The 67,424-nt window shown below is 34.5% G+C and overlaps 3 protein-coding genes and 1 pseudogene across 3 annotated transcripts; 1 reads left to right on the top strand and 3 right to left on the bottom strand.

Moving 5' to 3' along the window:
* The first annotated feature begins 9,482 nt into the window (after positions 1 to 9,482).
* LOC113766298 (putative receptor protein kinase ZmPK1) lies at positions 9,483 to 11,877 on the top strand. The gene is made up of 2 exons (XM_027310504.1): positions 9,483 to 10,022; positions 10,066 to 11,877. Exons 1-2 carry the CDS (start codon positions 9,483 to 9,485, stop codon positions 11,875 to 11,877), a joined length of 2,352 nt encoding a protein of 783 aa, XP_027166305.1.
* Positions 11,878 to 29,144: 17,267 nt separating this feature from the next.
* Positions 29,145 to 34,748, bottom strand: LOC113764751 (glucose-6-phosphate 1-dehydrogenase, chloroplastic-like). The gene is made up of 10 exons (XM_027308730.1): positions 34,474 to 34,748; positions 33,680 to 33,840; positions 33,450 to 33,544; positions 33,249 to 33,363; positions 31,219 to 31,424; positions 30,988 to 31,137; positions 30,774 to 30,894; positions 30,306 to 30,535; positions 30,000 to 30,200; positions 29,145 to 29,604 (listed from the first exon to the last, which is right to left on the bottom strand). Exons 1-10 carry the CDS (start codon positions 34,697 to 34,699, stop codon positions 29,355 to 29,357), a joined length of 1,755 nt encoding a protein of 584 aa, XP_027164531.1. The 5' UTR covers positions 34,700 to 34,748; the 3' UTR covers positions 29,145 to 29,354.
* Positions 34,749 to 56,839: 22,091 nt separating this feature from the next.
* LOC113766297 lies at positions 56,840 to 60,487 on the bottom strand (annotated as a pseudogene).
* Positions 60,488 to 61,870: 1,383 nt separating this feature from the next.
* On the bottom strand, positions 61,871 to 64,607 carry LOC113765150 (red chlorophyll catabolite reductase, chloroplastic). The gene is made up of 2 exons (XM_027309230.1): positions 64,154 to 64,607; positions 61,871 to 62,684 (listed from the first exon to the last, which is right to left on the bottom strand). The coding sequence occupies exons 1-2, from the start codon at positions 64,508 to 64,510 to the stop codon at positions 62,073 to 62,075; spliced, it is 969 nt and encodes a 322-aa protein (XP_027165031.1). The 5' UTR covers positions 64,511 to 64,607; the 3' UTR covers positions 61,871 to 62,072.
* Positions 64,608 to 67,424: the final 2,817 nt, after the last annotated feature.

Below are 67,424 nucleotides of genomic sequence, written 5' to 3'. Positions count from 1 at the left end.
CCCAGGATCTAGCCTTATTATAGTTGTATGTAATTCTCAAAACCATCATTAAACCAATTTTTACCATCTCTGGTTCATATTGCCTTCCCCTTCGCCCTCAGTAACACAACAACAAAGTTGCCGAGAAGGAAATAATTCAAAGAAAGTACCCAAGACTTCATTTGCTTTTCATATGAATATGTGTATGTATATTGTGATCTTCTTTTCTACAGTTTCTGAAGGTGAGGTAGCAAGGGCAAGAATGAACAATATTTCTAAGCATAGAAATCATTTTGTGTTCATGTTCCTAAAGGGGGTATATGTTTTATCCCATTTATTATGTTTTTTAGGTGGATTTTTAGCTAAGGTAACTGTAGAAGGCATGGATTTTGATTCTTCCTGTCTGAGTGAATTGGTTTCCACTCCTGAAGAAGCTACAGATTCAGCTGCTGCTCTGATGATTGCACAACTACGAGCAATGGCAGGCCGCACCTAATAGCTGTTTCATCATGGTGTAATGGTTATCAAGTTTTGCATGTCTCTATCCTAGATAACTATTTTATAGCTTTGGTGCTTCTGAGCTGTCCAAATTTAGAATATCAAATTTCTCTGTGAAATTCTGTCCTGTGCAAAACATTAGACTTTAGGTGTCATGTTGCTGGGACTAAATAACCTATGGTTGTAGGGTAATCACTAATCATTCTATCATTTAATCAAATCTGACTTAAACGCAGTTGGGCACTTCCTACTTTGCTCTCTGGCTTCCTTTGATTTTTTTCTCTGGATTAGTCTGCGATCATGATTACATAGTATAGATAATGTAGGTTTAGGTAATAAAGCAATAATTAATTTTTTATAAGGGTAAAGTTGAAAGTGATGACAATTATTCACCTCAAAACCTCCACCTCTCCTTTATAGTATAGATATTGATCAATATTCAACATTTGACAAATATTTTGCCAGCTAATAGTCTGAGTATTATTGGTTGTGGTTTTTGAGGGTGAAAGACTCATTTTATTCTTCTAATAGCACATAACAGTCTGCTTGATGATATCATACGTTTTTGAGCTTGATTCTCGCGTATAATTTTTGTATGTAAAAAAAAAATTATTGTCCTTATGGGATCTACTACTTATGGTTATTGATTTGACAACTCAAAAGAATTGACCTTCTGGGATCTACTACATTGAGGTCTTTCTTTTCTTTTTTTTTCTGGAAATGTTAGCTTTTGTATTTATGATATCAAAACTGTACAGTAATTGGACAACGGTCCAAATTTACAAAAGGTGCATCTTAGCACAAGAGAGCGAAGTCATTCCACTCTTCATCTTGAAATATGCGTAGGGCATGTTCACTAAGAAATCTACTAGTATCCATATTTTCATTTCTTGTACAAACCAAGGAGCACTTTGAGAACACAGAGCTAAAGGACTGGATATCATCTATTAATGTTGCACATCTAGCTTCAGGGCAGATTCTTTGCTGGAGGCCTTTGACCAACACTTTGTTGCTTATCCGCACCTGTACCTTCACATTGAAGTCTTTCATTCAATCAAAAAGTTGGATACATAATTTGTAGTAGGTACCCCCGACCTTAGGTTCCTTCATGAACATTTTGCTAAAAACAATGAAAAAAATGATTTGTGTGCAATCATGTACGTCCAGTACTCCTATCGTTAAGCATTATTATGGTTTTATTGACATGATAAAAAGTTAATTTAAATTTCAGCTCAATTATTTAACAAACAACTTTTCTATAGAGAACGTTATTATCATTACATAGTAATCACTATTTTTGTGCACTAAAAACTGAGATTGTTGCTTAAAATTTAGTTCATTTGTACCTTTGATAATTGAATCACCTAAGCAACTTAGCATGTTATATTACATTTGAATAGAAAAGCAAGTTGATTGTTACATTTTTTTTAATTCTTTTGAGAGCAGAGCATTGTTTTTTAGGTTTATCTATATTTACCTCTGTAACATAAGTGAAAAAACGCTCCATAGGAAGAAATTCAAGTTAATTTAGGACAATAAGATTCCTATTCAAACTCATGAATGAAGTTTTATCCACCTTGTTACCAGCTATAACTATAAATAAAATACTTTTGATTGATGGAATTGAACTCAAATGCGTGCACAATATAACGAAAAGTCTTACCATAATTAATTACTGTGTTTAGGTTTCAATGAGGCTACCTTGAAATGATCAAAATTCAATGCTACAACCCCAAACTTTGAAGATGTTATTTTATTACCAAGAAAATTTATGCAAAAATCGATTTGAGAGCTTGAAGTGCGAGGGTATCTATGAAGTCTAAGGTAGTCATTGTCGTTAATTTTTTTTTATATGCATTTTGATTTTCTTGCATTGATAGCAAGATATAGGCAAACATATCGAGCGGATGTCCTAGTACATATGCACTATGTAAAATACCAACGAGAACTTTAATTTGCCATAGCAACATGAAGAGCTCAATCACACATAAGCATATAATGCTCAAGGAGACATGCATGTTTAAGCACCAGAAGAGTTGGTGACATTTGCTTATGCAGCAGTTGCTTGAATTTGGTTGAATAATCATTTTTCTTGTAGAAATTAGGGAAAATTTCATAAACCTCCCCTAAGGCTTCTAATAGTCTCACTTGCCTCCCCTGAAGTTTGCAAAATATCGGTTACCTCTCCCTCTTAGATTATTGGGCCCTAATTGTGACATCAAGGGTGGTGAATTGATAGAAATACCCTCATAACTTATCATCTATTACAAATTTATTTTGACATAATTAGTTAAGCCAATAATACATAAATTAACTAACTTAATTAAAATTTGGATGCAAAATTAATTCCTAATTTCGGTTTAGGGAAAGAGCACAAAAAAAAGTGCCCTTTTGATGATTGATGTGACAATGAGAGCTACAGTGATCAGTGATCGATTACTTTGGTGAGAAATAGTTAGTTCAACTTATAACTTTTTTTTTTGGGAAAATCATTCAAGACGTCCCTCACATTTTGTAAAATAACTTTTTTTGTCCCTTACTTTTAAAAGTGTAATTTTACGTCCTTTACAAATTCACATTGATTAATTTTGGTCCCCATCTAGATTTTTAACTAGTTTTTTACCGGAATCTACCACGTGTCTTGCACATGATCATTTTTTAGGGGTAAAATTGTCAAACACATTTCACATAATCTGATCCATAGTCCCTCGCATTTAATAAAATAAATTTTTTTCGTCCCTTACATTTCATAAAATAAATTTTTTCATCCCTCACATTTTGCAAAATAAAAATTTTCATCCCTCATTGATCATGTGTACAACAATCTTTTCTTATTTTTGAAAACTCATATATATATATTTATTTGATTTCACCTGAATAGTACAAATAACATGTAATATGTCTCTATTTAATTTCATCTAAATAAGCTAATTGTAGTTGTAGATTAAATCAAATACAGATATATTACATGCTATTCGTATTGTTCAGGTGATTTCAGGTGAAATCATATTGTTCGTAAATAAATATATACGTGGGTGTAAAAAAAAAAAAAGAAACTATTCGTACACATGATCAATGAGAGATGAAAATATTCATTTTGTGAAATGTGAGGGACGAAAAAATCAAATTATGTGAAATTTGATTTGACAAATTTGCCCCTCAAAAATGATCACGTGCAAGGCACGTGGTAGATGCCGACCAAAAACTAGTCAAAAATCTAGATGGGAATCAAATTTGACCAATGTGATTTTGTAAGGGACGTAAAATTATATTTTTAAAAGTGAGGGATGAAAAAAGTCATTTTGTAAAATATGAGGAACGTTTTGAACGATTTTCCCTTTTTTTTTGCTTTTACCTTTGCTCAGCAACCACTCAACAAGATGCATTATCATATGTTGCAGTTTTATTTTGCAATTATATAGAGAAGTAGGCAAGAGTAGTGTTGCTTTTTACCGTTAGAAGCTGTTGCATAAAGAGCCGTAGGCTTCTAGCTTCCAAAATGTACTAGTAACCTTGCCTTTCCCATCAGTTTCAAATACACCTCTTGAAAATTCCATTGTTGTTATATGGCAGTGTACTATTCAGCATAAATTAAATCACCAATGACAATCTCAAAGGCAGAGGTGGAATGAAGTTTTTTTTTCTCTCTCTTAATACATATTTTATATTGTTTGTCCATTTGAATTGGGTTAGATTTGACACTACCTACTTAGTTTTAGGGGAGGTAGTTGATATTTTGCAAACCTCTGGGGAGGCGAGTGAGATTGTTAGAAATCTCAGGGGAGGTTTCTGAAATTATCCCTAGAAATTATGTAGGATATCAGGTTTTGGAAAGCCAACACAATCATAAAGGCTTCGTTGCGAATGGAGTTGGCATGAGTTTGCATATTTTGAATCATTACACAGACAAATTTAGCTGGTGCAAGAGTCCTCTCATCGATCCATCCCCAACACCATCTTTGGTCCAAAAATTTTATGTGCCACTCATTCAGCAAAATTATACATCTTTCAATTGAGTTGTAGGTAATATATCACTAGGCAATAAACAATACTATCATCCTTTGCAGTTGTACAAGAGTTTGGCCAGTACTATTTTTGTGGTAAAAATATAAAAATTGCAGTAGCAATTGTACATTGAGGGAAAGCAAGGGAGGTCAAGCCAACTATGGCAAACTCTTCTAACAAATACAATGAAATCTCACTCAGAAACTGTGTATAAAACTCTCTGACAAACTACTATTGCGACACACATTGTTAAACTATGAATACGCCACTATCAACATGGCTAGATAGAAGTCAAAACCAACTTCCACTTTAGAAAGATGAATTCACCTAGATTAGGAAATGGGGCCTCTCCAATTGTGTAAACTAACACAACTTCAGTGTAAATATGTATAATTTTGGTGTAAAGGTGAATTTTGTACTACATTGATGTAAAACTCATGACTACATCAAAATTATGCTAGTTTATATCAAGTTATATTAATTTATAGGGATAATTGCAGAAACCTCCCCTGAGGTTTCTGACATTTACACTGACCTCCCCTGTAGTTTGAAAAATTACACTGACCTCCCCTGAGGTTACTAATCCTTTGCAAATTCTGTCCAAACGATTAAAATATTGTTTTAGGGAGTGAAATTAGAATTTCGTACCAAATTTGTCCTTTGTACTACATGTCCAATGAATAGCAAAGTACTACAAATCAATTAACAATTAATAAACTTTAAGGAGTATAGTTTATAGGCAAATACGCATTACCTATTTAAAGTCCCGGCTCTTTATGGGTATTTTACTTTCAAACATTTAATTTAATACAAATACTTACACTCAATTACAGATTTATATTTACTTTCAAATATTTCATTTTTGTTAAATACAAAAACTACCAATCTCTCTTCCGTAAAAATATTAATATAACACTTTTTCAATTTTAGTTACAAACATTTATGTATTTAACATGAATTAAATGATTCAGAATAAAATGCCCATAAAGAGCCAATATTTTACTCATGTGATGGATAAAAGCCATAAAGAATTAATACTTTATGGGCCATTTCTTTTTTTAAAAAAATATTTAATTTATATTAAATAAATAACCTACCGATTTCCTTTTTGCAAGAATATTACTGTAACACTTTTTGAATTTTACTTACAAACATTGATATATTTATCATAAATTAAATATTTGAAAGTAAAATACCCGTAAAGAGCCGGTACTTTAAATGAGTAATACGTGTTTGCCCATAAAGAGTCGGTAACTATTTAAAGTACCAGTTCTTTACGGGTATTTTACTTTCAAACATTTAATTTAATACAAATATTTGCGCTCAAATACAGATTTGTATTTACTTTCAAATATTTAATTTTTGTTAAATACAAAACCTACTAATCTCTCTTCCGTAAAAATATTAATATAACACTTTTTCAATTTTAGTTACAAACATTTATGTATTTAACATAAATTAAATGATTCAGAATAAAATGCACATAAAGAGCGAATACTTTACTCATGTAATGGATGAAAGCCATAAAAAATTAATACTTTATGGGCCATTGCTTTTTTTTTAAAAAAATTTAATTTATATTAAATAAATAACCTACCGATTTCCTTTTAGCAAGAATATTACTGTAACACTTTTTGAATTTTACTTACAAATATTGATATATTTATCATAAATTTAATGTTTGAAAATAAAATACCCGTAAAGAGCCGGTACTTTAAATGAGTAATGCGTGTTTACCCATAAATTATACTCCTTAAAGTTTATTAATTGTTAATTGATTTATAGTACTTTGTCATTCATTGGACATGTAGCACAAAGGGCAAATCTGGTACAAAATTCTAATTTCACTCCCTAAAATAATATTTTAATCGTTTGGACTAAATTTGCAAAAGATTAGTAACCTCAGGGGAGGTCAGTGTAATTTTTCAAACCACAGGGGATGTTAGTGCAAATGTCAGAAACCTCAGGGGAGGTTTATGCAATTATCCCTAATTTATATGACTGGATGAAAGGACAAAAATTAAACTGGAGAGACTCCATATCCGATTAGGAAATGCAGCATCTCGCCAATTAAAGAACGAGTAGCACCTCTTTGTAAGAAAGATCAATGGTCTCTATTCAAATTCAGAAACATCTAATGGCTTAGAAGAAGCCAACTGAATGTCCACCAGACAAATAGACTAATATGCCATTAGTGATTGTAAAAGCAAGGGCAAAATTGAAATCAAAGAGGATCAGACAACATATGCAATCACTATTAATAAAATTAAGTATACCGAAGTCCAATGTTTTTTTTCTCTGTGACAGAGGAAGTACTCCCTCCGTCCCGAAAAGTTTGTCACTTTTCGGGAATTGGAATATTTTTCAATAGTAGACAAGAAGAAGAGATAGCTGTCTGTAATTCCTAAATTATCCCTGCCAAGCTGTCTAAATTTTGCCTATAGTGGTGCGGATGAAGTTATTCAAACTAGTCAACACTTTGGGCCCACTACATTATTAAAGCTACACTAACTTTTTGCTTATTTTGCACTGCACGCGCTAGTAAACATTGGCTAGCATCAACCACGCACTTCAAAGCGTGTCTTGTTCTTTTGACAATTTATGCTGGACCCACATATTTAAAGGTAGTGTCAGAAGGGTAAAATTAGAAGAAGGAGAAAAATTCATTTGCCATTTTAGGTATGTGACAAATATTTTGGGACAGACCAAAATGAAAAACATGACAGTTTCAATGGGACGGAGGGAGTATTTACTTTTGAACGTATTGATGGTCAACTTCTTTATATCTACCTTGTCTATAAAAAGAAAGAGAGGTTACTGTCGCAACATCTTTTTTTGTCTAGTCTCTTATTTTGACAAGTGTCAATTTATATTTGTAGTTAAATTTTTACTCGACTATTTTTTTTTTGTTAGTTAAAAGTCATAGGGTTATTATCACTTTACCCCCTTAACATTCGGTGCCACTATCAATTTCCCTCTTAACGTTATCTTTTAGTCGTTTACCCCCAAGACTAACGATCAAACTTAACGGAGTTTGTTAATTAAAGTAAAAAGACAAGTTTAGCCCTTAAATTTATTATCATTTTATCCCCATAAACTATAGTTTCATTATCAATTTACCCCATAGAATTATTTTTTAGACAATTTATCTTACCATGAAACCAATTTAGCAAGTTAAAAAACTTTAGAAGAAAGTACCCTCCTCTTTGTATAATAAAAATAATAAAAAATTTAGAATGACTCTTCTTCTCTTTAGTATCAAGAAAAAAAGTGAAAGCATTAATTTCTTTCTTCTTGGCAATCTTATTAATATTAAAAAATAGAAAGATTGGAAAGGGAAGGGAGAGGGGAAGAGAGATAGAGAGAGAGAGAGCTCAATTCTTTTTTAAGAAAATACAAATAAGAAAGAATTAAATACTTTTATTATTTTAAAATTATTTCACTTTACTGTTTATCACCATATTTCAATTTTAATCCCAACAACCTTAAATTAATACGATAATGTTAGACTTTTTTTTTCTTTGTAAAGTCTAATTTTTTGTCTCCTTCTTTCCTATCTCCTTTTCTTTTCATAGTGTTAATAAGTGTGAAAAAAGAAATTTGAGAAAATCCTTTTATTTTTATATTTTTGGATCTCTTAAAGTAAAAAAAAAGAAGAATAATCATTCTAAATTTTTTATTTTAATTATATATATAAGGGTAAATATATTTAAATTTTTTTTACCAAAGTAGTTAGATTAACAATGAAGTAAAATGCCAAGAAAATAATGTTAGGAATTAAATCAATTATATCACTATAATTTAAAGGAATAAAGTAATAATAACAGTGTAGTAATGCTATAGAATAAAAGGGTATTTTCGTCCAAAATTTCTTAACATGTTGAGTTGAATTACTTATGGGGTGAAATGACTAAAAGATAACGTTAGGAGGTAAACTGATAGTAATGATATAGTTTAAGGGAGTAAAGTGATAATAACCCTTAATAATTGATCATCAAAGGTTAGATGTTGGGGATAAATGGGCGGTAAGTAGTTGGGCTCCCCAAGGTTAACACAGTATTTACTTCTTTTCATTTCTGAAAACATGTAGAGAAACTAGTGACCCAATCCTCTCCGACCTCAACCCAATTAGAATTTTTTTTTTAAGGGAGTCCGGTGAACCATCACTAGTTTAGACGGGTGCCCATGCACCCGCTAGCGAAAACATTTCCAGGAAAGCTTGAATGTTAGAATGCAGGGCAAAAGATTTGATTTCTTGACTTACACCCAAGTAGAGCTTTGAAACTCTTTTAATGGTCAACTATTCTAAGAGTGGTTGGTTTGCCATGACAATTATCCAACTTACTCCTATTCTTAGTCTATGAAGGGAGTTTAAAGAGACTTGCATGGAAGTTGGGATGAACCACCCAATTAAATGAAAGGATACTTACCGAGGGGGACGAGCTGGTGACTAGGATATGAAAATGTTTCAAGTCCAAATCAGGAATTGACAAAAAAGAAAAACGACTATTTATATTAGGCTTTTCGTTGTATGTTCTATCTCTATCACCAGATTTGAGGATTTTAACAAGTCTCTAAGAAATATTGCCATAGTTCTAGTAAGTATACAGGAAAAAAACTCGAGCAAATTATCTCCATAACTGGAAGTGTGCGTCTCTAGTTTACATTTGAACGATGATTCCCAGCTACACCAGTCTAATCAAAGCCCTGCCAAACTCTTGAAGAAAATTAAAGCAAAGTGGTTTGACTTCCAATCTGCAACAAGTAATTCCACAAACCACAAGAAGTCAATAAGTCATGTCTTACGAGATACCACTCATACTATCAAAGTGGCTTGACTTCCAATGTGCAAAAAGTAGTTCCACAAACCACAAGAAGTCAAGAAGTCATGTCTTACGAGAGACCACTCATACTATCTATATATTCCTCTACTTTCTGCCATGTTTGTCCACAAGAAGTTTGCATGCATATACTTGCAAAATTACACTTCTACAACTCCAATGGGTCTATTCTTTAATGCTATCTTAATTTCTGTTTTAGCTCTGTCATTAGCATTTGTATCATCCTCGAAAAGCACTGATAGTTTGACTACAGGATCATCACTTTCTTCTGAAGATGTTCTGATTTCAAAACCGCATGGAAATTTCACGGCGGGATTTTTCAGTGTTGGCGAGAATGCGTATTGCTTTAGTATATGGTTTACTGAGCTATATGATCATGGAAATTACACCATTGTCTGGATGGCCAATAGGGACCGACCGGTTAATGGAAAAAATTCCAGGCTTTCCCTGCTCAAGTCTGGCAGTCTTGTGCTGACAGATGCAGGGCAATTTACTGTTTGGACAAGTAGCACGCAATCAAGGTCTTCTCTTCAATTGCAACTCCATGAAAATGGCAATCTTATGCTGAGCAATATAGAGGGCGGAAATCTTTGGCAAAGCTTTAACTCGCCAACAAACACGCTTCTTCCAGGGCAGTCGCTCACCCAAAACTCTGTTATCTTCCAGAAGCCTGACAAATTATTCTTCTGGATTCTACAAGTTATACTTTGGTGATGATAACGTCCTTAGTCTATTGTACCAGGGTCCTCAAACAGCAGGTATTTCATGGCCTGACCCATGGAAACATAGTTGGGACAACGGGAGGTACCCTTATAACAACAGTAAGGTTGCCACTCTTGATTCATGGGGGAGATTCCAGTCATCAGATCAGTTTGACATTATTACTGTTGATTATGGTCCAGGCATACAAAGAAGATTGACCATGGATTTTGATGGCAATGTCCGGGTCTACAGTCTTGATATGGCAAGTCGAAATTGGAAAGTTACGTGGCAATCCACACTGCAACCATGCAAAGTTCATGGCATATGTGGAGAAAATAGTTTGTGCACTTACGCCCATGAGACCGGAAGAAAATGCACTTGTGCACCTGGATACAAAATCAAAAGCCAGAAAGATTGGGCTTATGGATGCGAACCAGATTTCCAACTGCCATGCAATGACAGTAATGCATCAGGTTTTCTTCTTCTCCAAAATGTTGAATTTTATGGCTATGATATTGGTTTCTTTAGTAATTCCACGCTTGATAATTGTCAAAATTTATGCCTCAACTATTGCAGTTGTAAAGGCTTCGAATTCAAATTTGATAAAGATAAAGGCTATTATAATTGTTACCCTAAGGCCAGTTTGTTCAATGGTCATCGTTCAAGTGGTTTTGATTTCCCAATTTATCTAAGATTGCCCCAATCTACTATAACCTCATTTGATCAAAAGTCTCTTCAAGAAACCAACTTAAAGTGCACAGTCGATGTTGCTTCACTCGACCGAGCATACCAGAAAAAATGTCAACATGGGTGGGTGAAGTCATCCTTGTGGTGCACTTTGGTAGTTGGGACTTTTGAGATCATCTGTTTCTTCACTTACTTGTTCAAAACCCAACGAGGATCTAGTGCAAGAGTACAGGGTTACACTCAGGTTGCAACAGGATTCAGGAAATTCACTTTTGCTGAGTTGAAAAAGGCATCAAGAAACTTCAGCACAGAAATAGGACGAGGAGGGGGAGGCATTGTGTATAAAGGCGTGTTGACAGATAATCAAGTTGCTGCCATCAAGTGTCTCAATGAAGCCAACCAGGGAGAAGCTGAATTTCTTGCAGAGTTGAGTACTATTGGCAAGTTGAACCACATGAATTTGATTGAGATATGGGGATATTGTGTTGAAGGTAAGCACAGGCTATTGGTTTATGAGTACATGGAGCATGGTTCTCTAGCAAAAAATCTGCATTCTGACAGACTTGACTGGAAAAAGAGGTATGATATTGCTCTTGGTACAGCCAAAGGACTTGCTTACTTGCATGAAGAGTGCTTAGAGTGGGTTTTGCACTGTGATGTGAAGCCTCAAAACATACTTTTGGATTCGAATTACCAGCCAAAGGTGGCAGATTTTGGCCTGTCCAAACTATTGAACAGAGGTGGAACAGATGAATCAACGTTTTCTAGGATAAGGGGAACTAAAGGCTACATAGCCCCTGAATGGGTTTTCAATCTTCCCATAACCTCCAAAGTTGATGTTTATAGTTATGGAATTGTTGTGCTGGAATTATTAACCGGAAGAAGCCCAGTTGGAGGCCATTCTATGGAGGAAAACACCAGTGTGATGGAGCCAAGAAGACTAGTTACGTGGGTGAAGGAGAAAACGCACGAAGCTAATGGAAGAGCATCACCAGCAGCAATTGCAAAAATTGTAGACCCTGCTATAAATGCTGAATTTGATATGGCAAGAGTGGAACTTCTTGTTCAAGTTGCTCTCCAATGCGTAGAGGAAGACAAAGATGCAAGACCAACAATGAACCAGGTGGTGGACATGTTGCTGCATCAAGAAAGTGATGAATATTAGGATGCATCTCGCATACTCTTCAATGAGTTGTGATAATCTTAAATTGCTCACTAATATATGTGTTACAATTAGATTTTTTATGTTCATGAAATTTATATGTTTCCAGCATACTGTTGTGAACGACTATTAAAAGTACGAAATATTTGTCTTTCAATGAATTCAAGGCAAATAATAGTAATTTACTTTAAATTACAAAGCAATCCTCTTATTGTTCAATAATAGAAAGAATTGTGGTTTTGGCCCAAATGTTTGGGGCCTGAGCATTTTAGTTCATAAAGTTTAGATGAAAGTAAATGTGGTCCCAATATTTTAAACACATTTAATCCCATTAACTGATTTTTTGTTAATTGCTGTCCAAATCTATTCACGTACCATCACATGCTAACAACTAATTTTTCGAACAAATTAAAAAATATATGAAAAAAATATTTGTTAGCCACATTTTTTAATAAGATAGGACTAATTACTCACATGCAATCGTGTTAGCAATAAGTCTTTAGCTAAGAATAAAACATGATTAATTACTCATGTTTCAATCACGTTGCATAGATGAAAGATAAAATGCTTGAAACTAATGGAAGAACATCACCAATGGTGATTGCAAAAAGTGCAAACCTTACCATGAACGTTGAATTTGACATGACAAATATCGAAGTTCTAGTTCGAGTTACTCTCCAATTCGTAGGGAAAGAACAACAATGAGCTAAGTAGTTGACAAGTTACTCCATCAAGAAAGTGAGGAATGTTAGAATGTATTCATATGCTCTTCGATCAGCTGCTATCATCTTGAATTACTGCTAGAATGTGTGTTAAAGTCAGAAATTTTCTATTCATGTAATGTATAAGTTTTCACCTTATTATTGTAAACGAAATATTTGTTTTTCAATGATTTTAACGTAAATAGCAATTTCCTTAAAATACCGCATAATTCTCCTATTGTTCAATAATATCCCTATAAACACCTTATAGATTTATGTAAGACGTAAAATGAATAACAAAGTACCTCTACTGTTTTTTTTCTTTAAGGAAATACCTCTACTTAACCCCTAGTGATATGAATAAAGATGCCTTTCAGAATGTGTTTGACTCTGAATACTTACAGAAATTAGGAAGACGTGTTTTTCTTCTCCTAAACATAGATAGGAAGTCAATTAGTTTAAGAAAGAAAGAAATAATTGATTCAAAATTTAATTCATAATTGTACTCTTCATTGTCTAAAGTTCTTTTTGTTCTTTTTACCAAGCTGTATAGAGCATATATAACTGGCTATATTCTCCATTTACAAGAACAAAGGACAAAGAGTAGAATTTTTATTCTTTTTTTATGGATCTTTTATCATTTTCCTTTTTTAATTAATTTTTAATAAATCTATAAATAAATGTCAAACAAATATCGTAACTTACTTTTCAAAGACCATATTATTTATAATGGTTTAGAAATCATCATTACAAACTTTATGCTTGTCAAAAAATTAAAATAAATTGTACATTATTAAAGGGTTATTATCACTTTACCCCCTTAACGTTTGATGCTATTATCAATTTCCCCCTTAACGTTATCTTTTAGTCACTTTACCCCCAAAACTAACGGTCAAACTTAACGGAGTTTGTTAATTAAATTGAAAAGACATATTTAACCCTTAAAATTATTATCACTTTACCCCCATAAACTATAGTCTCATTATCAATTTACCCCCTAGAGTTATTTTTTAGCCAATTTATCCTACCATTAAACCAACTTAGTAAGTTAAAAAACTTTAGAAGAAAATACCCTCCTCTTTGTATAATAAAAATAATAAAAAATTTAGAGTGGTTCTTCTCCTTTTTAATATCAAGAAAAAAAAGTCAAAGTATTAATTTGTTTCTTCTTGACAATCTTATTAATATTGAAACAAAATGGAGAGACAGAGAGGGGGAGGGGGAGGGGGAGAGGGAGAGAAAGAGCTCAATTCTTTTTTTAAAAATTACAAATAAGAAAGAATTAAATATTTTTATTATTTTAAAATTATTTCACTATTCTGTTTACTACCAACTTTCAATTCTAATCCCGACAATCTTAAAGTAATACGATAATGTTAGACTTTTCTTTATTTTCTTTCTTTGCAAAATCTAATTTTCTGTCTCCTTCTTTCCTTTCTCTTTTTCTTTTCCTAATATTAATAAGTGTAAAAAAGAAATTTGAGAAAACTCTTTTATTTTTATATTTTTCGATCTCTTAAAGTGAAAAAAAGGAAGAATAACCATTCTAACTTTTTTATTTTTAATTATATATAAAAAAGGGTAAATATATTTAAAATTTTTTTATCATACTAGTTAAATTAATGATGGGGTAAAATGTCTAAAAACTAATGTTAGAAACTAAAATAATTGTATCACTATAATCTAAATGAATAAAATGATAATAACAATGTAGTAATGTTATAAAATAAAAGGGTATTTTTGTCCAAAATTTCTTAACATGTTGAGTTGAATTACTTATGGGGGTGAAGTGACTAAAAGATAACGTTAGGGGATAAATTGCTAGTATGATATTGTTTAAAGGGGTAAAGTGATAATATCCCAAAGTCATAAATATCTCTTCTCCCAATTCTTCTTTTCTTCCTGCCTCTACTTTTAACCTTTATCTCCCTCTTTTTTCTTCATCTTTCATTTTTCCCCCTTCAAATTTTTTCTTTATAATTAATTATACTAAAATTATTTTCTTACTATATTTTAGATGATTATTGTTGACCTTGGAGAGATGTCGTAACAATCAATTGATTTATACTGTCACTTCCTATTCCATCAATTTTAACTCTTTAATCTAATATTTTGCTTTTTCTTTTCTTTTTTTCTTCATCCTAATTTTTCTCTGCCTTTCCTCGTTCCGCTCAATCAGTGCATTTTTTCCTTTTTCCTCTATAATTAATTGAATGTATGTCTTTTTTCCACGGGAATGGATATTTCTTTTATTCCATTGTTCAAAAATCATGATTCATGAATCATGATCATCTTTTTTTTTAGGAGAAACATAGACAATAGACCTTTTACCTCCACTACTCCCACTGTTTGGTATATTTCATTTTCTTTTTATTCCTATTCTTCCCTTGTTTCATGCTGCCAAATACGGACTTAACTTTTTTTTTATTAACTGTATTTTTAACTTATTTTTATTGATTGTAATTTATTTAGCCTTTATCATTTTTCTTTTTTAGCCTCTTTATTCTGTTACCTTGGTGTATTTATTTATTTTGGCTTGATCTCCTTGATATTCATTAAGCCTTCCATTGTTTTGGTTCTGCAAATCGATTTTCCTTTTGTGCGGTTTTTCTTAAATCTAAATGCAAAATTTATTTTTTGCAATTTTGATGCTTTAGTTCCTTTTTAATGCATAATTGAATCTTGCACTTCTTTTACTAATTCTTTGGTACTGAATTTTGTACCCTTTTTATGCATTGAAAAGCCTTCCATTCAACTTTCTTGCAAGTTTTATTGTAAATTTGTAGGATAAAAGTTTTTACATGACGGTGTCTTGTTTGAAAAAGAAACAGTGGTGAAATTTTATGCATTTGTAATTATAATAGCATGATACTTGAGTTTTATGAAGCATATATCATTTATGTTAATATTGAACCGATTTTGCATTTCTCATGTGCTTGGTTTTTGAATTTTTTGCTATTATTTGTCCATACAATACAATATATATCTCTATTGCATCACGATAAGCAAGTTCAAGCAAACTTTTGGAATATTCCACTAAAGATAAACTTTTTTAGGCACATTTTTTGACAAATATAATTTCTTTTTATTTGAAAGCAAATTATAGTATAACGAATTGTAGCTATAATTTTATAGATGGGCCTAGATTGTGCTTGCACAGTCTGGTTCCTTCTCATTATTATCATATAGCCAGGAAACATACTAGCAGAAACAATGACAACACAAGGATCTTTTGACAAGTAAGAGTGCATGTGAATGATGGATATATGTTATTTGCAATTCTAGTAATGATTTCATGGCACAGTGAATAGAAGAAATTGTATGGCTCTGAAATTAAATGGCTGGGATTGATGGTTGGATATAACTTTCAATGAGCGACATTATTTGTTGTGATTTTTCATGCTGTCTTAGTATCTACGCTTGTTACTTTAGTATTTATCAATATTGTTAAACTCGGATCAAATAGCGATTTGGCTAAACTATTGAATTAGGGGTTAACTGGTTGGATCAGTTGGATCGTTTTTAAAAAGCTGCTGATGTCAGCCTGATACCATAATTATTTTATATTTTATAAATTTTAAAAATATTAAAATTAAGCTCATTGTTCTATTTGGCCAATCATACAAAATGTTATAAAAATATTAGATTTGCAATCAAATATACACCTAAAAATATATATATAAAAATGTGAATTCATACCTAAAATATGTCCATTCTCCAAGGAAAAAGTAACTAGTGTAATTGGCTTTGTCGTGTTTTACATGATGTCCACCACTTACATCACTTTTTCAGAGAAGGGATCGTACAAAAAATGTTCTGATTTGTCCACAAAAAAATTGGATCAAGTGGATTGAGTAGGATACTGAAGTTCCTCAATGAATATGCACCAGAAACTGATGTAATTTAGTCAATCGACAACCTGCCGACGCTGCCGTATGTCCCATAAGCTAAAATTGTTTATATTTTTCCGGTCTTCCACAATATAAAAGTTAATCTCTTTGGCTCTCCAATACAGAAATTCTACTTTGCTACTGGAAAAGAACTAATAAGGATTTGTGGCACAACCAAATCTTCACTAGCTAGCCATCTCTCCGAATCCATAGTAGGACTTATGACCAATATAGCATTTATGGAGGAAGATCGTTTCTTCTTGGAAAGTCTGAAACTTATAGACAAAAAATGGAAGTTCATTGTTTCACAGCTTTTCAGCGAATGAGTGGCTCATCCAACGTCTGGAAATACTGTGTGCTATTATTTTGTCTTCCCTAGCACTTGCCTTGACTTTATTACCTCTTGGAGCTTCTGAATCAGGTCAGCAACGAATCAGAAATTATCCCTCCATATGTACCACGCTGTTTCTGTGGTATAACTTACAAAGCTTCAGTGTGGCGATAGTCCTAATTTCCTTTTATAATCTAATCAATCAATGAAGCTGTCATAGTACTATGTGTCCCCTTATCCTTCTATTAGCAAATACACCTTTGTTGCATTCTTAAACAGATCTCCTTTTACAAAGTACTAATTTGTTGATGTTCTTGGTGCATGATACATTGGCATGGCTCTATCATACGCTGTTTCAATGAATCTATACCTTGTCGATCGTTTCTGTCAATAGCCAGTGCATACTAGAAAACTGGATTGTCTCAGTGGAAAGGCTAGAACAGTACATGCACATTCAAAGTGAAGCACCAGAAATAATAGAAGGGAATCGACCTCCTGCCAATTGGCCTTTTGTTGGTAAAGTGGAGATGAAAGATTTGAAGGTAAAGTTAAAACTGAATAAGCATTAACCTCCTACTGTTTTCGCACTTGTGATTGAACTATGTTGTACAATATTACAGATACGATATTGCCCAAATACATCACTAGTTCTTCGAGGCATCAGATGTACTTTTGAAGGAGGATACACCGTTGGAATAGTTGGCAGGACAGGTAGTGGGAAATCAACACTTATCAGTGCATTATTTCGCTTAGTAGAGCCTACGGAAGGAGCAATCTTTATAGATGACTTGACCATTTCAACGGTTGGAATTCATGACCTCAGATCACATTTAGCGATCATTCCTCAAGATCCTATGCTTTTTGGTGGGTCAATCAGGTACAATCTAAACCCATTGTCGGAGCATAGTGATCATGACATTCGGGAGGTAAGATTTTGTTGGGAGGTACGGGTTTTTTGAAATAACCACAACACCCAGCGAAAACCTCCCCAGTTCGTTAGAATAGATTAGGAGTGTTAGGCAAGACAAAAATCCAGTAACTAATGGAAGATAAATCAACCCACAAACACAAAAAGAAACAACCACAAGAAGATACAAGAATTTTTACGTGGAAAACCTCTCCAATGTGAAGAGGAAAAATCACGAGGCTCTTGAACCCATCACAAATTACTCCACTATCACCAATTAAAAGTAGAGTACAACTTTCAACAAGTACACAATTGAGATATGGCCTTAAACAATCAACAAAGTCACCAAATCTCAAATAAAAAATAAAAGCTGTGAAAAACTTCACCAGAAAACAGCAGTAGTACAAAATTTATAACTAAAGATTGAACCATTGAAATCCGATCTTCACCGTTCAAAACGTATAACTGGATGTTCTCTACCTTCTGTTAAAATTTCAGGCCAATCAGATGTTGATTACTTTGTTAATCGGGTGATTTACCACAACTACTCAAACCAGAAACTTGCTGAAATTTCTCTGCAAAATTTTCTGCATTTTCCCCACTTTTTCTGCTATAGGAATAAACCAAATTTGACCTGTAAATATGTAGGACAACTCCTTAATGGGCCTAGACAACTACTCATTAATTTTGAACTTTTTCACATAAGTTGGGAGCCCAATAACCCAACAAATCTCCCCTCCTGACTATGTGGAGGAACTTGCCATCCCGGCAAGTGAACAACATCCTTAAAACCTCTATCTTAACAATGACATGATTAGCATATCAGCACCATTGGCATCCGTATATACCTTCTCAAGTTCAATCAATTTCTCATCCAACACATCATGTAACTAAAGATCTCACATTAATATGTTTAGATTTGGAATGAAAAGTTGGATGCTTTCCAAGATGAATTGCACTTTGACTATCACAAAGCAACCTATACCTCTCTTGAGAGCAACAATGGGTCTGTTTGGAACCTGAGTTTTTTAAGAGTTTGTCTAAAACTTTACTGTAGTGCACTGTAGAAGTTTTTTAAAAAATTTTGTAGAAATTTTTGTAAGGTGAAAATTTTTTTTGTAGAAGTTTTTGTAAGGTGAAAAACTTTTTTTTCCTTTTCTTTTTTTCTCTTTCTCTTTCTTTTTCTTTTTCTTTCTTTCCTTTTTCTCTTCTTCTTCTTCTTCTTCCCCGTTACCTCCCAGCAGCAACTCCCTTTCCCCCTTCCCCCGCCCACTGCCCTCCCCCGCCACCCCTCTGCCCTCCCTTCCCCCTTCCCCCTCCCCCCTTCCCGCCCACTGCCCTCTGCCCTGCCCTTCCCCCGCCCACTGCCCTTCCTGTCCCCCTTTCCCCGCCCACTACCCTTTGCCCTGCCCTTCCCCCGCCACCCCTCTGCCCTCCCTATCCCCTACTCGAAATACTGAAGCCCACTACCCTCTGCCCTACCCTTCCCCCACCACCCCTCTGGCCTTCCCCTGCAGCCCAGCCGCACCAGACGCTCTGGCAGGCCCAGGCTCGCGACCAGACACACCAGATGCAGCCCAGGCTCGCAACCCAGCCGCAACGCGCACGCAGGATGGGGGACTAAACGGCGGTGGTGGTCGGCACCGGCAGTGGTGGTGGGTTGGGATGGGGGAGAAAGAAGGAAAAAAGGGAAAGAAAATTTTTTTTTTTGTGTTTTGGGTATTTTGAGGTGTGTAGGTAAAAAATTTTGAAAAGTTTTTTGGGATTCCTGTAGCAAAAATTGTTAAAAAACTAGTAGGTAAAAAACTTGTCCAAAAAACTAGCTTCCAAACAGGCCCTATGTTCCCTTAGGAAACTTTTTCAACCATAGCAACTCCTTGCACGCTTCAGTAGTTACAATAAATTCGGATTCAGTGGTTGACAATGTAACACATTTTTGCAATCTAGATTGCCAAGAAATTGCTTCGTCTACAAAGGTAATCAAGTAACCCGAAGTAGACTTTCTTGTATTCCAGCTATATCAGCATCAATATAACTAGTGAGCACTAACTTCCCACTTTCAAAACAAAGCTTCAAATCTGAAGTACCACGGAGATATCTCAAAATCCACTTCACAGCATTCCAATGTTCTCTCCCAAGTTTTGAGAGAAATCGGCTCACGGACTAACTGCATAAGCTATATTAGGCCTCATACACACCATTGCATACATAATACTGCCAACCGTAGATGAATAAGGAACCTTCCTCATATATTCCTTGTCTTCTTTAGTAGAGGGACATTGTGAGATGCTCAACTTCATATGCGTTGCAAAAAGACTACTAACAGGTTTAGCCTTCTCCATTCAAAACCTTTGAAGCACCTTTTCAATGTACTTTTCCTGTGATAGCCAAAATTTCCTTACTTTCTTGTTTTGCAAAATTCTTACACCAAGAATTTTTTCTACTGGTCCTAAGTCTTTCATAGCAAAAGACTTGCTCAACTCTTGCTTCAATTTAGCAATTCTAATGCACTTTAACCAATGATAAGCATATCATTGACATACAGCAGCAAAATAATAAAATTATCATGTGAGAACCTTTGTACAAACACACAATGATCAGAAGTGGTTTTCTTGTAGCCCTGTTGTTGCATAACAGACTCAAACTTCTTGAACCACTGTTTTGGAGTTTGTTTCAAGCCATACAAACTCTTTGTTAACTTGCATACATAATCCTCTTTTTCTTTCACCCAAAATTCCTCTGGCTATTCCATATAATTTTCTTCATTCAAATCATCATGAAGAAAAGCCGTCTTCACATCCATTTGCTCAATCTCTAAATCAAAGCTTGCAGCTACCTCTAACACAGTTCGGATTGAAGACATTTTAACCCCGAGCAAAAAAAATTTCTTCAAAATCAACTCTGATCCCTTCTTTTGACTGAAACCTTTAACAACTACTTTTGCTTTATATCTTGGTGGTGAAGAACCTTCTTCCTGCTTTAATCTGTAAATCCACCTATTCTTCAAAACCCTTTTACCCTTTGGTAATTTCACCAACTCAAATGTTTCATTATTATACAAGAATTTCATCTCATCCTCCATGGTATGTAACCACTGTTACTTGTCTGCATTCTCCGTAGTTTCTTCAAAGTATTCAGGCTCTCCTCCATCAGTCAGGAGCACATACTCATCTAGAAAATATCTAGTAGACTGTTGTCTAATTCTTGTAGACCTTCTGAGTGGAACTTCTTGTGGATCTATCGTAGAATGAGTGAGTTGATCATCATCAACATCTATAGGATTATGTGTATCACCATCGTACTGGTCATCAGCAACATCATCATGCTGCATATCAATTCCTCCATCAGCTCTTGTAGGCAACTGTGATATAGTAATTGGCTCAAAATCTGTGAGGTCATCATGGATATGAGAATTTGTCTTTCCAATATCATCAATGGTTTGATTTTCAAGAAATACAACTTCACAGCTTCTTACAATTTTCTTCACAACTGGATCGTACAATCTATAACCAAACTCATCTTGGTCATATTCAATAAAGATGCATGGTCTATTTTTTGAATCTAACTTTGAGCTCTTATCTTTTGAAAAATGAACATAAGTTTTGCAACCGAAAACTCTCAAATGATCATATGAGATGTTTTTACCAGTCCAAACATTTTTTGAACATTACCTTGCAAAGTAGCAGTAGGAGTTAGATTAATAATATGTGCAATAGTATACAAAGCCTTACCCCAAAAGGACTTTGCCAGTTTCGACTCTACAAGTAGGCATCTAACTCTCTCCATCAATGTTCTGTTCATTCTCTCGGCCAAACCATTTAGTTGAGGTGTCTTTGGAGGCATCTTCTACTATCTAATTCCCTATTACTTGCAATAATCTTCAAATGGTTCTCAATACTCACCCTATTATCTGTCCAGATACATTTCCGCTTTCTTCTAGTTTGCCATTCAATCAAAACTTGAAACTATATAAACTTACCAAGCACTTGATCTTTTGTTTTAAGGTATAAACCCATAGTTTCCTGGAATGATCATCAATAGAAGTAACAAAATAAGATGCACCCCCAAAAGTTTGTACCTTCAAAGGACCAAAAATATCTAAATGCATCAAATCTAGCAAATTGCACATTCAGCGAGGAGGATTAGTCTTGAAGGATACTCAATGTTGTTTTCCTGCAAGACAATGAAAACATTTCTCCAAACTTGCATTCTTCATACCCGAAAGAGCATTCTTCTTTACCAAAGTCTCAAGTCCCTTTGCAATAATGTGACTCAACCTCTCGTGCCACAACTCAAGTGAATTTTGCTTCTCCACCAAATTCATAGCATCTCTTGAAATTGAAGCTTGCAACAAATACAAATTTGTTTTCAATTTCTTACCTCGAGTTATAACCAAGGACCCTTTACTGAGTTTCCATTTACCATCACAAAAATTATTGCCAAAGCCATCATCATCAAGTTTTTCTATGGAAATCAGGTTCAAGCGAATATCTGGAGCATGTCTGAACAAATGGTTCTCAAAATTCACCAAAATTGTGTAGAGCCACTGCTCATCTTCAAACAAATATCACCCATGCCAACTACCTTGGATACATCATTATTATCCATTCTTAGTGAACCAAACTCACCCGCAATGTAGGTAGCAAAAAGATCTCTCTTGGAAGTGAAATGGACTGCAGCACCAGTGTCAGCCACCCAACTAGTATCAAAAGAAACTAGATTAATGACACTGTCATGAAAAACAATAACAAGATCTCCATCAGTGGCAGTAGCACACAATCAGCACTACCATCTTTAGACTTTCCTGCACCATTGCTTTTATTTTCATTCTTCCATTTGAAACAATTCTTCTGAATGTGACCTTTCTTATGACAATAATGATATTCAACATTCTTGTACCGTGACTTGGATTTGCTTCTGCTTCTACTCATGTCTTTGTCATTACTTCTATTCTTCTATCTCCCCCTCTGCTCTGCAACCAAAATCTCTGTTTGCGAAGATGAACCTTGAGTTTTTCTTTTCACCTTTTCATTCAAAATTCCACTTTTAGCATAGTCCATGGTCATCACACTATTAGGGGCAAATTGGTATGTGAGATCCGAAATATCTACCACGAATCAAGTAAAGTGTTTAGCAACCACAGTCCAAGAATCTCATCATCAAATTGTACTCCAACATTAGACAACTGATCCAACAATCCTTGAAAGTCATTCACATGGTCAGAGGTAGGAGTGTCTTCCTTGTATCTCAACTACATCAGCTGCTTGAATAAAAACAATGTATTGTTACCAGTCCTAGAAGCATAAAGTTGTTCAAGTTTATTCCATTCTGACATGTGTCTCACTGGCAATATGATCGAGAACATTATCTTCCACCTATTATCTGATATAACCACGTGCCTGTTGATGCTCAAAATCCTATTCTTTATCAGATTTGGATTCTGGCTTTGTCTTAGCAAACACAAGCAAATGCATACTTTTCACAAATAAAAGGTTTCTCATCTTACCTTTCCATTTGTAATAATTCAACCCATTTAACGATATCATCTTGCTTGTATTAACCTCTATAATTCTAATAAATCAGAACAAGCTCAAGATACCACTCTATTGGGAGATACCGAGTTTCAAATAATCACATCACGTAGTGAAAACCTCCCCAATTCGTTAGAACAAATTAGGAGCATTAAGCAAGACAAAAATCCAGCAACTAATGGAAGATAAATCAACCTACAAACACAAAAAAGAAACAACCACAAGAAGACACAAGAATTTTTACGTAGAATACCTCTCCAATGTGAAGAGAAAAAATCATGAGACTCTTGAACCTACCACAAATTACTCCACTATCACCAATTAAAAGTAGAGTACAACTTTCAGCAAGTACACAATTGAGACATGGCCTTAAACAATCAACAAAGTCACCAAATCCCAAATAAAGAACAAAAGTTATGAAAAACTTCACCAGAAAACAGCAGCAGTACGAAATTTATAACTAAAGATTGAACCGCTGAAATCCGATCTCCATTGTTCAAATCGTAGAACTGGATATTCTCTACCTTGAATTAAAATTCAGGCCAATCAAACGTAAATTGCCATGGCGATTTATCACAACTGCTCAAACCAGAAACTTGCTGAAATAGCTCTGCAGAATTTTCTGCGTTTTTCCCCATTTTTTCTGCTACAGGAATAAACCAAATTTGACCTATAAATAGGTAGGACAACTCCTTAATGGGCCTAGACAATTACCCATTAATTTTAGACTTTTTCACATAAGTTGGAAACCCAAAAACCCAACAGATTTGTGTAATAAGAATTATGAGCAAAAGAAATTATGATCAAATGTTATGATGGAATTATACAGGAAGTGATTTTCCTAGGACATAGAGAGGACAACTGATTCTGATTTATTACCATTCAAAATTCTATATATGACTACATGCCCTTCACATTAGATACTTTCGTCATATCATCTTTTGGTTTAGACAGAAGAAGCTTTTTGCAGCTGAAATTGTGAGAACCTGAAAATTTTCTTTAATTCTAGGCATTATTTTATTTCTTTGCACACGTTTTCTATATTTTCCTTATTATATTAATTTTATAGATATTTTTATAAGTAAATATAGTTTTAAAATCATTTTTCTAGTACAAGTTAGTTCATGAGATATTAGGAGTGTACATTGGACGTGGGACCTGCTAGTGCGTTAAGTGAGATAAATTCGGTCAATTAGGTTAAGTTTTGCATAAAGGGATTAAATTACTAGGTGTTAGGAGATAATTAGAAGTTACCTAGATGGATTAACCATGAGGAGACAAGAAGATAGCTTTAAGCATAAAAGTTGACACGTGTCGCTTTCCTATTCGAAGTTGAACTTTGACTACATTTCTTTACCTTTACTAAAACCTCAATTTTGACCCAAAAATCATCTTCATTTTCACCTTCTTGGCCGAGCTCCTTGAGAGAAAAAAAAAAGAGAGAAAGCTTCAACTTTTATTTTCCATTTCTTGCTTATATCTTGAAATCCAACAGATAAAATCTTAAATTTGTCCACAAAAGTGACTTGCTAAGGAAGATTAAAGGTATTGGTGAAGTTGTTTTGGAGGAGGAAACCCTAAGCTACTACCTTTCTTGAGGTGTCAAGGTATTTTGCTTAGAAACTCATTCTTTGTTCCTAATAATGGTAAATTAGTGACTTGTGGTGACTAAATAGGTTGTTTTATGGAATATTTCATGGATTAAAGTGGAGTTAGCTAAATTTCAGATTTTAATGATGATTTTTATGTTTTCATACGATGATTATGGTTGGCCATGGAATGATAGCTTTATATTGTGTAAAATGGAGCCTTTGGGTGTTAATTATGGTTGTTTGCGGAAAATTTCAGCTTGTGCAGAAAATTTCAGTTTTAGGGCTTCTAATTAGGGCTTTATTATGATTGGTTGTTGAGCTTCTAATTGGCTAAAATTGAGGGGTATTGTAACCCTAATGAGGTGTGTTGAATAGCCTATGATTTGTATGTGTACTTGTGGTTGTTTTGGATGAATTTAAATGGTTGTTTGTAGGATGGAAAATCTGAAATTTTAGGGGAAATGCTGTCCAAATGTTAAGGGTATAGGGTTCTTTTGAGTTTAGGTTGAGGATAAGTAGAAATGAAAGGTTTTGGGGTTTGTTTATACTTTTAGCCTTAAATGTTATGTATTTTCTACTCCAAGCTATATTTGGTTTTGCCTTAATAGTTCATTTAAGAGGTATTCGACTCGTGTCCAAGTCTCAATTGTGTTTTCTTGATTGTTATAGGGCGTGTCGGTGATCCAAGGCATACGTCGGATGGAAACTTGTGAACTTGCTTGTTTGAATTGGTGAGTGTACCATTGCATGATTTAATGCTTAAATGGTTGTTTGTACTTGAATCTTTGGATTGAATGACTGTGAACTCTGTGCATGAGACGAGAGTGTACTTTATCACTCTCGATCTCTTATCTGTGTGACTGTATACTGTATAACTGTGAATTCGTTATCTGTGCATGGCTTGCTGTCGTTTGGGGCTCAGTCCAACGACTTTACTGTGAGATCTGAGCTCAAACCTCATTGGTCGTTAATCGGGTCGAGCCGGCAAGGGCCTGATCGATTCGATAACGAACCATGGGTTTACTGTTAGTCGAATGGAGTGTTATCTCCTCGAGTTTGTGGTATACTCGAGTATTACCCTCTCTGTTTCTGTGAGGTGTTCGAGCCCGGTAAGGGGAATGTTTGGTGGAAGGTTTGGTGTAAAGTGGGATCTACGGTCTTGTTCGTGTCTTTGAACGTTGACGGAGGGTCAACAGGTTGAGATCAAGTACTGCAAATGGGGAATTGGCTCTTGAGAGCCGACTGTATCCTTTTACTTCTGATTTTATTGTGGGATACTTTCTTCTGTGTTTAATGGCCATGTATAACTGAGCATGAATATACTTGTGAGTCTTGGACGTATGACTTGTTGGTACCTCATTGGGCGTAAACTCACCCTCGCTATCTTTGTTTTCTTTACAGGAACAACTTTTGGAAACCATGATTTTGAGAAGCGAGTTGAGCTAGTTAGATATTTTTTTGTTCCTTTGTATAGCTCCTCGGTAGTTGAATACCCTAAATGTATTTTGTCCCAATGTTTCCTTGTGATTTGTAATCATATCAACGTGTGTATATAAAAGTGTTTAATCATGTTTATATGGTATGTTTGGTTGGATTGGTTGGAATTGTACCTTCTCTAATGTTATATAAAGTTTACTTGTACTTGATTTGAATCGTTTCGAGCTCGTGGAAGCGTATTTTCGGCATACGATTGCATTATAGGATTTGATCACTGTGTGTTCAGCTTAGTAGTCCTGGCGAGAGTTGGGCAGGCAGTCCGCTAACCCTTAGGGTACGCCCTAGGGGAAAGTGGGGCTGTCACAGAAATCATTTATATAAACCTCCCATCTGAAGTAACTATCTCTTAAATAAGTAGTATCATAGAATTATGTTTGACACTGCATGTAGGTCCTTGGAAAATGCCAGCTTCAGGACATTGTTCTTTGTTCAAAAGAAAGAAGAGGGCTTGGACTCTATTGGTAAGATAACTCTATAATTTACGCTGAGTACGTTCCAAGTTTGGTGATTAAAAATTGTGCCATCGCTGCACAGTTACACAACATGGATTAAACTGGAGCATGTGTCAGCGGCAACTATTCTGCTTGGGGCGAGCATTATTGAAAAGAAGGAAAATCCTAATCCTTGATGAAGCCACGGCATCAATTGACAATGCAACAGACTCTATAATCCTAAAAACAATTCGAAGAGAATCTGCAGACTGCACTGTGAATACAGTAGCTCACAGGATATCAACAGTGTTAGATTGCACAATGGTGCTTGGATTAAGGGATGGTGAGTTTCAAACTTAATCCAAATATGATTTGCAAAGCTCTTCAAGCAGTGGCCAATATTTTAAGGTTCTACTATCATCAACGAAAAATATACTACTACATCCTAAGAGTTAGATCTTCTTCCCCTTTAAATGTTAACCCTTATAGTAAACGTTCTTGTGTAACTCTTTCATATCGTGCGTCTGTCATTACTTAAAGCAAAGAGTTTTATTTATCTTTCAGGAAAGGTGGCGGAGTATAACGAACCTCATAAATGAATAGAATTCACTATTCGGACAGCTACCAAGAGGATACTGGTCACGATCTGAAAATGCCAACAGAGTGCAGAATACCTTGCAACAGGATTCATTTTTTGTTGTCAGTGCAATGTGTTAGCCGAATACTAATGTATGTTAGACGGATCTACAAGTTTTACTTACCTTTTCCATATATACCATCTTGAGCATCCTACATATGGAGATGTCATGGTTTTCTCCAGGCCTTTGGAAATCTCTTGAGCTGTGTTGGTTATGGGCAAGCAAGATTTGCATGCACATCAGTGGAAGTCATTATTAAAAAAAAAAACTTTTTACCCATAAATCTGATGTGTAAAAGCTGTTTATCGCAATGATTCTTCTTATCCTGTGGCTTTGGCAAATTCTACATTTCTTCCTGAAGCAAAAATAAAGTCCATAGCTGATGATGATATTGGCCGGTGAACAAGAAAGAAATGCGGTAATGTGTGTTGAGAATGCTTAGTTGAAGCTTCAGAGGAATTTTACTTTGGCTACTTTGGCTTTTAGAAGTACTATGTACTCTGATCATCATTCTATTCAACCTATTTTTTCTTGGGAAGTTTTGTGCTCTTCCTTATCATATTAAGTTAAAAAGGCTCTAAGTAGATCTGATAAATGTCTCGAGCATGGGTGATCGTGCACTTTTTCTTTGTTTGGCCATAACCTTTTGCTTGCATATTTCGGCTAGTGATATTCCAGGATTTGTGACATAATAGAAGAACTGAGGAAGATATAATGTTGTACCTTCATCTAATGATTATCAAACTGAACCCATGTCACGAAGATGCAATGTCGTATTTTCAATTTTTGCTGACGATACGATTAGGCCATTCTATTTCGGGAGATAAATAGATAAACCAAGGGAAAAGACCCTTTCTGTGAACCATAATGGAGCGATGATCCAATACTGACTTAAGTGAATTACGTAAAGGGATTCCTTAAAGCTGATTCTGGTGTAATGATCCACTGTTATGGCTTGTCTTGTTTTACCACATCTGAATTTGGTTATTTCCTTCGTTGGTCCAATTTATGTTCCACTTGAGGCATTGAGCTTGAGTTCTTTCTTTTTATCCTTCACCTGTTGCAGCGATTTTAATGTTGCTAAACTCATCGCTTAGGGAGGGACAATCAATCAACTATAGGCCTGATGTACGAGTAGAGCTTGGCACTATCACTTGGCCAAGATCATTAGCTCCTCTTTTACTTTCATTCTTTTATCATTTGATCCAAATTTTGTCTACTCTCTTTGAAGTCTAAGCCTCATATGAACTAACTAAGTATTTAAAAGAAACTTGAATGTTCAAGTGGGATGAGATCTCATACTTTCTTAGTCTAAGCTAGTGGTACTGATGTACTCACATTGTATGATGTTACGTTTCAAGAAATGGAAAAGAACAAAAAAATGGTAAGATGGCTCAGCTGATGCTGTGACCGTTATGCACTATCCATGTATTCCAAATTTTTAATGGCACATTTGTTGATCTCTGAGTTATGATTCTCAAAAGATTTCAAGACACAAGACACAGATTTCAACACCACAGATTTACAACGTCTGTTGAGGGATCGGCAGTACTTCAAGCAGCCCAAATGAAATTTATCATGCTTCACTTACGATAAAGGACTTAAATCAGAAAACAAAGAAAAGAAACTGCTGTTTCTGTAATCCATAACTGGGAGTAAGCATTTATGGCAGCAAAATGAACTCAGATTGCCTCTTGTAACCCTACTATCGGCTGCCTTACTGAATGAAAACCTCTTCAAGTGTTCACCCAATGATGAAAGAACAATTACTTTGATTATTATTAACTTCAAATGACATAGTTTTACGTATTTAACAATCTTGAATGACCCTAAGAACGATTATCTAGTGTCAAGCAAAACTTCACATCCATACTTAACACAAACTCTGACTAGAGACTGAAACAAGGAGACTGCACATATAGTTCAAGTATGAATTCTAATAGGAAAGTTTTCAGCTGGCAACTAATCCTCACCAGCAAGATCACCCCACCTGACATCGTGCTTTGCAGCAAGATAATATGCTCCAACTGGTCCCCTGCTGCCATATGGATACAGCTCAGGAGCAATTTTCTTCTCTTCAAGTTCTTTCAGCAATGGTGAGAATAGTGCCCACGCAGCATCAAGCTCATCACTTCTAATAAACAACCTTCTTTCTCCTCCTATTGCATCTAGGAGGAGTCTTTCATAGGCATCTGGTATCTCTCTTCTATACCTTCAAACATAAATCAGAATGTAGAATGAAACTTGATGAAGATTAGCTACCAACATGTCTATAATCTTTTGTTGTCTGGAAACAGAGATATTTTCCCAGTTAGCTCCTTCAAATTTTTCTGTTTAAATTAGTGAACTCTTTACGAGGAAAAGCATCCCAAGAGAATTTAAGTACTAAAATTTTCAGTTTAAGGAACAGTTTGTCGATTGTCTGTTAGATGTAATATAAATTTATTTTGTGAGCAAAATAGTTGGAGGAAAAGATATACTGCACCAAGAGCGATATTTGGTGCACCAGAAAAAGCTTTAAATCGTAAAACAATCATATAATAAAGTATTCACCAATGCATCAAGGTATCAAGGAATTGACATGTAATATCATCATAAATCTCTTACCTGGCACTATAAAGAAGATTAAGGTCACTGCGGTCCAGTCTCATGCCAAGACCTGGAACCTTGTTGTTGATCTTTAAATATATGGCTTCATCTGGTTGTAATCGAAGCACTAGCTCATTGGTAGCCTTATCCAAGTCAGTTCCAAAATTCCATTTATACAAATTACCGGGGACATGTCTAAACTGGACTCTAATCTCAGTTCTGAATTTTCAAAGGGACAATTGTCAGGACACTTCCACTATACATATCCCTAAGTAGAATTTGAGACTTAACAAGCATTTTGGAAAAGATAGATAATTAACTTACTTTCTAATATGGAGAGCTTTGCCTGCCTTCATCAGGAATGGAACTCCATCCCAGCGAGAATTATTAATAAATAGAGCTGCAGCAGCAAAAGTAGGAGTAACACTGTCTTTTGGCACAGTTGGATCATCTATATATCCCGGATAGGATTTACCACCCTTGCTGTGTCCCTTATATTGGCCAACAATCACATCTTCAAGCTGCAGTGGCCTCATTGATCTCAAAACCTTGACCTGAATCCAAAGTGGTAATATTACTAAGCACTCATTTTCTCCACAGGGGCTTTCTCTACTGACCTTTTTGGAGATTTTCACAAGCATTTGAGAGCTTTTCTTTTACATAAAGGGTGAGTTCAGTACTAAAACTGAGTTCTTATAAACTAGTTTGCGAAAAGAAAATGCAAAGTAACAGAATAGCGCATTCAATTGATTGAGAGATCTTTTGAAGAAAAACATGGATAAAGTAAAATACCTTTTCATTTCTAATGTCCTCAGCATCCAAGCTAACCGGTGTCTCCATTGCGAACAATGCTAATATTTGCAACAGATGATTTTGCATGATATCTCGTATAATCCCATAGTTGTCAAAGTATCTAAAATCCAAGCCATTAGCAACTTGGCTTTAACTCTTGCAAGAGTAAATTTATTTAACTTTGTTTAATCAGAACAAAACAAGTGAAACTCACCCTCCTCGTCCCTCAGTACCAAAATCTTCAGAAAAGATAAATTGCACATTGCGTATGTAATTTCTTGACCAAAGAGGCTCAAAAACCAGATTTGAGAACCGAAGCACTGACAGATTCTCAACAAGTTCCTTTCCCAGGTAATGGTCAATTCTGAACAAGAGTCAAAAGGCTCAAGTAATCATCCACTGTCAATGATTTAGGCTTATTACAAGAAGGTGCAGCAAAGCCTACCGAAATATTTGATCCTCAGATAGATACTGCATTAGACATCTGGTCAGTTCTCTAGAGGATTCTGAATCACGTCCAAAAGGCTTTTCCACTATGACCCTTGTCCAGCCACTTACTGAAGAAGCTTTATTGCTAGCACATTTCACCGCATCCACAAATATGTTTGGCGGTATTGATAAATAAAATAACCTATTTGACAGACTACCACCCTGAGTATATCAATGCAATACTGTCAATATTTCAAGTTTAAGAATGTATGGATGGCAAGATCTACCTTTCAAATTTCTTAATTAGATAAGAACACAGTTACCAGTTGACAAATTCCTAAATTACATGATAAGTTTAAAAGGGTCCAGCACCAGGAGGGGTCACAGAAATTTGCAAACTGGTTTCCAGCCTTTTTTGGATCCAAAATTTACAGGAAATTCAGAGAGAACTGGCTATTAGAAAAGATCAAATAACAACATAACAAACATGTGTTGTCAATTCTAGCCAAAAGTTCAGTGATGAGGGCATAACTTGTACAATTTGGGTGACTGAACATTCAGTGGATACACCAAAATATCAAACTATACTTAGAAGCAAGACATTCAACAAACAAACTCAAAATGTTGAAGCTAATATAGGTTACAGCACACTCCACCACCCACCACCATTTATTAAGGCAGACCAAAATGTAAAAATTTCAAGGAAGAAAACAGAAATGAAGGAAAAGCATTAGATTACTCTCTCATTGAACAGTGAACAGACCAGCAATTGTACATTTACAGTTATAGACCAAAATGCCCTTGTAAAGGACATTGTTTGACATTTCCTATTATGCACTTATCTTGTGAATGAGTTACAATTAGCTTACTTAGCAGTTCTTACTCCTCATTTTCATCAAAAATTTGAGACTTGAAGAGCTTATTTTAGTGGCTTCTTGAAAATACTTCAAATATCTATGCTTTACCACTGCCCTTGGATGCGCAAAAACTGCAAGTATGACAAGGAAGCAAGACATGGCAGCTTCCTGCTGGATGCCCAGAAGATTAGTTTGTTCTCGTGGACATAGGTCTGTGACTAGATACAATCTGTGATAAGGAGTATTTTCTGCATTAATCTATTGAAAGGATGGCTCTTGTAACATCATAATTCTGGCAGGATGTTCCTTGAGGAATCAAAGCCCTAATGTCTGTGTTCCCTGGTTCATATTGCTGGCATATTTTTAGTGGAAGATGTTTCCATGGCTGAAAATGATTTTCAGGCACAGCTCACAGACTCCGGAAATCATAAGTTCATTGGTTACTTTCTTCTTATTGTAAACTGAGCCTAAAGTGTATCCCCTGTACATAAAATAACAATGAATTTAATGTTTTAATGACAACATTACATTCCACCACCAATTTCAGCAAGCAGAAACATCTTGAGAATTATCTTTTTCTTTTCTGGGCACGTCTATTGAAGTACAGAATCCTAAAAGGAGCATCACCCGCACAGCAACCTGCCCTTCTGTACAGGGCATAGTTAAAGGTAACAGCTCATAATAATAACGAATTATCAGAACTTAGCTCAGAAGCTACAAATTAATAAATGCATAGAAATAGAAAACGACAATGACAAAAACAATAACCATGCATAACCAAGAATAAAGCCCAATTTTGTTCTTCAATTAGACCTTTCTATAATGTGAACTGCAATACATGATGTTGATTAAGCTAACATCCAAGGATCCAACAACATTAGCAGTTTATGAGAACATATTTCGAAGGACTGATACATTTTCTATAACTTTAAAGTTTTATGAAAAGCTGGTTTCTCAGATGGTTAATGTATGAAAGTTTCGATGAGCACTAAATCCATGTTTATGCCATTATATGGCATCAATATACAAAGTCATTAGCTCAGATTTGTTTTATTATGCTTCATCAAACACTTTGCATCTAAAGAATTTCACACAAATTACTTTGTTGTCTTTAACATAAATTATTACCATTTGTTGACATATAAAAGAATGGTAAATGTTAAGGTCTTTAGGCAAGAACAGGTATCACCTCTTTTTCTTTGAGCTTGCAGTCCAGTTTTGCAAAGTCATCCTCAGAACTGTATTGACCAGAATGATAGTAACATTTCATAAGAAATTGTTCCATTTTGTCTGCGCAATTTTCTCTGCAAGTTCTCAACCACAAAGTTAGCTGAAAGTTAATGTATGGCTATATGCTGAATTTTGGTATCCTTTCATCATGTACATGCACCTTTTATCAACTCTACATGTTAAGGTTGTGCTAATCATGTTTCTCAGCTCCTCGTCAGTCATTTTGGTCCGAGCATAACCAAAGACTATGAAGTTCTGCAAATTATGATCAGTAAATAACATTCTCAGAAACAGCTTTACCAGACCTCATGACAACAATAAGCATTTCTCTGTTATCTAGTTCCTGTGAATCTCAGGTAACCAAAGATGAAAATCAAATAGAAACATAACCTCAGGCAGAAAGTCTTCATAAAAAAGGGCAAACAGTGCGGGGAAAATCTTCTTCCTGGCAAGGTCCCCTGAAGCACCAACAACAGTTATGCTGAGAGTGGTCTCTGCTTCCCCAGGCCTTGAGGCAGGTACTTCTTCTGCTAAGGGCTTTGACATTGAACCTTATCAAGAAATTGATGTATCCATGTAAGAAAATACGAATTACAAAATAATAAAAGCAAGAAATTGTTAGTTTACATTCCAGTGAATGGTGCTTTGAAATTTGAGCCATCAATGAACCAAAAGAACGACTTAAAAACATGCCAATCAAGTGATGTCAATAGTCAATGGAAGGGACTGGTAGAATATGAGACCAAATTATATATTGTGAATGTCCTCATTAATTTCCTTAAAAATGTCTAGTACAGGTCCATACTTATCTCTGCAATTAAATTCTTCTATATTGGCATGTGGCCGTGTTAGTGTTTCAATTTTCAAAATGATAAATCATTAATTAAACTTCTTTTTCTAGTTTATTACAATTTTGTTGCTTCTCTTCTTGGGACTCTGCTTTATTACAAAGCTCAAAAAAAGAACTTCAGTTGCTCAACTTGCACTAACGTAAGCTACAAATGACATAAAGACAACTAATATTCCAAATGATCAAGAAATTGAATCTTAGTTCTGAATAGCAAATGGACTAAATGCCAAAATGAACAACCAGGAAATGCAGCGATAGAGCTTAACCAATCAAAAATAATGTTACACAGGTTCCTAGTGTAAAAAAATCTCTAAAAAGGTGAAAAATTGCTCACCATCTTGCAAGGAAACTGCATTTAGAGGGTACCCATTGGAGGAATTAAGATCAGAAGGATTTCTTGAATGGATTCTTGAAAAAATTTTGGGAACCCATATGGAAGAATGGGCTCCGTAACATACACGACTGAACTGTTTACAGTAACACTTCCCAGTGTAGCGGTCTGATGAGAATGACAGTGTGGATGATGAAGAGGAAGAAGAGGGAGATAAGTGAGCAGCCATGCAGTTTGGTGATGCTCCTGATGTTGTTCAAAACGTGTGTAGCCCAGATGAATTTGAACCTTGATCAATAAATATCTGCAGAATCGATTAATTGATGTCCACTGATTCTTGTTGGTTGGATAACACGCATGGCCCCATTCAGCTATTTAGAGGGCAAGCATATTGTGTACCCGAAATGAAAGAGGAAAAAAAATGTTAAATCGTTTATGTAGTTTGCATTAGACAGATTTAGGTTCATGTTACAAATGCAAAATTTGATGTTCGAATTTAAAGTTAATATGCATCCAGATCAATAAGTATACACATATCAATTAGTATATATATATATATATATATATATATATATATATATATATATTTACGGTGTAAAAAGGATTAATAAAAATATATATATAAATAGTTATTTTTAAAAGATCATCATACTTTCTCAAATGCTAATACTTTACTATTCTAAATAGAATCCAAAGTCAAATCCAATGTTTTATACCCTAAATTTTAAGTAGGATTAACTAGCGGCGAATTCAAAGTAGAGCACTGGCGGCACGTGCCCCTACTGCAGACCTTCAATTTTAACAAATCTTTAGCTTTACTTGCAATAAATTTTTCACATGTGAATGATGGAATTGTTAGTTTTGTAATTTTATGAAATACGCCTTATTTGTATTGTGATTTTTTATTTCACATACATCAAATTGGTAAAGTATATTTTTTGAGTAAATCTTATATATACTGACAGTGTATACACTATCACGATTAAATGCACGTTACATGTGCAAAATTTGGATTTTAAATTCAAATTTAGATTATGTGTCATGCATTCAATGGTGAAAGTATATGCACTATCAGTGTATAGAGGATTAATTTTATTTTTTTACAAGAACTCCTTGTGTATTAGGCACTAGATTGATACAAAAAAAAAAAATTATCGTCTTATTAGTTTTACATGCATAATTTACAAATTTTACAATATAAAATGTGTCAATTTTGCATATAAATCAAATGATTTGCCATTATTCTTACTCACATCTTTAAAAGCTTAAAAATTTTTAGAGAACTTTTGATAACTTTTGGGTAATTCATAAAGAGGGAATTGGCCACTAATCAAGAAGTAGTAAAATAATAAACTCCAAAACAAATTTACCAAATTACCCAAGTAGGTTAAAACAATTAAAAAACAAAAAAGCCTAATAAGTCTTCACATCCCAATTCCAATCCTGATTGAGTTGAAAGCCGCATATCCTGTGGTGGAATTTTCTTTTTCAGTCTATTCTTAGCCGTTGGCATATTGAATTGGGCTTCAGGTACATGTCACAATGAAGTTGGAATTAGAGATGGATCCCTCTGACTCTTACTTTATATTTGTTCAAAATAATCATTTTCCTTTTTCTTGATTAATAATGTGCACTTTACTAAATAGCAATGTGCACTTTAATGAATGTCATTATGCACATTAAACATATGAGGTTCAACATAGAAAAAGCATTAATAGGTTTTAATGTGCAATTAATGAATTTAAATTACAGACCAAATAAACCTTTTTTCTTACAAAAGATCAGTACTTAACATACTAAACGGGGTACTATTTGAACAAGTACAGGCAACTTTTTTTTTTAACATTCGTGAATCAATTTAAGTTGGTGATTAAATAAATTTTCCACAGTGGGTTTTGGCACCCTATAAACCTTTTATAATATTTAAGTTTCTAAGAAATGAAGTTCATGATATTAAGTTTTAATCCCACATTGAATCATAATAAAGTCGCTCATGTGCTAGTTAAGAATGCAAAATTCATATATAATTACGTCTTTTGGTGGAGAGATTCTCAAGATTTTGTTGTGCCATTTCTAATGGCAAATTTGTTAGAAAGTTAATGAAATTTCAATTTTTTTTATAAAAAAGAAAAATTCGACTTAGAAAAGCATTTCTTCTCTACAAAGGCTGTACTTTACGTACAAATTAGAGTACCTTTGATCACTGTATTTTACCCTTTAAATTATTTTATTACCAATATAAACTCAATTATAGGCCTAATGTATATGTAGAGCTTGGCACTATCACCTGGCCTAGATCGTTAGCTTACTTTCATTGGTTTCTAATGCTGTCCCATTTTTGGATCCATAGGAATCAGTTGGAGAACTGAATTTGAACCCATCAGCCAATGAAAATATTAGCATTGCCACCAAAATCCCCTCTTAGTACTCTTTTTGAAGCTTAAGCCTCGAAAGAATTAAATTAAAGTGTTTATAAGAAACTTAAGTTGTCTTGTCGTTGTTTGAGGTTTCATACTTTTCTTTTCTTTTTTTAAATGCAAAAATCACGAACTTTTATTACTCAGTAAATCAGCCATAATGATAGGCTGGAGAAATTTTGGAACATCATGCTCCCACAAATTTTGATTGGTGACAAATTTAGCATGTCTTGCAAGATACCATACTTTTTTTTTTTTGTCCACACGATAGATTTTATACTACAACTACTCTTACTCTAAATTAGGGAAAGGGGGCCTAAACAGGTCAAGGAAAATCCGATGAACCACCACCGGTCCAAACTACAACTACTCTTACTCTACACTAAGGAAGGGGGATCTAAACAGGTCAAAGGGAATTCAGTGAATCACTATCAATCCAAACGGGTATCTATACACCCGCTGGCAAAATATTTTTAAAAAATCTAGATATTAAAATGCAGGCCAAGGGATTTGATTCTTAACCCTCACCCAAGTAGAGATTTAAATTTTTCTTGGTGACCAACTCCTCTAGGAGCAGTTGGTTAAGATACTGTACCACTTTGTTACAATTTTGGTTTACCACAGTAACTCATACAAATTCTGGATATCTTCAAACAAAGATTCAGCCACAGAAAAAAAAAAAAAGGTCAGCCGGGTAATCAATGACTGCTCGACGCATCTCCCTCAGCATTAGAAGCTGGCTTGCTCTCTCTCTCTCAATGCTAGAAGTTCTGAAATCTAGAGGCATCGACAGTACTTCAAGCAGTTTACATGAAATTTATCATGCTTCATTTAGCAATTACCATCAAGGAATTAATCAGAAAACAAAGAAAAGAAACTACTGCTTTTCTTCTGTGATCTACAACAGGGAGTGAGTATTTACGGCAGGAAGAATAACTCAGATTGCTCTTAAAAGTACAACATAACGAGCAAAAAAAACAGCCTACTATCTGCAGCTCTGGATTAACTCACCTTTACTGGAATGGAAAAAAAAAAAAAAAAAAAAAACATCATCAAGCGTTCACCCAAATATGAAAGAAAAGTTCCTTTGTTTATTAGTATTAACTTCAGTTTTACACAGCTTTACATATTTATCAATCTTAAATGAGACAGAATAATTAGGTAGTCTCGAGCAAAAGTCCACATCCATTTTTAACACTACTGACTCTAACTGGAGACTGAAAGAAGGCGACTGCATATCTAGTTCAAGCATGAAATCTTATAATGTTCGCCATCTCCCCCGAGTCCAAGATGACTCGAGTAATTCATAACGGGAATAGAGTTTGCCCAATACTGGACTCGGGCGATTCATAGAATCATAACTGGAACGGAGTTTACCAATACTACGATACTGTAGACATGTTTCGGAGTTCATTTTGGCCGAGTCAACTCTACGAGACTAGATGTCGTTAAAACTCATCAAGTTTTGCTGAGTTAAATCGGGAATCATAAATTAGACTTATTGGAGACAAAAAGACTGCAACATACAGTTCAACATCCTCACCAATGCAGATTGTAACAAAACATACAAAGCAAATTGAATAGGCTACACACTCACTTTCCAAAAAGTAAATCCCATCTGCATATTTCCTAGCATTAGCCATTGCCTTCTTGTGAAGAAGGTGTTCAAACTGATTATACAAAGAAGGTGTTCAAACTGAAGAAGCTAAAAACTTTAATGAAAATCATCTCCACTTTCTTGAGTTAGAGATGAAAGAGTCTCTGTTTTTTTTGTTAACAAAAAAAAGGAGAATGTTTTCCTTTGTTGTCTCAATAACAGAGGGAAGGCTAAGGGAAAACTAAGGTGGAAGGGAGAGGAACTGGAGGAGGAAAAATTGAGTGGAGGGTCGAGTAGGGAGATAAGTCCTCTGGGCAGAAGGAGTTTGAATGTTAGAGAGGCAGAAGCAATGATAGAGTGATAGGGCTGAAGTATTTCTTTTAGTATATTTTTGTCTCTAAAAGCTGATATATTTGAGAGAGAGAGAGAGAGAGAGAGAGAGAGAGAGAGAGAGAGAGAGAGAATAGAGGATAAGAGGAAAATTCTTTGAAAATTAAACAAAACTTTCCAACGTCACTTGGACTTGGCCCAATCTAGTGGAGTAAAGATCCAAATTTTAACTCAGGGCATGGAAGATTTCAGCACCATCTCACGTGCAATTACGAATAAATCAATCATGTCCCTCACGTGCAACAGGAGTAAAAGGTCTGTTTAGTTATGTTTACTAATTTCATCATTTTGATTACAAAAAGTTTTAGTTTAAATGTAGTCTCAAAATAAATTTGATGCTAAAATCATTTATTTGTAACTATTAATGATTTTATTTCTAGTTTACTCTCTTTTCCTAGATTATTATATAGTATATCAATTATGTGATTTACAAATCTATATAATGTATTTTGGAGCATTTTACATATTCTTAACAATATAATTACTTAGTTTAGATTGACAACTATTTATTCAATAAATATTTATAATGTTAGTATTTTTTTCTTAGTTTAGAAAATATTATAATTATTTGGATAACAATGATCCAAAACTGTCAATTCATTTGTTTCATATATTTCTATTATTTTTGTTAAAATGAATTTTAGGCAAATTAATTGACAAATAGCAACAAAGAAATAGAAAGTAAAACAATTTAACAGCAATTTCCACTTGAGTTTGAAAATTTGAAGTAGACGGATTAGACAAGAGTAAATTATTTTGTACAATTAAACATGATTAGAAAAAGTTGAGTATATGTAGATAGTGGAAAATAATTTTATTGGCATCTAATATTATCTATTAGCATGTTGAATATCACATCTAAAATTATTTTAACAATGTAGGGACATTTTAAAATGGTTCGAAATCAAGACATTAGTTGGGATCATACTACTCCAATCGACAATGATAAAAAATTTATAAAACGCAATTATTGTGGTAAAATTGTACATGGAGGAGTTAAAAGGATGAAGCAGCATATTGGCCATGTAGCAGAACAAGTAGAGGCATGTGAAGTGATAAAGTTTTTAAAATAAAAAATATGTGAGTCAAGGTAAGAGTACAAGAACTGCAAAACAAAGAAAAAAAAAGAAGCACTACTCCAGTCCATAAATCTCCTTAATAGAGATTTGGATGATAACGATGATGATGCCTTCAATATTGACGAGCAGGAAATAGAAGCTCTGGCAAAAAAAATAATGCAAACAAGCTATGAAAGAAAGTAGATATATTGCATTTATGGAAGAGCAATGTAAGCATTTTGTATTTGGAAGTCGGCCAATCATGGAATTTATGCCTAATACATATATTGAAATATGTAAGAATTAATATACCATTTTCAAAGTTCAAGACTTATTTAATAAAAAATATTATTAGCTTTTATGTGTTATGTTGCAAGGAGTAGCCGTTCAAGTATATCCAATCTATTATCCTTTGGAAATAAAAGAACATTTTCATATAATAAGTTTAAGGTAGGAGGTTTGGGGTTCAAATGAGTCGATCCATACATGTTTTCCTCCAAGAACGAGTCAGTAAAAAATTTATTTTTAAAAGAAAATGTCAAAAAAGCAATTTCAAAATTCTTCCATTTTAATGCTATACCATTTCATGAGCCTGATTGTGGTCCTTATAATCAATCAATGATTGATACAATTCTTTTGGACCCAAACCTCCTACAATTCCATGAAAAAAACTCTTTTATTTCCAAAAGATAATAGATTGGGTTATGAAATCGTATGGCATTAAAACAGAAGAATTTTAAAATTGCCTTACAACTTTTTTGACATTTTCTTTCAAAAATAATTTTTTTACTAACTTGTTTTTGGAGGGAAACATGAATGGATTGACTCCTTTGGACCCCAAACCTCCTACCTTAAACTTAAAATTCTATTAAAAAAAAAGCTCTTTCATTTTCAGAGGATAATAGATGGGGTATGTTTGAACTGCTACTCCTTGTAATATAGCACATAAAAACTAGTAATATTTTTTTTATTAAATAAGTCTTGTACTTTAAAAATGATATATTACTTCTTACATATTTCAATATATATAACAAGCATAAAATCCATCATTGGCTGACTTCCAAATATAGAATGCATATGCTCTATTCTATAAAAATCATGTATCTACTATCTCTCATAGCACGCTTGTATTGCTTTTTTTTTTTTTAAGCTTCCATTTCTTGTTCATCAATGTCGAAGACATCATCATCCTTATTTTCATCCAGGAAGTTTATGGATTGGAGCAATGCTTCTTTTTTGCTTTGTATTACAACACTTGTATTCTTACGTTGATTCAAGTGTTTTAAAAAAAAACTCTATTACTTGTTTTGGAACTTTTGGACATGCATCTACTTGTCTTGCTGCATGTCTAATATGTTGTTTCATTCATGTAACTCTTCCATGTAAAATTTTATCACAATAATTATACTCTCTTCGTCTCAGAAAGTATATTGCACTTCGGGACTTGCAATTATTATCAACAGTGCAAGACGTTTAAATGATTTGGGTTTACGTTCCGGTAATATCCCGCTTGACTTTCAAAGTATTCATATGTGGTTGAATGATAGAAAGGTCACAAAACGTGCCAAGATATATGAGACCCAAAAGAATGAAATGTCTCCAGACTGCCTTAAAGGAAAGTGTCATGCACGATTGTTATTTGCATTTCACGTGGGAGTCATACACTATTAAGTGCGGTGTTTGTACTTGGTAAGAGCATAATTGGGCCCACTAAAAAATAAAAAAAGACTGTCACATTGAAGGGTATGGAAAGGAAATGTGTGAAAGTTTTCATTGTCAATTTTGGTAAGTGACAATCAATTTAAGATAGATAAAAAGGAAAGTATGACACTTTCAATAGTACAAAGGGAGGATTTTGTAACCTTTTTACTATTGCCAATTGGAGTAGCATGATTCCAACCAATGTTTTTATTTGGAGCTATTTTAAAATATCCCTACAGTGTTAAAATAATTTTAGATGTAATATTCAATTTGCTAATAGGTATTATTAGATGCCAATAAAATTGTTTTTCACTATCTACACATGTTAATTTTTTTCCAATCATGTCTAATGATACAAGATAATTTACTCTTTTATAGTCTGACCACTTCAAATTTTTTAAAATTAAGTGAAACTTACAGTTAAATCATTTTACTTTCTATTTCTTGTTTGCTTTTTCTCAATTAATTTTGCATACAATTCATTTTAATTTTGCATACTAGAAATATATGAAATAAATGAATTGACATTTTTAGATCATTATAAGTTATCCAAATAGTGATAATATATTTTCTAAACAAAAATAAAAACTATTAACTATATATATATACATATATATATATATATATATATATATAGTTTCTAAAACCGGAAATAGTAACTAAAGCAGAGTACGGAAGTGGGACATAGAAAAATTGCCACTATGAATTCAGACGGTTGAACTGACCATTAATAGCAAGTATAATATCAAGAAAGTAAGGAAAGTAAATAATAAGAGTATCTAGGCGGCTTAGCCGACCATTGATAATATAATAATATAAGACAAATTTAAAAAGAAGTTGATTGAAGTTTGGAGTTTAGAAGCTTACAAGAATGAAGTTTGATCGGAACTTGATTGAAGTTTGACTCCAAGCTAAAGCCTAAACTAAATGTTTTCTAGGAAGAAGGATAAGAGAATTCTTCAACTTAGAGAGAAAAGTAAGCTGAAGAACTAGTGTGTTTGAAATGATGAGTTTGAGGGGTTTTATAGCAAAATTTTTGTTCTACAACGCATAGTATCGCTACAGTGTACAATGCAAATTTCTCCTGCCATGTTTGCAAATTAACTTGTTTGATTTTTATAGTGATTTTCAGTACTGCGGTGAATTCTAACTAAATTATTTCTGATTATTCTTGTCTTCAATTTTTTGTTCTAACTACTATCTTGATTTAGATATGAGTTTTTGGGACAGCATTAGCAAGTTCAGCCAACTTGATGCATTCCTTTGTTGATTTCTTCATTTTTACTTTAGTTTTTAGAGTTCTTTCAAGCATCTTTTAGAAGATGGTTGCAAATATTTCTTCTAATATTTCTCGAATCTAGTCATCATATTGTGATGCTTTAACTCCTCGTTTGTTGAGCCATTGTCTACCGAGAATCATCCTCTAGACCTTTCTCATCTTTATGAAGCATTGATTTTTAAGATTTGAATTGAGTTTGTAGGCCTTATACAAACATTGCCATGCTTGTGTTTGAGATAAACAGGGATCCATCATTGGTTTCACAATCATAGAATATAGTATCATAATTTCTAATTCTAGATTCTCCATATTTTTATTGATAGGAATAATGATCTGCCATGAGATTTGAGATAGCATCATCAGTAAGTTTTATAGAAAGATGTTCTTCAGTTTCTTCAAGAGTTTGGAGGGAGTTGGTCGTTGAGCTTCCTTCAATAGATATTTTCCTGCAAAAGAGATTAGAAAACAATTCTTTGGTTAGATTGAATGTTTTGCCTAGGGATCTAATTTTGTTTTAGTTTTTTTGAAAAAAGGAAGAAGGGCTTCTGAGCCATAATTTTGTGGCACGATTCCTTTATGAGTAACTAGGTAAGAAACAAGTGATAAAATGAAGAAAATTCCTAGCATTATATTGTCTGAAAGGTCATTGGCTAGAAGAAAGATTTCTTTGATCAAAACTGTCAAAAATTAGATTGTCACACTAGAGAGTTTAAAATGAATGTCTAATTTAGAGCAATTTGCTCCTCGGAGTCCTTCCTTAGTTGTTTCAAAGAATTTGGTGGGAACAAGTCCTTCTTGAATAAAACTAAGGTTAGTTCCTATATCAAAGAGGGTTTCTGTTTTAAGTATATAGTCATCCCAAATCACTAGCTTGATCTGAACCAACAATTTTGTGAGAAATTCTGGACGGTTTAGGAATTCTATATCATCTTGTGTGGTTGAGTTCTCTGGTAAGATTTGCAAGGATTTTGATTGTAAGGTAGCATGGTTTTGTAGGACAAGGCTATTAAGTTCTTGTTTTTCCTTGATTGCTCTAATTTCCTCTTTGAGAAGAGCAATTTCAAACTGGAGGTTTTGAATTGATATTGGTTTCACCAATTTAGATAAGATTCAATTAATAATATCTGTGAGATTGTAAGTATTGAGGAGTTTAAGATCTCTGGTTAATGGGTTTGAGGAAGTATTTAGTAGTTTGTTTAGGGATTCTTTGAATCTATTAAGATAAAATTGTTTCTTCTCAGGGTTAGGAATGGTTTCAATAACAACTAGAAGGAGATCCTGTTCTTTTGTCAAGACATTTACAGTTCCTTCTTTTCATCTTCGTCACTAATAGTAGTGAAAGAGATGAAATATCATCATCCTCTAGTTGGTTTGCATAAATTTCTTCTTCTCATTCTGAATCATCACTGCTGGCTTTTGCAAGGAGATTGGATAGTTGGTTTAGCACTTGCTCGTCTAGACCAAGCATGCTAATTCTTCTATTCATTTTGTAATATCTAACAATATATCCAGGTTGTTTGCATTTGTGGCAAATAGTAATTGGTAAGGCTGGTGGCAAATGTTGTATAGTAGTTGGATTCAGATTTGGAGAAGATATGTGTTTTCTAGGTTTATAAGGTAAGGTTTTTCTTTGCTTTTATTGAGCAGGTTTTGGTGAAAGCTTAGATTTCCTTTTAGCCTTTAAATGGCAACTAGATAAGCCAAATTGTTCATAGAAAGAACTAAGGTCTTTTATTCTTTGTGCTCGATCCTTTGCAAGTTGTCTAAGCATTTTGTCTTGCCTACAAATCGTCAGAGCGACTTGTTGAACTTGGCTTGTTAACTGTCCATAACTAATTGTTTCCCAAGGTACATACCATCATATTGAATCCGGATTTATTTGCAAACAAGATCTCTCAATGATTTGAGAAGACCGTCTCAGAACTTTTCTTTCCAATAAACTTGATTTTCATCTGTCTAAGCGTATATACAAGTCAGGAAAGTGTCTTTATACCATCAAAAATTTGAAAGATTCCCACATTTGAGGTTGTTTAGCAATTTTGAAGATTTGTCTTTGAATATTCTCGGATGATTAATAAATGTTTTTGCAATGGTAAAGATTAGGGTTGCAACTGTATCTGGAATAGTGTCACCATCCTGTAGAATTGGTTCTCTATCTGTATCAAGTTTGATTGCATTCAAGATTTTTTCTGTGTTATGAAGTGAGATGGTCATCCCACTATTCTTTGAGTTGTCCTAAGAATCTGATTATGAGGACATGAGCTTCAAGTTGATTAGTACATCCATGAGTTGTGCAGTACGCCAGAACTACCATTGTCATTTGTTGAAGAATAGTGATTATATTATATTCAGAAACTCTATCTATGCTCCATTCATAGATATTGTTTGCATTGTAAAGTTTTAAAGAATGTTTGGTCTTTCTTCTAGAAGAACATCACGATAAGTTGCCCTAGAATAATAGAATTTTTTGGGATTCTTCCAATTTGGAGTTGAGTTATGGGAAGGTTTGGTTAAGTTGAGTTTGGCTGCCCGGTTAGAAGAGGAAGTTAAGGGTTCTGAAGGTTCGTTTAGGACACATGCTGATTGTTTGGAATTGGGGGTTGATTAATTGATGTAGGGATTCTAGTAAGAGTTCTTCCAAAATACGGGATGGCTGTTTGACAAGATTAACTGATGTAGGGGACTCCAAGTTTTCCAAATATAGGTTGACTATTTGAAAGGTTTGATTAATGGAGGTTGAGACTTGTTCTGCTGACTTTTGTTTGTTTCTGGAAATGATAAAAGATTGTTCAATTTTGGCAATTCGTTTTTCAAGTTCATCCATAGGCTGGTTTTGAAAATTTTTTGAAATTTGCTTAGTATTTCATATGATCTGAAAAAGAGATTGGAGGAAAAAATAGTTATGGAAGAAGAAGCTTTTGGTCTAGTAAGGAGGTATTCTCTAAGGGTTTGAGATATTTATTGGTGTAATTGTTTTGCTCATGTATTACATTTAAGTCTTTGGCATTTATAGGGTCTTCTTCTTGGACATTTTTTATTTTGAATGGTTTGGCACTAATTTTCTGTGGAATTGTATGAAAATGTAATGGATTTTGATGGAGGAAATTCTGCGTGAATTTTTCCATCTGAAGTTTGCCATTTTCTTAAAATGCAAATGGATGATGAGAATGGATACTCTATCTCGTTCCTTAGGGCATAGACTTCAAACCAATTAAAGAACTGGATATGCTATTCTATTCTTCTTAGAAAACTGTAGAAGACTTCCCATATTACTTTTTTGGTTTCTTCTTCGCACGTGTCAAAGAACAATCGTCTCTTGAATTGACTATGTTTTGCATAAAATTCTTTTTTGAGGCTTTTTTTTTTTTGTCAATTTGGTACTCAGTAGTAAGAACTTTCAGCTCTGGCAATGGATTGTTTGTCATAGTGGAGTATGTAAGATATACCAGAGATCTCCATGGATCGTGTTTTCTTCAGAAGATTCTCCTTGATCTTTTGAAACTGTTTTTGTTTGGACTGTATATATTGCTTGAAGGATCCTTAAGGATAGATCTAAGTTATGAAGTCTAGTGGAGATGGAAGAGACTGAACGTCTTCCAGTGTCAAGAATGTCTATATTAGTACTAGTTGAGGAAGATGTCCTAAAACTTCTTGATCTATCAAACTTGATTTGGATGTTCTAGTAAGAAGTTGTTTGATACCTGAGACTATTGTGTTTTGAGCTGGGACATTGGGAAATATTTTTGGTAGCATCCAATCATCTAGGAGTGATACCTCATCCCATGTGTGATGATTTTAGGAATAGATATCCTAGAGTTAGCTAGATCTATTTAGAAAAGTATTGTTTCTTCTTTTTTAGTTGTCTTCAAGGCTCTAGTGCTAAATGCTAAACTCATCACCATGTATTGAATCTTGCAAATTATAGCTTTCAAAATGCTACTATCTTGAAGGGACACTGTAAAGTTTGAAGCAGTCAAAATAAACTAGTTCTCTGCATAGACCTGTTTCAGTCATTCCAAGCAATGAAAATTTAGGAATCTGCAATCTCGAAGAAAAAGGAGTAGAGATGTGTCCAGTCCTTCTCTTGTCAGGGGTTTAATTGCAATTTTTACAAGTTCAAAGTGGTTGTAGTTGTATTTTTGTTGATATCTCTCAACAGCTTTCTTTGTTAAGAGTTTAATTTCTTCACTATCAAAATTTAAAACTATAATTTGTTCAACTGTTGTAATTGTATAATCAATAGTGGTTCTCTATCATTTATTACTTTGATATATTTCAGTTTCTTGATACCTAGAAATTTTTCAATTGTCTATTTCTTGATTAATATCCTGCAAATTGATCTCTTCTTTAAATGAATGTTTTGAGAAGAGATGTTTGAAGAAATAGTGTTTTTAGAATTGGATCTAAAGAAAGAAGCCATCAAGAAGTAAACAAGTAAATAACAGGCAAAAGTTAATAAGGACAGACAAATAGATCGGAAAATAATCAACAAAAATTAACAAAACAAGATACTGATATGTAGGAGTACCCTTCCCCTTGGTACAGATCCTTCGGGATCCATGAAGGTAACTATACTCTTTAGACAAATTATAACAGAAATAATATGAATATAAAAGATTGGATCTGAATTTTAGAACAATTCACCATCACGGGTACTATCATTCTCCAAGGGTTTCAACATGCCTACAGGTCTTACGGCCAAATCTCACGGTCTTCATCAACAAGAATATCTAAGCTCGTAGGTACATACCAGAAATATCATAACAAGTCAAGAAACATACTTACCATTCCACTTCCCCATCTAGCTCTGATATCAAAGCAGGACTAGAAGGAGTCCCTATAAGCCCAAACAGAGCAACTAAAACAAAATAAGGAAGTGAATCACAAACGGACTAACATTATAAGTTCAAGCGATTGAACCGGCCATTAATAGCAAGTATAATATCAAGAAAATAAGAAAAATAAATAACAAGAGTATTTAGATGGCATAGCCAACCATTCACAGTATAATAATATAAGACAAACTTAAAAAAAAAATTATTGAACTTTGGTGTTTAGAGAGTTACAAGAATGAAGCTTAATCGAAACTTGATCGAAATTAGACTCCAAAATAAAGCCTAAATGTTTTCTTGTGAGAAGGAGGAGAGAATTCCTTAACTTAGACAGAGAAGTGAGCTGAAGAATTAGTGTGTTTGAAATGGTGAGTTCAAGGAATTTTTATAGCAAAATTTTCATTCAACTATAGTACCCACTACAATGTACAATATCACTATAGTGTGTGCTACAGTGTACAGTACAGTTTTCTCTTGCCATGTTTGCATAATAACTTGTTGGATAACTACAATAATTTTTGGTACTACAATGATGAATTTTATGAGATTTGTGAGAACAAATCTTCTTCGTTCAGTTATTCTTCACTTCCTTCCAATGCTAAGGTTGATTTTTGTTTGTAGAAGCTTGATGCTTTATCTTTGTTTTGAATGGTGATGGTTGAAGTTGAGCTAAGGTCCTCTTGAGCTACTCAATGTATTCTTTCTTATCTGTGATTGATGCAATTTTTGCGGCTGCCAAGGATTTTGTTGAAAAAATTGGCTAGTTTGTAGATCTCTAGGCTTGAGAGCTTTGGAATTTTTCTAGAACCATTCCTAAATATAATTTAATTGAATTGCTCCTTTGTAGGCTTGCCACCACTTAGTATGGACCTATCTGACTAGCGTAGGAGGAAGCCAAGTTTGCATGATAAATTTGAACTTCCATATGAACACCCAAACTACAAAGAAAATTGAGAAGCAATGTAAATTGATGGGGATGTAATTGTCAGGGAGCTCAAATCTATTTTCAAAAGGTTTGCATCTTGTGTGAACATCTATGGGAAGTACCTCTAGGTTAGGTCCATGTGAGTTCCACCAATTAACGAATCATACTAGAAAAATGGTATGTGTTTGTCTTTTTGAAATAGAATAAGAAAGAGTGTTTATTTATTTCATTTTGATAAGAGAAAATATGAAACCATGCGCCTTGTAATCCCAATAAATTTATCCTATTGGGTTGAACGATTTTGTAAAGGACCTCGGATGACCAAAGCTGGTTCCTTATTTTGAGGGCCTGATAACTTTAAGTGTGCACAAGAGTGAGTATCAATCATTCTTTTTTCTTTGATTTTATCCTTTATCTCTGCTGTATAGGGTTTAAAGGGAAACAAAATGAGAATCAGTTAATATTTTCTTATAGTATTAGAGGAATTTTGTCAAAATTTGAGGTATAGAGTTTTGGTTTGGAGGAAGGACAACTGTGGCAATAACTGTTGGATCATTTTGCCATGTATTCGATTCAATTTACATAAGGGTTATTGGGCCATTTATTTTGAAGTAATGACAAGATAAGGTGTTTGAAGAGGGCTTTCGTTGAACCCTTTATTTGTGTGGTGCTATTTGGGATTTAGACAAAAGGCTTGAGAGGCCCATTGTTTTGACCTATTTTCGAATGTTCATGGTTGGTAAGGTTGGATCATATCCTTCTTCAACAATATCAACCCATGTTTTTTGGGAAAGGGTTAGTAAGGATTTGGTTGATATAGGGTCAAAGGAGTTCCGATCAATTGTAATATGAGAGATTGTTTTTCAGCCTTTCTAGAGGTTTGTGAAGAGTTTAAAAATTCAGGTGAACTTGATGTTTTTGGTATAATTTATTGGATAGATGAGGTTGAGGCTTCCTGTGCCTCAAGGGCATCTTGCTGTTTCTTCTTCTTAGACATTATCTTTGTTACAAAAATTCACGGGTTAGATAATCAAGAAGAGAGTTAGAAGATCCTTTAATACACTTGATATCAAAACCAAATACTAACAAACTTGCTTACCATCTAGCATAAATTTGTTTTGAAGCAAGGTTTTCAACATCTTTTTCTAAAACATGTTTTACTAATTTACAGTCTATTCTTAACAAATACTTTTGATTTTAATAATTCTACTTGAAATTTTGAAATGCATTAGACAATAGCTAAAACTTCCCTTTTAATAGTGGAGTAGTTTTGTCAGAAATTATTCTAATGCCTAGAAGTGAAGGCATTAATATGTTCTTTGCCATTTTTGGACTTTTTCAGAATACTGCCATGGCCGATACCTAAGGCATTTGTTTCGACTATTTTTTGGGCCATAGGATGAGGAAAAGAAAGACAAGGAATGGATTTTATATGAGTTTTGATTTTGTAGATTATGTTAGTGTGTTTATCTCTTCACAAGTGTGGCGATTTACTAAGTCTATTATACAAAGATTTGGCTAGGTTACTAAGGTTTGGGATGAATTCTGCAACATAATTGAGGCATCCCAGAATCGTGAGCTGTCCTATGAACTCGATTATGAGAACATGAGTTGCAAGTTGATTGGTACATCCATGAGTTACGTGGTATGTCATAGCTACCATCATCATTTGTTGGAGGATAGTGATTATATTATATACAGAAATTCCATCTCTGCTTCATTTACAGATATTATTTACATTGTAGGAGTTTAGAAGAATGTTCGGTCTTTCTTCTAGAAGGACATCAGAATTAATTTCCCTAGAACAATAGAGTTTTTGGGGATTCTTCCAATTTGGAGTTAGGTTTATGAGAAGGTTTGATCAAATTGAGTTTGGCTGCCTAGTTTGAAGAGGAAGCTAAGGGTTCTAAAGTAGATTCATTTAGAACACAAGTTGATTGTTTTAGGGATTGATCAACTGATGCAAAAAATTCTGGTAAAGGTTCTTTCAAAATACAGGCTGGCTGTTTGACAGGATTAACTATAGGAAATGTTGTTTTTTTTTTTCAAAATGCAGGCCGATTGTTTGACAGATTTGTTAATAGAGGCTGAGACATGTTCTGCTAACTTTTGTTTGTTTATAAGAGTGATGAAAGATTGTTCAATATTGGCAATTCATCTTTCGAGTTCATCCATAGGCTTGTTTTCAAATTCCATTAGTGCTGTTTACAATTGTTCATTTTATAAAATTTGTGAGAAAATTTCATAACAGTCATCTTCATTTTATTATAATCCGTCAAAAACTTTCTTCTAAGTTTGAGGATTTTGGCTTTTGTTTAGGTATCAGTGATTTTCCTTCTAATTGTAGCTGAGAAAAGATTTATTGGAGCTATTAGACGTATTCTTATTTATTTGTGATTGAGGCTAGTTTGCTGCTGTTATGGGCTTCTGCCGCAAAAACTGGCTTCTCTGTGGGTCTCCTGGATAGATTGATTTTGAGTTCTTTTAAAACCATGCTTGAATGTTTACTGGCTGAATGAAATCTTTTATAAATGTTGGTCACCATTTTGTATACCCTTGCTGGACAAGAAGCGGAGGAAACTGGGTTTGTTTAAGAAATTCATGCTTCCATTGATATATCAATATTACTGAAAATATTTTAAAATAGTGTAGACTGATGAGAATATAACTGTTTGGTAGTTCAAACTTTAGTTCAAGTAGTTGGTATCCTTCCTTCACAACTGGTGGGAGGATCTGTAGTTTTGGTCCATGTACATTCCACCATGTTACAAATCAAGTAGAAAAATTATACTTGTTTGTCTTTGTAAAATAAAATAGGTATGAATGCTAGTTTAGTTTATTCTAGAATGAAAAGGCATGGACTTCTCAGGTTGATTGCCCATTCCTCAAACCCACTAACCAAAGACCATAGATTTCTTAGCACTTATAACCTTACTGACATCCTAAGTCGACACAGCAGGATTCCAGAATAAACTAAACTAGAATAAAAAGGATCTAAACCAATTCATTTTGGTCCATATGTATCTGTACCTATTTATTTTATAAAGATAAACAAGTATAATTTTACAGCTTAATTTGTAACCTAATGGAATGCACATTGACCAAACCTGTAAATCTTCCCACCAGATATGAGGGAAGGATACCAACTATTCGAACAAAGATTTGAACTACTAAACAGTTATATTCCCATCGGCCTACACTATTTTAAATTTTTTTCAATAGCATGGGTATATCAGTGGAAGTATGAATTCCTCAAACAAGCTCAATTTTCTCAGCTCCTTGTCCGGCAAGGATATACAAAATGGTGACCAGTATTTACTAAAGATTTCATTCAACTAACAAACATTAAAACATGGTTCCAAAAGAACCCAAAATCAATCAAATTAGGAGACCCACAGGCAAGCCAGTTTTTGCAGTAGAAGTCCTTAACAGCAGCAAGACTAACCTCAATCATAAATATATAAGAATATGTCCAATCAATCCAATAGATCTTTTCTCAACTACAATCAAAAGGAAAGTCACAAGTACCTAAACAAGACCCAAAGTCCTTAAATTCAGAAGAAAGTTTGATGGACTACAACAAAATGAAAATGATTGTTATGAAATTTTCTCATAAATTTTAAAAAATAAACAATTGTAAATAGTACTTTTGGAATTCGCTGTAGGATCGGATAACACTGTAGTAATCCGACAAGCTACTGTACAAACACGACAAGAAAATCAGCATTGTACACTGTAGCATGCATTATAACAGCAGTGTAATGGGTACCATAGCAAAACGAAAATTTTACTATAAATACCCCTCAAACTCACCATTCTACACACACCATTTCTTCAGCTCACTTCTATCTCTAAATTGAAGAAATCCTTCTTATTTCTAGAATATAAAGTAGTTTAGGTTGTAACTTGGGAGCAAAATTGGATCAAGTGACGATCAAGCTTTCCTCAATTTTTTAAGTTTCTAAACATCTTTAATAAACTTCATTTAAACAAATTGTTGTCTTGTGAATGGTCAGCTAAGCCGCCTATATAATCTTAGTTCTTTACTTTCTTTATTTTCTCGTTATATTATTGATCGATAGTTGGTTCAACCGCCTGAAGTTCATAGTAGCAGTTCGTCTAGGACCCATTTCTTTACTCTACTCTTAAATCCTTTTATGATTCTAAGAATGGCCCTTACCCTGTTCATGTAATGTGGCTTTTCTTCAAGACAAGTTACGATCTGAGCCGCTCATTGGACAAATATGTTTGGAACATTCTGAATCAGTGAAAAATTGACCCAATAAGATTCCAATGGTTTCGTGAATATTCAATTCAAATTGCTTAACATTTTGCGCAATGTATGATGAATGAGCGAGAATCGCCTGTCGTGATGATGTCAAATTTCATTGTCTTATCTTTTTTTAACAAGCGCAATGGTCTAAACTTTTCTTAATTTGTTGGAGCTCCGTCTGCTCAGATCACCTAGTCGAAAATTATCTCATTCAATGAAATCTCCATATTTGAAGTTATAATCCTAAACTGCGAATAAATTTCTAGTGCTCTGTACATTTAGATGGAAAATAAAATGAGTAGTTGACGATTGGAGGTCCGAAAGCCTAAGATATAAATAGGTCTATGTGACCACCACATAATTTCATCCATCCGACTGTCCATACTCCTCAATTGCAATATAGGTTTTATTTCATACTCCTTGTAGTAATCCTAACCGTTCGTCTGACACGTGTCCAACCAATCCATCATACGTGTCCGTACCGAATGGTTTCGTAATATTATAACCATTCGAAAAGACGAGAATATATAAGTCCACCAAAGATACCCATATATTGAAATAATTTCCATGAGTTGGGTAATGTTATCAAGCTGACATGACCATCGAAATGCCAAGAACACCTTCTTTCTTCCTCATCAACACCAAGAACATCTTCTTCACTTAAAATAGATGTATTCTTACCAAAAGTCAAATTCTAGATTCAATTAAGCGCATCCAATTCTTTATTTCACTTGTTTATATCCGAGTTGTTCAGGAAACCCACCAAAATGGTTTTGCTCATCTCCACTATCTATTCCAATTCGCAATTAAATGTCACACAAAGAATCCGAGATTTTTTTTACCTCTAATCGACATCTACACATTTCATCTTCCATCCAAACGTACAAGGCGCTAGAAATTTATTCATTGTTTGGAATTACATTTGCAAATACGAAAATTTCATTGAATGGCGTAATATTCAACCAAATAGTTGGAGCAAACGCAATTCCGACAAATTAGGAAAGTATATACGACTGCGCTTGCTAAGGAAGACAAGACAATGGCACTTGATATTATCAAGACAAGCAATCCTCGCTTGTTCATTATACAATACGACAAAATATCAAATAATTAAGATTGAACATTTGCGAAGCCACTGAAACCTTATCGGGCCAATTTTCCACTAGCCCAAAATGTTCGAGACATATTAGCTCAATAGACGGTCCAGAATGTAACTTGTCATAAAGGAAGGCACATAGGCCCATATCAATTATCATCAAAGGCCCAAGTTGAGCAGCAAAGACCTGTTGAACCAAGTCTAAAATCAGATACCCATAACTATTACACCGGTCATATTGACCTAATCCATCACTATGACAATGCCTAGTATAGTGTCACTGATAGCGTCAATCTTCAATTCCTGAAAGATTGGAAAAAATTTATCGAAACCCAACGAGATTAATCCTCTAATAAAAAATATGCAAAAGCCAAAAGGATAAAAGAGAAAATTTCAACAATCGTGTGCTCTGTAATTTTAGTCCCAACTCCTCTTATTGTGATTAATTAAACGCATCATATCGAAATGATCTCATCAATTGGACAAAATAGAATGCAATCTTGTACTTCCTCCAAACGCCATTATTCACCACCGAACATCAAAATCAAACACCAGCAGTACAAGAGACGCAAGCAGAAGAAGCGAATTAAGTTCAACTGTGGCTGTTACTTGCTATACCAAAATGGATGCCACGACAAGCACTAGGTTCTTAGCATTAATACTGCAATAAAGTTATTTACGAGAAGTCCAAAAAGATCCCCTCTATTTCAATATGTTTCAAACCACACCGGCCAATTGATCGATGTAATATGAGCAAATTATAACATCTGAAAAAAACTACATCTCAACATCACGAGGGCACAGTTTTGAATCCAAACTTCCTGAACATTGAAGGATGTGCATCCCAACAGGATCAACAGTAGAGTCCGGACACTTATTACGAAGCAAATCGATAATTATAACATTTTCAGTCCAATTACACTAAAATTAGTATATAATTCATTACCCAATCTATGGACTGATTGTAAAAATGCATTTTTTCAATTTGAATGCATTAGGTACAAAGATGACATGTGTTAATATTCAAATTTCAATTTTAAAATACACGTGGCATTATTACATCAAGTCCCTATATATCTATTAGTACATTACATTAATTTCATAAAATACGAGGCGATCGTATCTAATACTTGTGGAACCCACTTGTTCCACAACTATTATGTGTCAACAACAGACTCAATTGCTCTCCACTGAACTACATTTATCATCTTTCTCTTTGCCTTGATTCAGGGGCTCCTTCAACTCATCAACTGCTATGAACAAAACCATCGAATTCTGTAATGAACCTGCACGTGCCATTCTTCGGAACTACATACATCCTCATGAACTTTTTTTTCACGTGGCCAAAGGCTATGGGCGACTTTTTGTCATGTGAGACGCACATGTAAAAAAAAAATCAGGCACATAGTTGAAAAGGCATATAATTTTCTCTTGAAATTGAAATTTGACTTTCAATTATTTGGGGTGCATAATTCCTAAATTACTGCCGTGTACTGCTAGATTGCACTAAATTGTGCCACATGGATAACAATGAGCGGAAACTTAGAATTGAAGAATGAAACTAAATTGAAAGGACGCGAACACAGTCCTACGCGCGTCTTAGAAGCCTGAATGGTGATGGGTCCTATAACTGAGTGCATTGTAAGGAGTATAAGTGTGCATTGCGGAGTCAAATGTTGTATTAGAAAATATGGCAGATAAGAGAGATCTGAAAGAATGTTTTATGGTTGTGAAGAAGTGTCGCATGGAATAGGTCATGTTCATGGAATTGCGAAATAGGTCCACAGACGACTCGAGTATCAATATTAATATCGGCAAACCCTGTTTCGGTTATGAATTACCTAGAGGTGGCAATTTGTCCCAAGTCCCAATGGGTTACCCATGCCCATGGGATTTTGAACGAAATGGGTACTGAAATTTGATATTGGATTTAAAATGGGACAAATCCCAATTGTACCCATTAATTGATGGGAAATCTTGGAAAATACTTGGGTATCCATTGGGCTCAAATAGCAAGAGCTCCGTTTGGATTAGTCATTTTTGGAGGGTGTTTTTGAAATATTTTATTGTAGTAGTGTATATGAAAAATTTTTACTATAAAATTTTTTTTTGAAATATTTGATATACTAATATGGATGGGATATTTTTTGAATTATTGTATATTACTATAATATTGTATTTGAAAAACTTATTTTTTGAAAAAATAGCCAATCCAAACGGAGTCTTAGATTCAAAAATTATCTTTAATAATTTTTATAGTCATACCAATAAATATAATCTAGTAGTCTTCCTAGTCATTATCCACAAGAATTTCCAGCATTTCAGTCAATTTAGACCTGTCATCCTTGGACAATGATGAGGATAAATATTCAACACCCTAAGTACCTTGACCATCTTAATATATGTTGGAATATTGTTGTATATCTATTTTTTCCTTTATTTGTTAATCCAATTTTTGGTAGGAATCTTGAATATAAAGCACTTGCATGTTTATTTAATAAAACTAAAAGAAATTTAATAAATCAAAAATATTAAATTTATATAAAAAATAAAAAATAAATTAAAGAAAAAAAATATGTAGAAAATAGATTTGGGTATTGGGTGGGATCAATCTAAACCCATCCCAAAGTGATCCCGCCCAAGTTAGTCCCAAAACACATATGGGTAAGGTTAGACCCAAATTCATATGACTCGGTTCCATCTCAAACCCAATTAAATCCTGCCCATCCCGCCCATTTTGCCACCTCTAGAATTACCCTAGCCATCTCGGACTCAGGCAAAACGGTGAACGCTAGCTCCAACCAATCCATGCTGCTAAAGGGGTACAGCTAAGAAGGAAATTTTCTTTTCTCCAAGCTCTTTCAGCAATGGTGAAAATAGTGCCCAAGCAGCATCAAGCCCATAACTTCCAATAAAAGACCTTCTTTCCTCTTCTATTGCATCTATGAGTCTTTCATAGGCATGTAGTATTTTGCTTATATACCTTCAAACACAGATCAAAATGTGGAACTAAATTTCCTAAAGATTTGTTACCAACATGTCTATAATCCTTAGTTCTTGGGGAAAAGAGATATCTTCCCACTAAGCTCCTTTGGCTTTCTGTTTAAATTAGTGAACTCTGTACGAGAAAAAGCATTCCAAGTGAGATTAAGTACTTAAAAATTTCAAGTCTACTTGGATTTGGCTATTTTTATTTTTGGAGTCTACAATAACACACTCCAAAAACACCTAATCCATACAATCTCAACTACACCTAATAAAAAATTTTAAAAAAAAAAATTTCCTACCATCACCATCCACCACACAACACCATTCACCATCACCGCCAACCCCCGCCCCCCTCCCTCCTCTCTCTTCCCTCTCCTTCCTCCTCTCCCTTCCCCACACTCTCCTCCCCTCCTTCTCCCCACACAATCCGGTTGTAACATTCGCAGCCCACCCACAATCTAGTTGAGAAGCAACTAGATCTAATCACAACCTGCAATGAGATCGCAGGCCAAGACCAGTCATGGAGAGGGAGAGGGGGAAGGGAGGAGGAATTAAAAGGAGAGATGAGGAGGAGGGAGAGAAAAAGGGATTGTGGCGATGCGAGAGAGGGTGATGCAAATGGTGGGGAAGGACGAAAGGGGTGATGGGTGTTTGGGGTAGGATTTTTTTAAAGAAAAAAAATCCATTAAAATTTTAAATTTTAAAAACACCCCGAAATACATCTACAATGTCAATTTTTTTTTAATGTACAATGTTACAATGTAGTATTTGAAAACAAACGACCCCCCACCCCCCTCCCAAAAAAAAAAAGAATAACACATAATCCATAGGGAATCTCCAATTTAAGCAAGAGGTTTACTGATTGTCTGTGAGATGTAATATGAACATAATTTGTGAGCAAATAATTGGAGGAAAAGATATACTGCATCCAAAGTGATATTTGAAACAGCAGAAAACTTTTGAATTTAGACAATGATACAATAAAAGTATTCAACAGCGCACCATAGTATGAAGAAATTGACATGTAATAGCATCATCAACCTCTTACCTAAAGAAGATTAAGTCATCCCAATCCAGTCTCATGCCAAGACCTGGAACTTAGTTGTTGATCTTTAAATATACAGCGTCATGTGGTTGTGACCGAAGCACTAGCTCATTTATAGCCTTATCCAAGTCAGTTCAAAATTTTTTCATGTAAAAATTACTAGGACATGCATAAACTAGACTCCAATCTCAGCTCTAAGGTTTCAAAGGGACAATTGTCAGAACGCTTTGCGATACAGATCTCTATGTAGAATCCATTTGTTTAAGGACAAATATTTACTTACTTTTGCTATGGAGAGATTTGCCTGCCGTTAGCAGGAATGGAACTCTATCCAGCAAGCATTGTGAAAAAAAGTAGAGTAGCAGCAGCAGAAGTAGGAGTGTGTCCTCTGGCACAGTTTCATTGTCTGTATGTCCTGGATAGGATCTACTATCGTTGTTATTGCCCTTATACTGGCCAACAATCACATCTACCTGCAGTGTCCTCCATGATCTCAAAACCTTGAGCTGAACCTACAATGCTAATACTACTACACATTTATTTTGTTCCACAGGGGGTTTTCCCTATTTGCCCTTTTTGAAGATTTCAAAGGCTTTTGAGAGTTTTTCTTAACATGAAAGGGAAGGTGGAGTACTAAAATTTTGTTCTCATAAGCGAATTTGCAAAAAGAAAATGCAAAGTAACAGAATAGCAAATTCAATTGGGCAAGTGATCTTTCCAAGACAGACAAGCACAAAGTTGAATACCTTTTGATTTCTAAAGGCGGCATCCAAGCTTGCTAGTGTCTACATTGCAAACAAAGCTAATATTTGAAACAAATGATTTTGCATGATATCTTCTATAATCCCTTAGTTGTCAAAGTATCTAGAATCCAAGCATTAGCAATTTTGCTTTAATCCTTGGAAGGGTAATTTTATTTCACTTTGTTTAATCAGAAGGAAACATGAGAAACTCACCCTCCTCATCCATGGGTACTAGGGAAGATAAATTGCTCATTGCTTATGTAAATTCTAGACCAAAGAGGCTCCAAAACCAGATTTGAGAATTGAACCACTAGCAGATTCTCAGCAACTTCCTTTTCCAGCTAATGGTCAATTCTGAACAAAAGTCAACAAACTCGAATTAATCAGCCACTGTCAATGATTTAGGCTTATTACAAGATGGTGCTATTAAGCCTACCAAAATATTTGATCCTCAGATAGATACCGCATTAGACATATCATTAGTTCTCTACAGGACTCTGAATCACGACCAAAAGCCTTTTCCACAATGACCCTTGTCATCCACTTTTTGAAGAAGCTTTAATGCCAGCACATTTCACCACATCCACAAATATGTTTGGAGGTATTGATAAATAAAATAACTTATTTGACAGACCATCACCCTGAGTAGTAAGTATATGAATATACTATTGTCAACATTCCACGTCTAAGAACTGGTTTCCAACCTTTCCCAGATGCAAAAAAAAAAAATAGAGGAGATTCAAAGAGAACTGGCTACTGGAAAAGATCAAATAACAAAAAAACAAATATGCCTTGCCAATTTTGCCAAAAGTTCAGTGACAAGGATTTAACTTACGGAATTAGGTAATTGAACAACAGTAGATACACAAAAACTTCAAATATATCAAACTACCCACCCACATTTATGGAGGCAAACCAAAATACAAGGTTTTCAAACAAGAAAACAGCAAGCAGAAACATGAATGTGACGGTTATCTTTAGTTTTTCTGGGCAAGTCTATTGAACCTACAGAATCCTAAAAGAAGCATCATTGCATATCAACTCATCCTTCTGTACAACACATAGTTAAAGGTAACTACTTGTAGTAATAGCAAATGATCACATTTTAGCTCAGAATCTATCAAACAAGACATGCACAGAAATAGAAAATCAGAACGATGAAAACAATAAGCACACATGACAACAACAAAGCCAAAATTTGGTCTTCAAGACCATTCTATAATGTGAAACTGCAATGCATAATGTTGACTAAGCTAATGTCCAAGGATGCAACAACATTAGCAGTTTTTCCAGAAAATATTTCAAAAGACTGATAATTTACTATAACTTTGCACTTTTATGGAAATCTACTTTCTCAGATGCTCAATGTATGAATCTTTGATGGCACTAAAAGCATGTTTATGCCATTATACGCCATCAATAGACAAAATGATTAGCTCACATTTGTTCTATTATGCTTCATCAAACATTATTGCATATAAAGAATTTCACCCAAACTACATTTTTTTTATAACATAAACTATTAAAATTTTGTTGATAGATAAAAGCATGCAAATCAAATCAGGTCTTTAGCCAAGAACAGGCATCACCTCTTTCTCTTTGAGCTTGCATTCCCGTTCTGCAAAGTTGCCCTCCAAACTGTCATAGTAACATTTCATAAGAAGTTGTTCCATTTTGTCCTTGCAATTTTCTCTGGAAGTTTTTTAACCACAAGTTAATGGAAGTAAATTATCAGAATATATACTAAACTTTAGAATTCTTTCATCAAGTACACGCACCTTTTGTGCTAATTCTGCTTCTCAGCTCCTCATCAGTTATTTTGGTCCGAGCATAACCAAAGACAATGAAGTTTTGCACAATTATGGTTAGCAAACAACATTCGGGAACAGGTTTACCAGACCGTGTGACAATAATAATTACATTCTCTACTATCTAGGTCTTGAAAATCTTAGATGACCAAATAAACGAAAATCAATACAGAAATGGAAGCTCAGGTAGAAAATCTTCATAAAAAGGAGCACATACTGCAGAAAAAATCTTCTTCTTGGAAAGTGCCCCCTGAAGCACCAACAGTTATGCTGAGAGTGGTCTCTGCTTCTCAGGCTTTGGAAAAGGTAGTTTTTCTGCAAAGGGCTTTGACATTGAACTTTCTCAACAAATCCACGTGTCCATGTAGGAGAAACCAAATTGAAAAATTACAAAAGCAGGAAATTGTTAAGAACAATCCAGTAAATGGGGCTTTGAAGTTTAAATCATCGAGAAATCAATAAGACCATTTAAAAACACATCAATTTGGTGATATCAATAGTCAATGGAAGGGATTGGTAGAATATTAGACCAAATGACATAATTGTAGACTTCCCAACATTGTACAAATTCTTATCGATTTCCTCAATAAATACTAGTACATCTATTATAAAGTCCTTATCCACACTTATTTCTGCAATCAATTTTTTCTAGATCTTCCACTTTAGTGTTTCAGTTTCGAAATTGATCACAAAGTAAACTCCTTTTTCTAGTTTACTAGTACAATTCTTGTTTTTTTTCCTCTTCCCGGGAATCTGCTTTATAAGAAAAGAACTTCACTTGCTTAACTAGCACTAAAGTAAGCCAAAAATGACATAAAGACAATTAATATTCTAAATGATACAGATATTTTATCTTAGTTTTGGATAAAATATCGACTAAATGCTAACATGAACAACCAAGAAATGCAGCAATAGAGCTTAACCAATTAAAGATAAAGTTATACAGGTTTCTAGCATTAAAATAGTACCAAAAAGGTAAATATATATATATATATATACACACACACACTCACCATTTTGCAAAGAAACTGCATTTAGAGGGTAGCCATTGGAGGAATTGAGCTCAGAAAGCTTTCTTGGATGGATTCTCGAAAAAATTTTGGAGACCCAAGAAGAGGAGAGGGTTTGGTAAGATATAGTGTAGTGCTCTGATGTGAACAAGATTGTGGATCATGAAGAGGAGGAAAGATAGCAGAGCAGCCACATAGATTTCTGGAACAGTCCATTTTGCTACCAGACTCTTGGAGCTTCGAAACCCAGTAAATGTAGAGTAGTTCACACATATCAGATAAATAAATACATTGTGTATGTAATATCTTACTTCTGCACTTTTACATGCTACAATCCTAAATAATAATTACGGCAATCAAATTATCTACAACTTAATACAAACAGTACACGAGACAGTTAAAATCGTTATCCGGAACAAGGAGTCACAGGACTAGCAGGATCAAACATTGAAAACTCCCCTTAAAACTCCTAAAACTCGGTCTGCAATTTCCTGCCCAAACAATCTTGGAATGTTGGTGCCAAGATCAATCTCAATAGTCTTTGTCTTCGTAATTAGATCCCTTTTTTCCAAGTAAGCCATCTCAGCCTCTCCCACTTCTTTATCCACAGATGCACACAAACTTAACCATACCTCGATCATTTCATTAGCAATAGGACTCAAATTATCTCGAATTATCTCGTCTATTCTCGTTATTTCACCAGCTTCAGCTTCTATGCGAACAAGAATAGCTGTTGGAGAGATAAGAGCTCGGATATACAGAGAAGGGGAAGAGTAAGGCGTTACCTCAGGCAGCTTCTCAAGAAGTTGCCTGTGCCTGTCCAATTCAGTGTCCTCGTAAAATGTCTTGAGGTATTCAGGATATAGGACAAGATCTTTTCTTGGAGGCATATCAAGAATGAGAACCAGAGATGTTGGAGTACTCTGGATCACCTCAATTAAGAAATTTGGGGCATTAGTTGAGGGTTTCAAATAGGTTGAAAGGCTAGCTATGTTCAAGGCTCCTCCGGATGGCAGCTTGCAGTTAATCCAGCTTCCCAATATAAAATCAACCTAATTGATGCAGAATTTCTTAAAGAGTAATTAGTACGATAAAATCAATAAAAGAGAGTAATTTCTCAAGTCAAATTATAAGAGCTCGTTAAAGATATAATGGATAACAAGTACAGCGTGATACAAAGCAACACGCAAACTTTAATTCAATACCTCACCTGCAACTTTATGCTTTTTGTTTCAGTCATTTATCAGGAAGATATCCCAAACAGATGTTACTTATTTTGTAAACAAAACACATGCTTGGCAGAATTTCTTCTTTTTTTGAAAAAATGATCTGATAGAGTCCAGAATATGCAACAGAAAATGATTCATCATTTTTTGATAAATATTTGAAAACAGAAACAAACAAGGCCAATTTCCAAACAAGAGCCAGACCAACACAAGAAGGTAAGAAAAAGTCCATTGCCATATCGAACACCATGGATTGAAGCACATTTATTCACTCAGACTCTGAAAAACTGAGCGCTCAAGCCTCAAAGCTGTTACTTTTGGAGGAAATTCATCCAATTATACATGAATTGATCATGGAAAACCTAATAGAAGACATTCTTTAACAATACATGTTCAATCAAGGTGACCAAGAAATATTTGCTTTAACAGTCACAATTTATGCATTACTGAAAAATGCAGTTAAAAGCCTCTAAAAACCGATAACGTCAAATTTCTTGACAATGTCTTAGCTTATCTAAACAAGTACTGCTTTAGAATTTATCACTTTCTGTGTTAGCTATGGGACATTTTCTTCCTAACAACCTATAGAATTAATCTCTGAAACAATTTCAAGTCTGTACCGGATGAGATAACATTCAGCATGATGACCAAGAAAGCCTCAACTTATATAAGCACGAGAGAAGGAATCCATCATATTCTTCATCAATGTGAACCCAAAAATAATATATTGGGTACCAATGAGCAAGATGATTACAAACACGTGCTTATATAAGTACGAGCTTTCTTGACCATGATTTTGAATCTTAATTCATAACCAGCTCATAAATCTTGACAACATAAACTCTAAATCTTGATGCTTTCATAACCATTGTCTGTGACGACTCAAAATCAAACCCTCCACAAGATCCAGCAACTTAGTCTCCAACTCTATAGAAAATCATCGAATTCTTTAACAAAACCAAAACCAAGCATAAAGCCTAGGGAACTTGCTCTTGGCTTGCTTTATACTAGGTAGAGCAATTTTAAACAAATCACTTGTATGCGGTTCTCAAATAAGGCACCATTTCTCAACAAAATAAAAAACTACCACAGTCTAAATTGTCAGCTTCAAACAAATTTATCAGCTTAAAAATATATATTGAGCAATTAGAGACAAAGTTATCAAGACTTCACCAGCCCATCACTAATTCTAACCAGGAAAAGTTACAATAAAAAGAAAAGGCCAAGAAAAAAGGCATCTTGGGCGTTTTATAGAAGACTAGAAAGGGGAGGATAAATTTCAGAAAGTACAGTACAGGGGAAGAGGGAATGGCGGATCTGACAAAGACGGTGCCTTCAGCATTGCCATTGGGGTTCTGATAGTACTGCACATCAGGTGGAAGAGAACAAGGGAGAAGGGAAGAGCCCAGATGGGTTTCTACCGAAGATACAAGTCCCAGCATTAGGTCCCTGATTGGGGCGGATACATGTGGGAATTCCATGAATTTGGTCTGAGGATCCATTCTTGGTGATGATGAAGATGATGATAGGCAGGATATACGGGTTCTGACGACGGTTGTAGAAGATGGGTTTGCAGGATAAGGTCGAAGAGAAGATGGGACTGTGTGAGTTGAGTGTAGAAAGTTGGTACATATGTGAACAGCCATAGCCATAATTGGAGTTTTTCTCTGCTATTTGCGTTTTTATTCCATCAGTGTTGTAAACCAATAAATGGAATGGAATTGAAACTTTAGGCTATCAAACTCAAATTCAAATTTTTGGACTCAATCCGGTACGAGCATAAAAATTTAGGATGCGATAATTTTGGAAACCTCTCCAGCCTTTCTCATAAAATCACTCAAATCCCTTGAGGTTTTTAAAATTTTACTTACCCTCTCACAACTTGACAAGACCAAGGCCTTTTAGGCAAGTTTGTTTGCTACTGATTTTTTAACAATTTTTACTACAGGAATCCTAAAAATTTCAAACAAAACTTTCGTAGCCCCTTTCCGAAACTTTTAAGAAAACAACGTCGTTTTGGCATTTTTTTTCCCTTCGACTTCACAACAAAACAGAAGACTCTTCCTCTTGTTTTTCTTTCATTGCATAGAAGGCTAGGGCTCTTTCAGTAGTTCTCCCGAGTCAACCAAGCAATACCTCAAAGTGTACAGCTGATCGGAGCAAATAGAAGCGGTGGGATTATTTTTTTCTTGATGAAACCCATTCGGTGTACTTGATTGGTCCACCGAAGGTTCAGAAACTAGGCTCTTGCAATCCCATCCGGCACTCCGGCGGTGGCTGATTCATCCCCTCCACCACGCTCCGCCCTGCAAAAAATGGCTGTTGTTGTTGCCAAAGGAAGACTGCTGTGCTAATTTTAGGTGCATTCCCTTCTAACTCAACTATTGAATTGAGCTCAGCATTTTTTACTTCCCCAATATATTTTTTTTTACGCAGCGTGTAGTCAACAGTTCATGGCAATATTTGTTGATTACTCCCTCTATATTAGATACTAGTGAAGGATTATTGGCGATTTTGTTATTAAATATGCTAATTTTTTGGGTTTAGGCTGCTGAGTTAATTAATTAGAAGGCAATTTGATTAGAGTAGTATGCTGAGGATGTTTTCGAAACTGGAATCTTGTTATGGAATTTCTAGGTCTTGTATGGATGGGTTTACCTTTTCGTATCAATGGTATCAGAGCCAGACAAATAACCCCAACGTCCCAAATTCGAGTCTCGCGGGACTCTGCCTCGAAGAAGGGGGAGCCCCGAATTACCAAGCCAACGGGGACGTCGGCCTCTAAGGAGGGATGCTTGTTATGGAATTTCTGAGTCTTGTATGGATGGGTTAACCTTTTCGTATCAAATCTCTACCACAGTTTTTCTCTTTTAATACTCTTTAAATTCTATATATGCTGTGTGTCCGTGTGTTTGTTCTCAGAATGTGACCGTCTGTCTGACGTCAGAGTTTGTTGGAATCGTCAGAGTTTGTTTGTTCCATTGTTTGCAGAAGCTATTGCTTCTTTTCTTCCTTAGAGGATTGAATAACAATTTGACGGTACTGATTGTTGTATACTTAGGTTATTGTAAGTAACCTTAAGTAGAGATACGACAGAAATAGACAAATGACTTATCTTGGGGCTTTGGTAGTAGTTTTATCTTGGGGCTCCATATTGGGGCTTTGGTAGCAGACTCGAGCAAGCTTTGATGGCGGTATACATTTTAACTTAGACAATCTCAAGTCATTGAAATTCAAATTGGTTGTATACTAGATCCTTAGGATTCTATTGGTAATGATTATTAAAATTTATCCGTTACGCCACTGCTAGGATCTCAGGTTAGATGGCATTGTCACTTGTATCCAAAGATTGAAATCTACTCAATGATATTCACATGACAGACCTTTTATAAACTTGAATCAGTTGTGTTAGCAACTTTTGTGACAAAATTCAATATCTTAATTATAACTAAAGAAACCAAATAGCACCAGAAGATACAGGCCTAAAACAAAGAGGGGTTGCCTGCCATATCCAAATACAATCTAAAAGCCTGCATTGAGGGAGTAATGCTGAATTTTCTAGATAAGGTTCCTGATGCTGAAATCAATCCAACCCCTAAACTGCACACCTGTTATATAGGAACAGTGAAAAAGTAGTTTATTATTCATATACTGATATAAACCCCTCGTAGTTTGAAAGAGTTTACTGTTCTTATGCTAGCTCAGTTTTGTGGCAACATGTTCTCATTTTGTCCTGATTGCCTTAATGGTTTAAGAACTTTTCATCCTTCTGAATTTTAGTATTCTTTTCATTGTTTCCCTTCATACTTCAAACTGTCCTTCTTTCTGAGTTGGTTGTGTCTTTTATATGAGGTTGGAGCAATGATTGCTAAATTTGTTATGGGAACATCTTGCTGATTCGGATGGTATTCGGATTGGGATTGATGAAATAAGTTAGCCTTTCTAGTTGGGATTCGGATGCTATTTGTTATGTGAACATCTTGCTTCTGTGGCCCCAACTTTATAGATCCCAGGCATTTGTCTTTTAATTCTTTTCTTCCAGTTGGGTACAAAATAGCAAACATATATAAAATGCCTTTTAAACATCTCAAAAATGCAAAGATACACAGATGGTTTCTGTTTTAGTTGTTATGGGCAATAAGGAATTCCATTGTTCGCCTTTCAAAATTTGATGTTGTGAAGGTGGACAATAATCCAGAATTTGTACAACATTTCTCTTCAAAAGAGTCTGCCTCTGAACTTGAGTTCTGCTTATTTTTCTTGTTTCTTAGCGAAATATCTGATATTTCATTACCTCTCTATTAGACTTTCTGATCATATACCCTGAAGTCAGAAGCAGGTTTTGAGAGCCTTCTAATTCACCGCAAAACATCACCTGATTATGAGGGAGTCGTTCAAACAAATCTTTCTAAGTGTTGTAGGAGTTTAATTCTTTTTTGAATTGAATTCGGTCTATTAATTTTGCTTTGGTTTAATTAATCCATGAGTAGTAGTAATATTTTTCATGGCTTCATTTGATTCGAGAAAGATAGGAGGTTAGCGGAATTAGTTCAAATTCTATGTTTG

The sequence above is a fragment of the Coffea eugenioides genome, chromosome 3 (assembly GCF_003713205.1).
Source record: "Coffea eugenioides isolate CCC68of chromosome 3, Ceug_1.0, whole genome shotgun sequence".
NCBI classification, from domain to species: Eukaryota; Viridiplantae; Streptophyta; class Magnoliopsida; order Gentianales; family Rubiaceae; genus Coffea; species Coffea eugenioides.
The sequence above is the reverse complement of the archived record's forward strand: the minus strand, read 5'-3'. Positions and strand labels throughout refer to the sequence as shown.

Excerpts from the sequence above, each read along its gene's own strand:
- LOC113766298 (XM_027310504.1), top strand. The coding sequence starts at position 9,483 with ATGGGTCTATTCTTTAATGCTATCTTAATTTCTGTTTTAGCTCTGTCA. Across the intron at positions 10,023-10,065 it reads TATTCTTCTGGATTCTACAA|GGTCCTCAAACAGCAGGTAT; the intron begins GTTATACTTTGG and ends CTATTGTACCAG.
- LOC113764751 (XM_027308730.1), bottom strand. The coding sequence starts at position 34,699 with ATGGCTGCTCACTTATCTCCCTCTTCTTCCTCTTCATCATCCACACTG. Across the intron at positions 33,841-34,473 it reads TGCAGTTTCCTTGCAAGATG|GTTCAATGTCAAAGCCCTTA; the intron begins GTGAGCAATTTT and ends TTTCTTGATAAG. Across the intron at positions 33,364-33,449 it reads ACATGTAGAGTTGATAAAAG|AGAAAATTGCGCAGACAAAA; the intron begins GTGCATGTACAT and ends GAGAACTTGCAG.
- LOC113765150 (XM_027309230.1), bottom strand. The coding sequence starts at position 64,510 with ATGGCTATGGCTGTTCACATATGTACCAACTTTCTACACTCAACTCAC. Across the intron at positions 62,685-64,153 it reads CCGCCATTCCCTCTTCCCCT|GTTGATTTTATATTGGGAAG; the intron begins GTACTGTACTTT and ends TGCATCAATTAG.